We start from the raw sequence: 72,089 nt of genomic DNA on the forward strand, positions 1-72,089 counted from the left end.
TTTATTTATTAATTTTAATTAATATAATTAATTAAGTAATCAATAAAATTCTTTTAATAAATTAGTTTGTTCCTCCCTTCTTAGCAATTTGTTTTTCCACTTTCCATTTTCCCAGATAAATAGACTAATATCAAAACAAGAGTTTATTAAAGATTGAAACAATTATATAAAATTTTCTATTATTTATATAAAAATATATTCGTCAGCACCCATTTTCTGATCGAAATCACTCTCCACAATATTGAAAGGCAACGCTTAATGGTCCTATCTCCTTTCATCTACACCATGAAAAAAATTCAACTATTAAAACTAAAAAAGTTGTGTTTTCTTTTTTCTAATTTAGTTATATTATCTTTTTAAAATTCTATTTTATAATAGACGTAAAAAATTCTAATAGAGTTGGACTTTCAGAATTGAATATGTAATTAATAAATTATTAATATTATTTATCAATTTTAATTAATTAAATTAATTAAACAATCAGTAAAACGTTTTTAATAAATTTGTCTGTTTCTCTTTTTCTTCACACTTTCATGTATGTTATGGTTATAATTATGATTATGATATCATTATTGAATATAATAATAAATTAATTAGAGATTAATCTAACTCATATTTCATTCGCAATAATTGTTGAAGTACCGAGTTTAATAAAAAAAAATAGTTTTACAGCTTAGCTTCAATAATAAGCTAATTAGAACTCAAAATTCACCAACTCTCATTAAAATTTGAAAATACAACAAATTTATATAATTTTCTTTCGTTCGCTTATCAAAGAACTCTCAAAATAGAATGAATTTATTACAAGGTATAATATTATTCTTAAAGAAGTCTCTAACGATGAAATAAAAGTGTAGAGAATCAATCCCAAAACCATCAATAGTTCATGAGATTCAGGATGCCTTGTTCCAATGCAAAAACAATGCATGAGGATAATTAAAAGAAACAGAAAGAGAAAAAAAGAAAGAAAGAAAAGATTGGCACTTTACTTTGAGTTTGCTTCACGAGTAAGACCACATTGGTACTCTCATGCATCTTGGTCATCTCACAAGTCACCCCACATCCGGGACCTGATGGCTTTTGGTGCAAAGACCCATCTACCCGCTGTATGTTTCTTATTTTGATGATCCGAATTCTACCAATAACTCTATCCATATAGAGTTATATAAAGAAATTCAAGCAAAAAAGAACTCTAATGAAACACACTCTATCTGACTACTAGCTCAATAATATTGAGTGGAGGATTGTCAATTAATAAGAAGATATCAACCAATCAGCAGTTACATAATTACGAGGATGTAGTTTGGTGGGCAGGGTATTTAAAACTCTAGCGGTCTCTCGGATTCAGAACTCACTTTTCTAAAATTATGGTAGATTATTATGTTTAGAAACTCTTTTTCCTTTTTAATATTAACAAGAATAATTAGCAGCCGCCGTTCTTGTGAAAATGAATTACTCACGCAACATCGTAAAAAATCAGAATGTTTTGATTGTTATTTTTATTTGTGAAAATTAAGGAAATTTTGAGTTTTATTCTACTCGCCTCTAAATTAAATTTAGAGAGAGATAGATAGATATACTTTAATCATTAGAAGGAAAAAATTCAAATAAATGGTAACTTGGGCAGCCTAAATAAACTTTGAATTCTTGTCGTAAGATCAAAGCAATGTCCATAGAGTTGGAATATCAACTTTGCAAAAAGTGCAAATCTTCATTGATGTTCTCAAATTCCCTTCACTATGAGAAAGCACAGATATATAGAGAGGTAGTAAGTGCTCATACATGATAGGAATGCAGACTTTGAAGAACTGATAGTAGAAGTTCCTCTACCCCAAATGTCATTCTCTTTAAACCTGTTCTGCCTAGCTCTCATCTTCACTGCTTTAGCTACGCAGAGAACAGGTAATAATACCATTAATTAAGAATTAATTATTATATATACACTGCATAATGCTTTTTCTTTCTTTCTTTCTTTTTTTGTTTTTGTTCCTCTCTATATGGTATATATGTAGATGGACAGTTTGAGGAATGGTGCATAGCTGATGAGCAAACACCAGATCAGGAGTTGCAAATTGCTCTTGATTGGGCATGTGGAAAGGGAGGAGCAGATTGCAGGATGATACAAGAACACCAACCTTGTTACTTGCCAAATACAGTGAAAGATCATGCTTCTTTTGCCTTCAATAACTACTATCAGAAGTTCAAGCATAAAGGAGCAACATGTTACTTCAGTGCTGCTGCTATGATAACTGATCTTGATCCAAGTAATCTTTTTTATAACTTGAAATACTAAAATTATCATTGGGTCTCACTTAACGGCTTCAATTGACTTTTATTTTAAAGTTAAATAGTTTTTTAATATAAGATATTGTATTACTTTTGAATGCAGAATCTCATTTTATTTGTTCTTTCTAAAAATTGTCTTGTAACAGGTCACAGTTCCTGCAAATTTGAGTATCTTCCCTAAGGCCTAAGTGAAAAAAATTGAAGATTTTTGCATCAAGTTTGTTATATGAGTTTCTTTAACAAAAAGCCATTCAAAATCAGACACTATTCATGTTGTTTAGTAAAATTTTGTACCTTTCCTTGAGTACTTTATGGAATGGAGGCCTGAAATTTAATATGGGCTCCATATTCTCATCCATGTAATTTGCTGGCCCAATTATATATGAATCCATGCCCTTTTGTGCTATTTCCAAGTGTATTGTATAAGCCACGCAATGGAAGGTGCCTTCATGACTTTTTGGTACATCAAAAGAAAAGTGAATTGTTACCGCATGAAACATATTGCTTTAAGTATACTAATTTTTGAGCTTAATCTCTTGCATTAGCAAAATATTATACAACTACTGAGCTTGCTAACAAAACTCCTTTATTAGATTTTCATTCCACATCTTTTTACTCAATATCTAAAACTTTTTATAGCTGAACTTAAATTTTTAAAATGGTATTAAAGTTTATTCTCTTTTTACTCTAACTGGCATGCTTCTACATAGATGGACTATTAACAAAACTATTCTATTATCATTTATATAATAAAAAGAAGCATCTTAAGAAAATTTAAATATAAAAAATAAGAATTTTATTTTAATATAATGGACGGTTTATATTTTACTTCACAAGTATTATTAATAATTTTAAATTTTTTGTGGAGTTTAAACTCTTGCATTAGCAAGCAATAATATCTAAATTCTAAGGTTGGACTTAAATTTTTATTATAGTATCAGAGTTTATTCCCTTTTTACTCTAACTAACATCCTTCTACAAAGGTGGAGTTTCTAGAAAACTCCCTTATTAGTCTCTCAATCTACATCATTTAGTTAAGGAGATTCCAACTTCTTAGTCTTTCATTCTATATCATTTAGTTAGAGTTTGGAACTTCTTTAAAACATCTCTAACGATGTTTATTTTGGAGAGTATTATTTATATAATAAAAAATATCTTAAAGAAAATTTAAACAAAAATAATAATAAATTTATTTAAGTTTCATGAACTGTTTATATTTTACTTTATAAGCATTAATGGTTTTGTTTTATTTATAGAATTACAACTTTTAATTGATAAACTGCATTACATTTATAAGATATTAATTGAAATCAACATAGAGACTCTCTATAAAACCAACTCTTTATTTATTTTTTTTTAAATAAAAAGTTTGTTGAGATTTTATTTCATGAAATTGCTTTTTATAATAAAATAAATTGAAATATAAAAAGAATTAAAATATAAAATATGTATTAAAAATACTCTTCTAATATACTAGTACTAATCCATCTAATCTCAATACTTGAGTTTTAAGGTTGGACCTAAACTCTTGAAAGAGCCTACTATTCTAATGAAATGCATGTCGCCTAAAATAGTTAATATTTAGTAAGAGGATTAATGAGATGATGTTATCTTAGAAGGTTTACCAAAATATAAGAAGAAAAGATGAATAAATTAATATTTTCTTTTTCATTTAAATCGTAAAATTTTAATTTGTAACTATAAGGTTACTACAGTATGGCATATATTGAAATCGATTTCAGTTTTTTAAAATATCTTTACCAAAAGAAAAAAGTTTTATTCGCATTTCTTTTTTCTCTCATTTTTTTATTTTTTTATTAAAATTTTATTCTTTAGTCTATCACTATCATTTTTAGAGTGTCAGTGATTTTTTTATTAGTTAATTTAATTAATAAATACTAATATATTAATTGAGGAGTTTTATGATTTTCTATTATAGAAATGTTGAGTTTTCTTTTGTTAGGAGTCGTCATATAGTTGTTGAGTTCTCCCTCCATGAAAGTGCTGAAGAAATTTAATCTGACACTAACATTTATGAAATTTATATGACTTAGTGCTATTAAATGGAATGTATTTTCTACATAATAGCTGTATACTGCTCCGTCAATATGATTAATGATTATTAAAAATATCGCTTATATTAAGATATACTTATTAATCTTAATGGAATATTCATATTTCTTCTAAAAATTATACTATATTTTTCTATAATTTTGATGAGGTTAAAAAGAGTTCAATGTTTGCTAGTTTCATAAATTAGCATCTACATGTTTAGCATTGTGATAATGCTTATCTTAACTTAAATAAAATTTAAAGATTAGAGATAAATTAAATTTACAAGATAAAATTTGTAACCCAATTAGATTTTTTAAACATTAATCAGTGTTATCTATCTCAATTAATTAAAGTTAAATATCTTTTAAAATATAAAATTATTTTCCCTTAATAGCCTCTTCTATATTTAGTTTGAGGATAACATCGACTTAAGCCTTCTTTCTGATGCAGTAATTATGCAAAAAAAGAAAAAGAAAAAAAAAAGAGGAAACAAAAAGAGAGAAATGAAGACAAAAGAAATGAAATAAAGACGAAAGAAGTGAAAATTTTCTTTCATTGTCTGAATGTGTGTTATTGAAAAGAAGGAGACTAAATTATCTTTTTACTATTATACCCCTCTTAAATGTTTTTTGTTGTTGACCGTGAACATGTATAAAAATCGTTTGAATTTCATTTAAATGTGCGAGGTTGATTAGTATTTGAAATTTAAATTTGAAATTTAATATTTAAAATCTAAAATTTGAAATTCATCAATTTAAAAATTCTCTATTTGGATTGTATAAGAATTTGAAAATCGTATATTTCAGATTTATTATTTATATACTTTTTATTAAATAAATTTGAATTTAAAATGAAATTTAAAATAATTACTAAATTTAAATATTTTGAAAAGAATATATAATAAAAATTTATTATCATAAAGAAATAAGACTAAATTTAGATATATTTTTTTTAAAAGTAATACTAAAATAAAAAAATCTAATAATTACAAAAGAAAATATTAATATGGACATCCTATTAGTTAAAGGTACCAATAAATTAAAATAAAAGATACTCATAAAATATTATTCAAAATTCAACCATCAGTTATATCAATTTGTATTATAGCTGTATTTGAAGCGACTAAAATTCAAGATTCGTTCAGTCTAAATAAATCCAAATTGTATAAAGTACCAAAAACTCAACAGTAACTTGGTACATTTATATACCAATTAGCAAAAAGTAACTCTAAAATACCAAAAACTCAAGAAATTTAAATTTTTTAAGCAATCAAGTAGTTAATTAGTGGATGATTTAGTATAATTTTTGATGCACCTAAAAGCTAGTGAACAATAGTCTAATCTATATTAGTATACAAAGTTAAACATCTCCATTAAAACTAGTACTAGTAAAAGTATATGTTCTGTGTAATTTTAGAATCAAACTCATCAACCTAAGAATACTCATCAAACATAAATCTAGGCAGTGTCACTCTTAAGAAGAAATTGGATCAAATTCTTATTTTCATAATCATGAAGTGACTTGAGCAAATAAAATTCTTCTTGATTACCTTTCATTAGCTTCCGAACTGCTGAAAAAATCTTTAATCGACAAGCCTATGAGTTTGTGAGACCATGGCATGAATTTCTTCCCTTGTAGGTTGTGGTCTTTCAAGACTCTCTTTACTTGTCATCTTTAGACTAGTTAGGCAGCCTACGATCCGCTACGAGTTGCACTGAATTACTTTAATTTATATAGTAATATTATTATATGTTTTTAAAATATTATTGTTAACAAAGTTGTTTATCATATAAGCACATAATACCACACTAGAATAGTATAAACAAAGTAATAACAAAACCGAAAATAATTTTAATTAATACAAAACATCCACTATATATAATAACTTTAAAGTTGTTTCACATTTATAACGTATACAAGTGATAATTAACTTTAGAAAGTATATTGATACTTAATAAGCTTAAAACTTGAAAACATAAACATTGCAAAATATAACTAAAATTATATCATCCATCACTATTCTGTTGCTAGCAATATGTCCAAATCATCTGTTTCAAAAACAAATGCATACTATTAATTTTATTTGGAAAATTAATAAGAATAATTTAAATTTCTTATTTTACTATACCTTTTGAATGTTCATTTAGTTGCCTTAAGCATCATCATCAGATGATGAAGTTGGAGTAGTTGGCCTGAAAAGAATTTAAATTTATAACATAATGTCATTAGTATAAATATGATTTCAAATAGTAGTAGTTACACGTTCCTACCCGATGTAAATTTTTTTAGCCGGTGATTGTTCATGAACTAAAATAGTATTTAGCTCATCAACATCAACTGATGCGAGTAGCACGACTGCAATTGCATACTCTGAGAATTCTTCATAACAGCTTCCAACTGCATGAGAATGCATCTCGCCAATAGAAACTGATGTTGCTGGAGCTTCAGTTGCAGTATAAGAATTTGTATTTTCATTTGAATGGCTCCCACCTACATTAGAAAAAGCTAAACACCTTGTAATATTCTTCTTAGTACTAGTATCATTGAACTTCTTGAAGTACTTGTCATAATAGAAAGGGAAGTCGGACTTGCACAATTATCGTCTTTAAAATTATAAGTCACTTTAAAAGATAAATTGCATGGATCGTCCACCCGATTATTGAGAACAATTGGAACAATTTTTGCATCCTAAAAATTCTACTCATAAGTGGAGGCATAGAGAACTTATCCTTGCATCCCTGTGCTAGATTACTACTCGACCAAAAATGAGAATAGTTTTAGATCCAATATAATCTTTAACAATGACATTCGGGTACTTAATATTTTTTTGATAGTACAAATAATTAATATGTAAATGTATAAATAAAATTAAGAAGACCTATTTAATAAAACATACCAATAAGTAGGAGGATCTCTTAGCACTCCACAGTTGTTACACCAAACCTGATCATTGTATACCTTTGCATTGTAGACATGCTCTATACCACCGACCAGTCGATACACCAATATCCTTAATCGTTACTTTTCATGTAAATTTTTTGTCCTCTGTAAAAAACTAGAGTAGCCAATTAACAATTGCTATTTAAATATTGACTCGGTAAAGATAATAATTAATTTATTTAATAAGGTATATCTTGTTAGTATGAATGTCCAAACTCAACAATTATTGAATGAATTTTCTATTTCTATTCTTTTCTGCTTCCATGTCATGGACTGAACAACTTTTACTCTATTAGCAGATCTCCTAAATCTGTATTAATATAATGATATCATTAACTTATATTATATTAATAAAACTAAAGTGATATTTTTTTACCATAATGCACATATCAATTTGTAAGGTTCTAAGAATAAGTGTATTAATAAATTTATCTTTTTTTAAAAGAATGCACCTATGGAATTTGAATATTGACAAAAATTCTAGTGGTAGAAGAGTTATTAATCGATACACTATCTATATCATATTAAAAATCAGTAAAGTACAATTCATGTTTAAATATTATACTTGTAGTTTTGAATTTGAATGCGTCTTTTATTAGCAAAACAACCTGTGATATTTGCTTCCTCAATCTCTCTAAATGAAATTACGAGTCTCAAAACGTCTATAAAAATATAGCAATTATAAATAAGTAAAAGTACATAACAAATATAAAAATAATTAGTAAATATATATTTAGAAAAAAAAAACATGTTAGAAATATCTTGTCAACAGCTTTATCTCTTATAGCATGGAAATCAATAAAATCAAATCTATCAAATGGTATTGGTGGATCATCTTCTTTAAGAACCTTAACAAAAGCATTTCACGATATTTTAATTCGAAAGATATAGGGGCTTATTTTATAATTTGTTTGTGCTGGTATGATTATAAAGCCAGATATATGGTAAATCTTTCCTTCTACTAGTAATTGTCAGAAACGATCAACAAGCTGCTTAGGTATAATGCCTTGCATTATCTCACCTTGTAGCAACAAAAATGTCATATTAAAAATAACTAATAGCATATATATATGTAAAACGATCTAAATCAATAAAATTATTATTTATTTTTAGTATCTTTTTCATCTAGTATTCAAAACTCCAGGGTAAATAATTCTTTAAGATTTGAGATATTGAGAAATTCTCACATTCTTATAACATGAACCTTCATTCGAATATTTTTTCTCATTCAATCAACTCGAGACAACAGCGTGTATGATATTTTTCTAAATTCTATATTATATCAAATAAATAAATATCTAAATAATAAATAATAAATAAACAAACTACATCAAACATTGGCAGATAAATTATAAAAAATTCAATATATACAATATTTTTAGTTGTGTCTGTACAATCATAACTAACTTCACCTTACTGCTTATTTATTATTATACGCAAATGTTTATGTGAAATAACCCAAGATAATGCAACATACAACTAGCCGTGATGAAAAATATGATTGTGTACGTATAAGCATAACAAGTTCCTCATTAACATCATCACTTGACTCGGATGTATTTGAGCTCTCACTTTCTTGATGATGGTTAGTTGAGCTCTTGAGGGCAAAGGACTTCTTATTGCCTTTTCTTTCCTTTCTTGCTCTTCCTCCTTCTTGAAAGCCATCTCATAGATGAGAAGCTTAGTAATGAGTTCATTAATTGAGATTTTATCCAAGTCCTCATTAGCCTCTTTAATACTTGCAACCCTTGAGCCATAGTCCTTAAGTGGGAGTGCCTTAAGAATTTTATTGTTGTTTTCAATTCGCTCATAGTGCTTCCCTAATTTTCTCAAGTTGTTAATGATGGTCAGAAGCCAGTTTGTCATATCGCGACACTCTCATTAGGCTTCATTTTGAAAAGCTCATATTGGGTTATGAGCAATTGAATTTTTTAGGACCTTACTTGCTTAGTCCCTTCATGATAATTTTCCAAGGTCTTCCAAATTTTAAAGACATTAGGAAGCTGTTGAACTCTTTCACATTCTTCTCTTGATAGAGAGCTCAAGAGAATGATCATTGCTCTTTTGTTTTTTCCATTCGCTCTTCTATGAGCCTCAACCTATTCATCTCTATTAAAAGGGACCTTTATACCATTTTGTTGCTTTGTTGGAGGCTTCTACTCCTTCCTAACATAATCTCAAACATCCACCATATCACTATCCGAATATATTTCCAATGGGCATAATTAGACCCATCGAAGAATGGTCTAAGGTGGTGAACTCCTTCATTGGTCATCTTGATCTTTAACTCTTGCACTTAAGCTTGATGAAGAGTAAATGCTCTGATACCACTTTTTGTCCCTTGATGTACCAAGAAGTGGGGATTGAATTAGTATGTGGGAGGTTAATGTGAAATTGAAAATTTATGCAAAGAAGAGAAGGGAAGAGGAAAAGAATAGACACAAAGATTTATAGTAGTTCGAGTATTAACTAATCCTACATCCACTTTCAAACCTACAATTGGGTTTCTCACTATCAATGATCCTTTTGTAGGTGCAAGATCAAACCTAAGTGTTTCCAAGTTCACACTCAAATTCACGCTCAAACTTTTCTCTAGGAGTTTTTCCAAGCTAACTCCTAAATTTAGTGTTTAGGCTCATACCAAACCTTACAAGAATTTATCTTTCTAGGCTAACTCTCAAACCCTTACCCAAGTATTTAAGACTAACACTCAAACCTTTACAAGTATTTTATGGTTCACACTTAAACCTATACAAAGAAAATTTAATATAGAAAGATGAGAAATTACTTTGCAATAGTTTGGGCACTTAGAAAATTGAATAACCATTGTCTAAGTCTTTAAGAGGGGTATTTACATATACCAACCTCTAGAGGCGTTACAAATAGCACACACTTCATTAAATGTAAAGTAAAGATGATTTGGCAAAAGTGACTTTCTGCTAGAGAAGCGCCCTTGTGCTTTTTGAATATAATCGTTAGAGCTCCAACGACTCTTGACACGTAGGATTGCTTTATCGATTGACTGCATAACGATCGTCGACTTAGCATTTAATGCGAATGTCACCCCCACGCTGGAGAAGCGGCCTCGTGGTTCCTTAAAGCACACCTAGAAGCAAGACCACACTCGAGGTCACGCTACTTATTGCCATACTTTGTCTTTCTTTTCAATGGGAGGTGCCCTCGCACTTCATAAGGAGAGACTCTTTGACTGTCAGGTGTCAGTGTCTGACTAGGAGGCTTCCAGGTGACTTTGAGAAAAGTGCCTACGCTTTGACAGCGCCCGGGCGCTTTTGCAGTTTCAGCAAAGCTATTTAATTTTCTCTAAGACCTTGTGTCCAATGCTTAAGCTACTTTAATACTATATAAAAGACACTCAAAATATGAAATTAGTACACCTCAATCTGATTGTCAAATCAAAATCAAGGGTTCCCAAAGTCATGAAAGGACTTCGGCTAACAGTTATATTAGTAGGGAGAAAGGGATAAAGTATGTAGGGGGTGTCTGAAGTACTGCAATATGGTCTTGATGTTGACCTACTCTCATATGCTAATATTATATCATATATGAAGGAGCTGGGTATAATATGATTTCTAGTATATTCTTTAGAGTTAAAAACAAGAGACTTTATTATAATTAATTATGGATGTTTGTAATAATGTTAAGAATGATCAGAGGTTGGACTTTAATATTGAAGAAAAATATTAATGTAATTGAAAAGGTTAGTGAGACAACTAACAGTGTCCAACCTTTTGTTGTTGTTGTTCAAAACAAAGTAAATGCGGGTACATAACCTTTTCAAAGGATACAAATGTTGATGTTATAGATGTAAGTGTAGATAAAGGTCCAAATATTAATATACCAGTGCAAGAGGATTGTAAGGAAGAATAGGTTTACAAGAGTTTATGAGACATCAAACATTTGATGAAATCTGTATTAATATAAAAGGTTTAACAAATTATGAGGATGAGGAGTCACAAGTTGCTCGACAAAAGGTTAGAGAGTCCTAGTATAGCTGTAGACCAAGTAAGGATAATGACAAAGATGGTACTAAAAGTGAAAGAATATCTGTTAATATCAAAAGTGATCTAGAAGAAGAAGCAATAGAAGATGACAATAAGATACCTAATTCATCAGAGAAAAGTCATGATAAAGACAATAAGTACTATAATAGTTTTCATATTAGAAGTTATGAACATGAGATTAATGATAAAGAAGGTAAGGATGTTGTAAGGAGGACTAAGACTAAGGTTAGTTTTGATGCAACATCAAAGGTGTCTGTAATTAGTTTGGACATGACTTTTAAGAATATAACTGAAGTGAGGGATGCTATAGCAAATTACATAGTGCGAAAAGAGTTGTTTTGTATATTACGTAAAAAAATAAAGCAACAAGGATTAAAGCAGTATGTAAGAAAGAGTGTCCATGGGTATTATTGGTCAATACCCATAATGCTGATAATACCTTATTGTGAAGACTTATAGCCCACACCATAATTATAATAGAAATAATAAGACCAAGTTCTAAAATAGTAAATTCTTACAAAAATACTTTAAGAAAAAGATTATGAGCTAACCTAATACAAAGTTGAAGAACTTTAAGGCTTTGGCCAGAAGTGAACTAAGAGTTAGCGTGAACTTCCATATTTATAGAGAAGTAAAGAAAATGATCATAAAGGAGCTGATGGGTTATTTCAGAGATGAATTTGCTTTGTTGCATGAATATGCAACAATGACCATGCAAATAAATCTAAGCTCTACATGCTTTACTAAGTCTTATGCATCGGAAAACCTTGAAGGTACGACACTGTTTGAGTAGATTTTATATTTGCTTCGATGCTTGCAAAAAGGGTTGGAAAGAAAGGTGCAGACCTATCATCGGTTTAGATGGATACTTTTTAAATGGGGTATGGAAAGGCCAGTTGTCGTGTGCAATTGGTAGGAATGGAAACAATCAAATTTCTCCAATACCATGTGTTGTTATTCAACTGAAAACTAAGGTCACTTGGGGCTGATTTTTAAAGTGTTTAAAGGATTATTTACAGTTAGGGGATGGTGATGGCTAAATCAGCATATCATATAGCAGAAGGTATTTTACAATTTTATTATGCTTATTCTATACAATCTTATAATAATTGAAAATGAGTATTATGCTTTGTCTTATATATATGCAGGCTTTTGAAAGTGCAATCAAAACTATTTTACCAATAGTTGAGCAAAAAATATGTGTTAGATATATCTATGCCAACTAGGCTAAAAAGTAGAGAAAGAGGAGAGAAAATAGCATTTTGGAAATGTGCAAGTGCAACTTTTGGACCAGAACTAAAGAAAAGACATCATGCTTTGGAGGAGTTAAGGGAAGGGATTGTTCAAGATACTCTAAGTTATGAAATTGAAAGTTGGTGCAAAGCATTCTTCAAAACTGATGTTAAGTGTGATGTTATTGATAATTACATCTTAGAAACTTTTAATAGGTGGATATTGGAGGCTAGAAGTAAGGCTATCATAACAATACTTGAGGAGATAAGAGTACATGTGATGAATAGAAACTGAAGGAAAAGAATAGAAAAAAAATAGATTTGTGATGTGTCACCAAGATGTATTAAAAAACTGGATAAGAATAAAGAAAAATCATTTCAATGGTTGATGGAGTTCAATGGTGACACTACTTATAAGATCAGATTCTTGACAAATAAGGATAACAAGCATGTGATTGATATTGTGAAGAAAACATGCACATGTCAAGAATGAGAACTAACAGGGATCCTATGTCAACATGTAAGAATGAGTTCTGATAAAAGCAACATTTTCCAAAGAGACTACATTGAGGCTACATTTAGGGCAAAAGGACTTTAATAGAATGAGACTCCTATTGTGTCCTTTAATGATCTTCAAGTTGAAAGAACTAGAAGAAAGTGCAGTTCTACAACAAGATCGGTATAGAAACCATGATTGGAAGTTTTTAATTTCACTTGGAAGTCTAACTCTGGAGTAAATAGAACTGCCTTATATTTTGGCTATTAAATATGCTGAGTAGATATAACTGCTCATAAGTTTGGATATTTTTGTGAACCCTTTATAATGTATTAGATCTTTGGTTGATATTTTGTGGTTTTCAAACAATATAAGTCAATATATACATTCCAGTTGTTTGTTATTGTTATATAGTGTTTTTGACTTCAAAATCTAGATATTAATCAGGATCCAGAATTTGGTTCATTCACACATCATGATTTCATAATAGAAAATGCATTCAGAGTCATTAAATAGGAATGGACATTACATTGCCAAATTCAAAATGGACGGTAAGAGTTAAAACTTAAACATAGTTAAGCAAACAAATGCTCCTAACAAAAGCTCCTAAACAAAAGCATCTAAACTCTAGAAATTTTTCTGCATCTGGACAATAAAAAGCAAGAACATAGTTGCAGCAAGACCAACACCGCCGCCTCTGTTTGCACTTCACTAGCTTGAATCAAATTTGGTTTTATTCATTCCTCATATCCTCTAACTCCCTTCCTAGCCATTCGCATACATCATTTGATAGTCAGTATACTCCCTATTAAACCATTTAAAAAATCACATTTTCCCTTCAAGAGAGGACATGTGTAAAACCTTTTTCCTCGGTCACAATTGCTATTAGATATGTCAAGAAAAACTCGATTACCACAGCCACAAACTCCTTCACCATCCATATCTTGAAGCTACAAAGTAAATAGAAATTTAAAAGAAGAAGAAAGAAACCGTAAACTATAAATGCTTTCCTCAGATTTTATATTGGGATAAAATATTTAAAAAAATAAAAATAAAAGAAACCTCCATATGATATGGAGAGTACTTTATTACACTAACATATGACGTGATCAGCATATGACATGGCCAAATACTTAACATATATTAATTCTGTTACCAACGGAAGAACTTAGATTTATTAATAATAATAGTAGTACAAGAATTAAAATGTCAAATGATACAAGTATAAGGATCAAAAGCCAAAGAAGGCCAAAATGTGCGTTATTCCGATCCTTTTTCATACTTTCACTGAGAAACAAAATTGATGATGACCCTTTGCTTACAAATTCACTCAACAAAATAGTCAACAAAAATATGATTGAGAAGGGGGTGGAAAGTTTGTGATATATGCTAGTGGAATTAAGTAGTTGAGCACAACATAATCCCCTTCCAAAACGGCCATTTGTCTAGCTGGATACCTTAACAACTCTGTTTGACAGAAAAATAATAATATTAAAAATAAATTATTAAGGATAAGATCTTTTATTTTGGACGAAGAAAAATAAAATTAATATGACGTCAAGCTGATGAAAATATTTTAATGTTTTATTTAATGAGATATATGATTTATTAGCTAATGGGTTCATATTTTAGTATTATGACGATTTTGATATTAGATATTTGCATTTTATTTTATTAAATAAAAATTTAAAGATTTTATAAATAGAATATATGTGAGATAGAAATAAATAAATAAACCATATTTCTCTGTTTTTTTAATAAAATAAAAAATATAATAATGGGAGTGAAAATTGATTTAGTCCCACTGCAACAAAATGACATGGGAAAGAAGCCACATTACCTACCTCAAAAATGGACCACCACAAAAGCAAACTGAAACACATAATCATTTAATCATGTTTACACTCACATGTGTTTTCGTCTTTGTTCTCCTAAATGGGAATTCCCTTTTTCTTTTCCTCTTCTTTTATATATAAATCCGTATTTATTTGCAATAAATTAAAATAATTAAGGAGGTGTTTGCTATTATTATTTTTAAATAATCTTAGCTAGAAAATAGAATATATTTATTAGAATTATTTCTTTGTCAAAATTTTCACTCCCACTAACATTAATAGATTACTCTAATTATTAATCCCACTAATATTATTAATGATTTTACTTTAATATGGTATAACATTAATTTTAAAATAAATTTAATATATACTAAAAATTTAAAAATTAATTTATAATTTTATATTTCAATTTAATATTTTATTATACTGACTTTAAATGTAGGGAGATAATAATTAGTTTTGTTAAATTATAGAAAAGATTTAATAATATAATAAAATCGATATAGAAAATAATTTGGATAAAATTTAAAAGATAAATATTCATTATTTTAATTAAAATTATTTAAATAAATAATAACTAAGAAACATCTAATATTTCTTAATATTCTATAAATAAAAAGTAAAATACAAAAAATAACATCAAATTAATCCTGAATTATCTTTTTCTGTTTTTAATTATAAAAGATTCAATAAAACAGGATGATAAATAATAATCATTTCCCAACACTTGCTGTAAGGAAGCTTCGGCTTGAGCCAAGTGGGTTCTTGTTCATTCTAGTTCATTACCGGATCATATAAGAATTTAAAAAAAAGAAAGAAATGGGTCATCATAAATCCCACTATCTCCTTCATTCAATACTTGTATAGCAGTTAAGAGAAAATATGATCAATATGGCCCTCATCTTATCTGACCCTTTGTCCTTGGGGCAAGCAATCGTCGTCTCTTCCTAGAAAACAGAATAGCTCTAAGCACCAGAATCGCACGTTTCTTCTCTAATATAGGCTCTTAATGCAGTGCTAAATGCAAGATCAGTCATTGCATGCATTAAATGCCCTTTTTTTAGAGTTTTGATGTAAAGCTCATCTGATGTCTTTTTGACCATTTGGCAGCCCGACACACTTCCACCAAAGATAGTAAAAAAAAGAAAAAGAAATAAAAAAGGGAACAGCCTTTTGTTTGGCGTGTCTATATAATTGGGTTAGAGCTTTATTTTGGTTAGGTGTGGCTTGCCTCTGAGAATTGTTGTCTCTTTGGCTTGTACTTCCTCTTTTAATTCTTTTTCTGGGTTCTTTTGTGTTAGTGTAAAAGATGAGTTATTTGGGCGTTGGTGTTAGTCCTGGAAACGTTCCAGTTTATCATGGTAGCAATTTGAAGGTGATTGATAAAAGGGTGAGGCTTGCAGAGCTTGTTTTGAGGTGTTTGATTTGTGGGTTGGGTGTTCTTGCTGCTGTTCTTGTTGGGACTGATACCCAAGTCAAAGAAATATTCTCAATTCAAAAGAAAGCCAGATTCACTGACATGAAAGCTCTTGTGTAAGACTCTCACTAAATTTAAATTGATTTCTCCAACTTCTTGATAATCATACTATACACGCACTGAACTTCTTACTAACTTAGTTGTTTTTTGGTTTATAATATATTTGAGCAGTTTTTTAGTGATAGCAAACGGTATAGCTGCTGCCTATTCGTTGCTGCAAGGGGTGCGCTGTGTTGTTGGTATGGTCAGGGGAAGTGCCCTCTTCAGCAAGCCTTTAGCTTGGGCAATCTTCTCTGGAGATCAGGTATTTGATTGCTTCATCTTTCTCCCCACACTGTTTTTGGTTATTATTGCATTTGCATGCAAGTTCTAGGACCCTTACTCCTTCATAATTGTGCAACTGAACGACACTTATGGCTTTATGTTTAGAGTTAACTGTATCGTATAATGTATGTATTAATCTTGCCCTGGCTAGCTACTTTGGGGTTGTTCTCTAAGTTGGGTGGACAGGTGGTAGGTGTTACCTTGACTGGTATCATTAATGTCCTAAACGTGTATAGTTCCCTGGGCTCCTCTATTCAATGTCAATTGATGCCACCAACTTCTAACTATTTATGTCATGAATATCTACATCAGCTTTGTCAAACCTTTTAATAGAATTGAACAGTAATACGTACAATGTTGTGAAATCAACTGACAAATTGATGCTGCAATGCGAGCTAATTCTGTTAGTTCACAGCTGGTAGATTTATTTCTCTAATTATGGTATCCAACTATTCATTGAGTGTTTGGCATTGAGTAGCAGAAAAGAAGGATGGACTCTATTTAACAAAGTTAAGCGAGATAAGTTCATGAATGAGTTGAAATAATCAGTTCTGGGTGGTGGTGTATGCAAGTCTACCCATCTTGTTATAAACTTTTTCATAAATTTTGTATTTGGAGTTGCATAATTGCACAATTTTTGGATGCACAATGCATCATTACTGCATCATCACATGTTCTGATGAGAGAAATGTACCAAAATCTATCACGGGAAATCATTCCCCTAATGTGGTGGCTCACAAATCACTTGCATTTTACCCGCTGTTGCATGTTTGTTAGGCGTGACATTATTAATGTTCATCAGTATGGCTCAGCCAGCTTGCCAAGATTGTCAAGTCAAATAATATATATGGCCAAAATTAGGGGCTGAAATGAGTAGCAATTATAATGGCACCTAATGCAAGCAGACTTCATTAATATCTGTGGCCCCAAAAAATTTCAAACCCCTCTCCATTTCTTTAGAGTTATAGCCATCTCCATTCCATGCCGGATGGATAATGTGTGTTCTTGAGTTTAACATACCTGTCAGCTGCGTTTGTCTGTGGCAAGAACCCCAATTTATAGGTTGGAGTTTTTGTTGCAGCTGAGAGCCTGAGACTCAGATGTGTACCACCTGGCATATATTTAATATGATATGGAGACAATAGTGCCTATATAAAATAAACAGAAGATGTCTGCATGATTGCATCCATCCCTTTTGTCTACACATTCAGTAGTCATGCATCTGCCCATGATCATTCAATGCACAGGATCTATAAATAATGTGGATTAGTACAGGTGGGACTGATTGGCCTAACTGACACTAAATACTACAAGGTACCTTTCTGCCCACATGGTTTTAGTTTAAAGTACTGATGAGGGACCTGTAGGTTTGGTTCTAGGAGCTTTCTCAAGTATTCCTCGGTTGGTATATAGGCATGCATCTCAAAAATCATCACAGGAGTGTCTACCAGGCCATTGATGTTTATACATGCTAGAAAGTGGCATTTAAGTTTTCTGGCTAGAAGCCAGAAGACAACATCAAATTGGATCACTAGAACTACTTATGGAATTTCTGGCTTCTGCATGAGTGTTGTCTTCTGCTCCATTTTGCATTAGTCATTGGAAGAAACCAATTGTACACTGCCCTTTTTAATTCTCTGAATGACTAATCTAAGCTTGAGCTAAGGAGCCCAATTATTTTGTTGCTCGCTTCCCCCTTTAGAAGGATGTTCTGTGCAGAAAAGAAACTCTGAATTAGACACCTATACAGTCTTTATGATGATGAAAAACTAACACCGAATCATATTGAAATCGAAAACATCAAGCAAAGCACATTTTCTGGTTAACTAGATATTTATAGCCATCAAATCCCAACACATTTAAGCTGTTTGTGCAGATGATGGCATACCTGACTGTGGCTGCTGTTGCAGCTGCTGCGCAGTCTGCAGTGTTTGCAAAGTTGGGACAACCTGAACTACAGTGGATGAAGATATGCAATATGTATGGAAAATTCTGTAACCAAGTTGGGGAGGGAATAGCAAGTGCACTCTTGGTTAGTGTTAGCATGGTGGTCCTGTCCTGTATCTCTGCTTTCAGCCTCTTCCGCTTGTATGGGGCGAACAAGGGCAAAGACTGCACAAGGTGGTAGCTTCTTTTTTGGAGCTACCATATCTAACAATTGAACCCTGTTCCCCTGTGCATGATTCCCTAAGGTGTATGTTGGTGGCTTGTGACATATAAAGATGATGAAGAAAAATAGTGGACCCTGTGACTGCCATGTTCAGAATAAATGATTTTATTTTGTGGATTAAATCTATAGATTTGTTGTGGGTGTCTCTTTAATATGATTTCATCTGACTTGCTCTAATTTGTTCTTGAGTTTTCACCAACAAAGCTTGAGCTGGTCTGCACATTTGTAATGACCAGATTTATCAATACAACCCATAATATTATATTTCACATCGGTAAAGGATAGATTATTTTAATATGAAAATAAATAAATGAAAACTGTTGACTCTGATTTATTGTGTAGGTTGACACATCTTGATGCAACTATGGTGATTTTAAGTCCATTCAGTTGTGACAGTATTAATAATTGTGGTCTTAAATGACAAGATCAAGAAAATATATCATTTCTAGACCAGCAGCTGTCTTTGCTCCATTCCCCTCCACCATTTCAGCACTATCTATCATCTAACTGTTTTCCCATATAAATTTTAAATTTTGATCATTCAATTGCAATTACATTTTTAAATTTATTTCAATCCTATTGTGTAACCTATTAGAGTGAATTAATCTCACTTTCTCCTTTTTTTTTTTTGTTAAATGCTATTTATTTCTGAGATTTAATCTAATATAAAGTCAATTTTTTTGTATTTTTTAATTATATCAAAATCTTTTTGTGTTAATCGAATAATTAAATTGATAATTTAATATTACAATTCTTCAATATTATTTTTATTATTAAATTAGAGTAAAATTTTATTTTTAACACAAATTAATTTGAGTGTTTAATAAATAATTAAATAATATTCTTTTGGTTGCTCCAATTTTTTATTTTTAATAACATATAATTCAAGTAGATTTAAATGTTTTAAAAGATATTAAGTTTATTATTTTAATTAGACATTAAACTAACTCATACTAAAAGTAAGATTTTATTCTAATTTAATAATAAAATTAATTTTAAACGAATTTAATATTTAATATAAATTCAATAATCAAATTGCTATATTAATTTATCAGTTTAGACTTTCAACTAATATAGAAAGAAAAAATAGTTAGTTTTATTAAAATTTAAGAGATTTTAATATAATAAAAAATTTCAAAAATCGAGTTGTATGTTATACCAAATTTCAAGAGATAAATAATATTTAATTTTTTTAAAAAAATTTCTAGTTCGAAGGAAACAGATAAACCTTGAAATGCACAGATGACTTTCACCCATTTCGACCTTGCCGGAAAACCAAAATGGTGTTGACAGTTTGCCCTTTCTCTCATCTTATATGGTCGGCCCAACAATTAAAAAAAAAAGGTCTTTTTAGTTCCATACTAGTTCATTTTATACTATTATTTGAACTTGAAGTTGCCAGAAAATTGAAATATAATTACTATGCGTAAAAGTTTAATCTCACTTAACAAATTAATAAAATCTTGAGATTTGTTATAAAATAAAAAGATTAGGAAAAATAATTGATTTTTATTTGTTTAAAAATATTACTTTTATATCATTAAGCTTATAAATCATAATCCATGTCAACGAACAGATTTAGACCCACTCATTATAGATCAAAATATAATATTTTCGTTGTTTATCAAAAAAATACCGAATAATATTAGCTTACATAAAATAAAAGTTCTTATATTCCTTCACTTGAGCGAATGTGTTGTGATTACGAGTTAAAAAAGGTTTAAGAAAATAGTTCCGTGAAAAAAACCCAAAGTTCATTTTGAAAAGAACACCATAGGATCATTCAGTTCAATAAAATTATTGAAAATGAATTATGGCAATAGCTACATTATTATACATCATAGCACCTTTAATGGTTACAATTTGCGTCAATCCTACAAACAGGAACATAATATGCTAGTGTGCAAAAGATATAATAACACTCACTTTATGATCTAAGAAAGAAGTGTTATTATCTCTTATCAATCATTGATTTGTTTTTTTCAATTGGGAAATGATGGTGAAATATCATTCAAGAGCAGAAAACATTACATCTTGTCTAAGCAGTCTCTCAAGCTCATCAGGGGCATTACAAATCGAGGAAGGATTATGGTCTAACTGATCAAATTTTAGAATCCAATCAGCCATAGCATTAGATGGACAGAGAACAAACTTAGAGATACAATAAGAGAAACTAAACATTAGGACTTGAATGTCCTCCGTAGTAGGCTTAATCTCCCAAGGGACTTCCTTCATGTGGCCTAAAATACAATTGATCACCACTAAGGAGTTAGATTCGCAGGTCATTCTTGGTAACTTTAGAACGCTTGCATTTCTGACTGCGTCCCTAAGAGCATTGGCCTCAGCAATAAAGGGGGATTGATAAAAAAACTTTCCTTCTGCCTGCAGAGAGCAATCAGCCAAAAGAATCTCTACACAAAAGCTAGACAACAATGTCCGGAGTTCTTATTACAAGCTGCATCATAATTATATTTATAATAGCCTTCAGGTTGGCGCTGCCATATTTTGGCATTTGGGCAATAGGTGACACCATAGATGGTGCTAAATATCGATTTACATTTTTTTCCATAGACGCTACATCATATTGTTGATCCAATTCTAATGCTCGTTGGATTGAGATTTTGGATTAATCTCCAATGCTTTGAAGAGTTTTCCATTTCGTTGCTTCTACAAAGCCCAATAGATATGTGCTAACATTGTTGCTCTGTTGGAATCATTTCTAGCAACCGAATTCCACCATTGACTAAAGGAGCAGAAGAATCTATATTAAATCTAAAACCAAAGTCAGATAGAAACCAAGATGCTCTTACATGATTACAATTAACAAGCATGTGAATCATGTCCAGTTCAAGACTGCAGATTTGGCAAAAATTAGAATGGCTGCATTTTCGTCTAAAAAGGTTATCATTCACTGGAAGAGAATTGTTGGAACACCTCCACAAGAAATTCTTGAGTTTTGGGGGAACATTAAGGTGCCAAATAAAATTCCAGTAGGAACTTGAGAGTTGCCCCATGGATGAAGCGGATGGAGAATTGATAAGCTGATTTTTCCTGAGAAAATTATATCTTTTCTTGGTTGTATAGAGACCCGAAGGACTAGGGTGCTATATCAATTCGTCTCTCTAAGCCTGATTACTCACTCCTATATTCAAAATTCTCTTCACATCAATTGGATTAAAGATCTCCCTCAGTTTGCACATGTTCCATGATCCTCTCGCATAATCAATTAAATCTGAAACTCAATACACATCACAATTCAATGGTTTTTCCGATGATACTTTGTAATCAGGGGCTTGAGGTATCCATTTGTCCTCCCATATGCTCACCGAGTTTCCATTACAAATATTCTATCTGCAGTCATTCAAGAAAACTTCCCTTCCATGCAGAATACTAGCCTAAATCTAAGACGAGCTGCTTCACTTCTTCGCAGTGAGAAAATCTCCATAGTGAAAATAGACACCTTTAAGGACTTTTGCTTCAAGAGAGTCCAGATTTTTCACCAGTTTCCAACTTATTTTTGCTAGTACAGCGCTGTTAGAAAGCTCAAAATCTTTAAAACCAATGCCACCCCACGACTTAGGCTTACAAAGATCCTTTCATTTATTCCAATTAATCGAGCTACCTTTCGGGCTCTTGCACCACCAGAATTTGCACACATTTGCTCCATCCCCTTTAATAAATTCTTTGGTAATTGAAACATTGACATAAAGTAAGTCGGTATCGCTTGAGCAATAGCCTTTAGTATACCTCCCTCTCCGAAAGGGAAAAAGGGCATCCCTTCCAATTTTGAAGTTTCGCCGAGAGTCTATCCACCAGAAAATTGAATGCTCGAGTCTTCGCTCTTTCCCAACTGGTTGGAATCCCCAAATATTTTTTAAGAGATTCAGATTCTTTAATATTTAAGATTCCGCTAATAGCCTCTCTTGTAGTGGTATCAATATTTGGAGAAAATAGTATCTCAGACTTGGACTTGTTAATTCTCTGACCAGAGGCTTTCCCATTCGCTGAGAGAATTACTTTAATCATATGAGCTTCCTGCCTACTCGCTTTACCAAACACCAGTGTATCGTCAGCAAATAAAATGTGAGATAAAGTAGTGTCAAAACGTAGAAAAGAAATTCTTGTATATAGATATTGATTGTTGTCCAAATATTTATACAGGTATACGAAGTGAGTCAATGACGCTAAATATGGCAATGCAAGATATAAGGCTAAACTAAAGTATGACACTAAACTTAAGGAATCGCTCTGGTTTCTAGATTAATTTTGTTGACTCACGCCAACAAATAGGACAATGAGGCTTGATCTTAAAACCTCGCAACCTATCCACTTGAATCCCTTTAATTATCATTCTATTGAGAGTATCTGATGCCAAAATGAATAGGTAGGGATAAAGGCTCTGATACGAACTCGAGCCGGATACATTCAAACACCAAGATAAATAATGGTGAGAAAATCAAACAGATAAACGCTCTCCCTATTTAAGAGGAAGTACCCTTACCAATAAGTTCGAATTTGTCGCCCCAAAATCTAACTTGAAAGTTTGCAATTGATTATGGAACTAACAAACTTAGCAATAGAACTACTAAGCCCTTTAGTTATAAATAGATGAAGAATGTTCAAACAACTCAAGAAACTAATAAAAAATTAATTGATTGATCAAACATGTAGATGTGAAACTAAATCAAACAAGTTAATTTAATCTTAAGAAATTCAATAAGGAACACCTTAAGGAATGAGAGTTAACAACTCAAATAAAACTTCATTCAGAAATATATATTGATCTTATGTGCTTTAGCCGAAATACATAGCTCTATTTATAGAGTTTTGAAATGATTCTAACCTTAAAAAGGACTAAGAGATAAGCAATAAAGAATCAAACCCTAAAAGACTTCTAATGTGTTGTTGCCTCCTTCTCTAAGCATAAGTGGTGGCTGCCCTAGGGTTAGGTGAGACCTCCAATGCTTCTAAAAACCCTAATGTGCGACCCAATGCTTCTAGAAACCCTAATGTGCGGCCCAATACTTCTAGAAACCCTAATGTGCAGTCCAATGCTTCTAGAAACCCTAGGAAAACCTGTTGACTTTGATCCTTGATCTTTGACCTTGACCTTGTTCCATGACCAGAAGTTTAAGCTTCATTAATAGCAATTAATGCCACTATCTTCAAGGTGTTGTTATCTTCATTAAAAGCACCATCATTAGCCATCTTCAAAACATGCTTCAAGTAAGAATTTAAGGCTTGCTTGAACTTTTTACTCCTGGCTCGTGTCATTGGTCCTCCATAGGCTAGTGGATCCATGCTAGTTGACTTAGATGCATCCTCGGTTGCATCAGGCTCCCCCTACCTTATACCCTCTTCGATTTAAAATACCTAGAGTAGAAGCCATTTACGGAGACTGTATACCTCACTAATTTAACAAGCTTCATGACTCTACCCACCCAAAGCTTAGAAAAATCCATATGAATCATAACCTCCTCAAGGAATTGCCAATCAAGCCTATCATAGGCCTTTAACATATCGAGTTTCATTGCTATTGCCCTACTTTTACCCTTTTCTCAATTTAATTGCACAGAAACATTCATCAGCAACTACTATATTATCATGTATATTTCTGTTTGAAACAAATGCACCTTGTTCAGGAGAAATGATTAACTGCAAAATTGATTCCATACGGGATGTAAGGACTTTTTATATTACCTTGGAAATGAAATTAGTGCAACTGATTGGTCTGAAATGGGTCAGCTCCTCCAGATCTTTTACTTTCAAAACTAGAGAAATTCTTGTGTTATTTATACTCCTTAGAAGGTCACGTGAAATGAAGAAACTGGATACAACCTCAATTACCTCATTTTTATAATAGCCTAGTATTTTTAGAAGAATAGGCATGTACATACATCCGGCCAGGGGCTTTATTAGGGCCCAAACTAAATATTACTGTTTTTTATCTCTTCTTCATGGATGGGGCAATAGAGTCTTTGATTCATCTCCTCGTTAACCAATTATGGGATGCATATTGTAGTAGCTTGTGTTAAGCCTTGGCCTTTTTTGCTATAAAGATTACTGAAATATCGAACCGCTTCATGATACACCTGTGGGTTTCTTTCGATCCAATTCCCCTTATAATCTGTTAATTTCTTCATAAAGTTTCTTGCTCTTCTTTGGGATGTAGCCACATGAAAAAATGGGTGTTGCAATCCTCATATTTCAAACATTCAATACGCGACTTCTGACCCAAATATATTCTTTCTTATTTGCTCAACTCCTCCAATTCTTTCAACAACATTCTCTCTTTGGCTCGAGTCTCCTTAGTAAGGGGGCGATCATGAACGGAATCGATTTAGGATTGAATGGCAGAAATCTTCTTCGCTGAGTTACTAACTACATCTTTGTTCCTTTTAAAGAGTTGTTTTCGATATTTTTTGGGCTTATTAAATAACTTAGGACCTCTTATACTGTTATCGTTTACCAACTATACTCCTTTAATAATTTTTAAACACAAATTATTTGCCCTTGCAAACCTAGAAGGGAGTTCAATTGGTGATTTAAAGGAATGATGAGAAATAAAAAAAATTAGAAAAAAGGAGAGAATAAGTAGAAAGGGAAAAATATAAGAATTTATAGTGGTTCGAGTATTAACAAACCCTACGTCCACTTTTTAATTCTCAATTGGGTATTCATTATTCTTTCAATCTTTATAAATGGAGTTTTCACAAGTTCACTCCTAAATTTTAGTATTTTTGAGCTCATATCAAACCTTACAACTTGTGTTTTATGGCTCACACACAACCTTCACAAGAGTTTTACTTAGACTAACTCTCAAACCCAAACTCAAGTGTTTTGGCTAACACTCAAACCTCACTAGAGCATTCAACCTCTTATAACAATCAAGATTAAAGAAAGTAATTTCAAAAAGAGAAAATTGAATGCACAATAGTGTAAGCTTTTGGAGGTTGTTGATAAAAAATTAAAGGTCATTTGATGTGGTTTTTATAGCCTAGAAACCTCAAAGAGTCGTTACTCATATATTTCTGAAAACTTACTAAAGCCAATAATGCATTAAATGCATTGTCAGAGTGTAAATTACAATTACAAAATATAAAAAACCTTCAATAACTATTTGACGTGGCTACAAGGGCATTGGTGGCCTTCAAATGACCGTTGCAGTTCCTAACGATTACTAAAACCTATGAAGTTCGTGGTCGCGCTTTCTTGTGGTGCGGCCGCAGTCTTAGACCAAGCCTTTTCTTCACTACCTTGAAACTTCTCATTTTCAGGGTTGCGCCTGACTTGGTGCCGCCGCGATTCTTGACTTTAAGTCTCCAAGACATTCTACCCTCAAACTGTCCATTTTTACTGTTGCGCCTAAATATGGTGTGGTCGTAATTTTAAGACCAATTTGAAATCTTTGCTATGATTAAACTACAACAACAAAGCTTCAAAAAGACATTAGACCAAAGCCTCATATTTTTTGTTAAGATCAAAATTAGGGACATAAGCCTTGTGATAAAGTACTTAGGCTAATAATCTCTCCCTTTTTTATTTTGACAAATAAATTGAGTTTTAAGGATTTAAAAGAAATTAACTCCCCTAAAGCCTTGCTTCCCCTCAAGTATTGCATGTGTTATTTTTTATTTTCATTCTTATATTTTTCTCTTCTCCTTTCTCAATATCAAAAAGATTAAGAAAATGGATAACTTAAGAGATTTTAAAAGATGAGAACACAAAGACAATAAACAACAATTGTAATAATTAATATATATGTAAGAGTACGAGTCACATAGGAGGAACTAATACATAAGAAAAGAAAAAGAAAAAAAAAAGAAGCAACGATCATTAAGCAAATAAAGAAAAAAATGCAATGCAAATGTTATAAAAGAAGAGTGGCTCTAAAGGTGTTTGGAACCACTTGACTCTTCTTCATCCTCTTCATCTATCTCACTAGACTCATCATCTGATAACCTTCAATGGCAAGGAGAAATTTCATGGTACTTTTGCATCTCAATGCGATTTTCATGAACATGCTTGAGGAGCCTATAAAATTGTTTAAGCTTTTTGACTTGCTTAGCCATGAAGATCATTAGTTTGTCCCTTAAAGTGATCCTTCCTTTAGGGACACCTGTTTCTTGCTCAGTCTTTCTTTCTCACTTCTACTCTCTTTCATATCTTCTTCTTCCCCTTCCTTAATATTTAACCTTGCCCTTTTCTTCTCCTTTGCTTGCTTCATGAAGGATAAAGCACTAGTACCTGAAATAATATCTAAGAATTCATCACTTTTTTTATCACTTTGAAATGCAAGAAGTATTGAATGCTGATGTAGTTGGTGCTCATTGGGTAAGGGGTGCTTTAATAAGACAAGGTTGGTTGGGTAAGGATTTTGAAATAATTGGCAACCATAGATACATATGATGAGACAAGGATGCAACCACGAGAAGATTTAGAGAGATGAACAAAGTGGTCAATGAGAAAATATGTCAATTGGATGGGTTGGTTGTGGATCATGCAATAAAGAATGCATAAATCCTTTTGAACACACTTTCCATGTATGAAAAGTATGATGATTCTATGAAGAATCCAACGGAGAATATGTTTAGCATTGAAATTTTTATCTAATTTAATTTTAATAGAAATATTTTTCCAAGAAGTGACCAGACTTACTTGGAGATCTCCTAGAGCAATGATTTCTTATTCTTGAAAGTTGAAGATTGCACCAAGTTTACTTCTTGTGAGGGAGTACTTTTGACCGAAGAGGTTGAATGTGATTCTAAAGTATCCAAGATCTCCTTCTTGTCTTTTTCTTACTTACAAGGAACTCAAGAATTCTAAATTAAGTCCTTTAGCCATCCATATTTGGGTAAACAGGCTTCTCCATTTGGGTGTCATTGAAATGTTTGAAAAAATCCTTATAGATTTCAAACTTCCTAATATGAAGCTTCAAACTTCTTCTTTGCAAGGACTTTATACTTGTTCATTACTTTTTGATTTGTACCATTCATTCTTATTGGAATGTTAAGATAGGAGGCAAGAGTATCTTCATCTTGGGGCTTACCCTTACCCTTTGTATCCTTGTGAAGTGGTTTTCTTTAGAGCCATGAGGGGAGTGAGAGAAGGATGATATGATGCAATGAGTGCTTTAAAGAGAAAGCTTTAAAAGAGAGAAAACTTGAACTTAAGAGAGTAAAAGTATTTTAGAATGCATCTAAGAGGAGTTAAGGGGATATTTATACCTAAGAACTTATAAAAAAATGGCAAAATTTCATTAAAGGGGGTAACTCTCTGTAAATTGTTCAAAAATAACGGTAATTCTTTTTCAGAATTCGGGCTTTTAGCAACCTTAATCTTAGAGTGCGACCACAAATTTCAAATTCCTATTAAAGCGGCTAGTTTGACTTGCGAAAATGAGCAGAATTTCGACAGAAACAAAACTTCAATTCTTGCCTTTCTTTGCAACAGTGCATGTTGATCGCGACCGTAATTTTCAAAATATAGATAAAAGTTTAGAAAAGATACATTCTTTAGTCCTATGTGATAAGTAATTCTCTTTAATATATGAATGGATGTACAACAATGAATATATCAACTTGATTCATATTTTAATTCTATTCAAATGCATAGATTCACAGTTATATAATTAAACAAAGCACACTCATTCAAGATAATTATCATCAAGTATACCAAGTTCCCTTATAATAAAATTTAATCTTTCTTCATTAAGAGTTTTGGTAAAGATATCAAAGATATTAACAAGTTGATTATTAGTGTCAATAAATTCTAACACCATATCTCAATTTTGGACATGATCCCTTAAAAAGTGATGCCTAACGTCTATGTGCTTACTTTTAGAATGTTGAATAGGGTTCTTAGACAAATTTATTACACTTGTATTATCACACTTAATTGGAATGTGACTAAGCACTTGACCATAATCCTTAAATTGTTGCTTTATCCAAAATATTTGGGTGCAATAACAACAATGTCGCAATATATTTTGCTTCGGTGGTAGATAAGACAATCGAGACTTGCTTCCTACTAAACTAAGAAACTAAGCATTCTCCTAAGAAATTGCAAGTTTCAAAAGTGTTTTTCATATCTAAGAGACTCCCCGCATATTCAACATCTGAGAAGCCAACTATGTCAAAATAAGTATTCTTAGGATAACAAATACCTAGATGAATAGTATTACGCAAATATTTTAGAATCTTTTTGACGGCATGCAAATAAGATCTCTAAGAATAGATTGAAAACATGTAAACAAGAAATAGTAAACATAATGATGGATTTAGAAGTCGTGAGATAGAGCAGAGATCTAATCATACCTCTATATTTTTTCTCATCAATTGGCTTACCTTTTTCATTTTTGTCCAATTTTATTGACATACTTATTGGTGTCTTAGCAATCTTGCATCCCTTCATCCTAAACTTTTTGAAAAGTTCTCTCGTATATTTGAATTGATTGATGAAGGTGTCATCCTTGTATTTTTTAATTTGCAATCCTAAGTAGAACTTGAGTTCAACCATCATGCTTATTTCCAATTCCATAGTCATGCACTTTGAAAAGTTCTCACACAAGAATTTATTAGTAGCACCAAATACTATATCATCAATATAAATTTGAACAATTAAAGTATCATGCTTATGCATCTTGATAAAGAGTGTTGTGTCAACTTTTCCTTTGATAAAACTATTTTGCAATAAAAATATGCTAAGCCTTTCATACCGAGCTCTTGGAGCTTATTTCAGACCGTATAAGGCTTTAGTTAATTTGAAAATATGGTTTAGATTTCATGATGCTCAAAATCTAGAGGTTGTTCACCCATCATGCTTATCTCAAATTCTCTAGTCATACACTTCTTATAATCTTGCTAGGGTGCAAAAATTTCATCATAGTAATGCCTTCCTCTTAGTTGTAGCCTTTGACAACCAATTGGGCCTTGTTTCTTATGATGGAACCTTACTCATCCAACTTGTTTATATACACCCATTTATCATCTATAATAGGATGATCTTTGGGTTCCTATTATCTTTGGGTTAGGAACAAGTTCCCAAACTTGATTTCTCTCAGAATGGTTGAGTTCCTCTTGCATAGCACTCACTCAACACTCATTATTAAGAGTCTCACTAATAGTCATTGGCTCGATTTGAGAGACGAAAAATAAAATTATTATCTAAATTTTTAAATTGAGATCTAGTACTTACACCTTTTATGAGTTCACCTATGATAAGCTCCTTAGGATGCCCATTGGGTTACCTCCATTCTTTAGGCAACTCTTGTAACTCTTGAGGAGGTGGAGATGATTCAACTTGTTGAAGTTGAATTTGAGAAGATTCTCCCACTTGATTGTCATTATCATTAATGTCAAGCTTCTCAAAATCACCTACAAGATTATCAAGAGAACCTTTCACAAGATCAAGTGTACCAGACTCATCAAAAACAATATTCATTAACTCCTCAACTACCATAGATCTTTTGTTAAACATCCTATAAGCTTTGCTAGCGGAGGAATAGCCTAAAAATATACCTTCATCCATTTTGGATGAGAATTTTTCAAGATTGTCCTTGGTGTTTAAGATATAGCATTTACATCTAAATACTCTTAAATGTGAAAATTTGAGCTTTCTTCTATTTCATAGCTAATAAAAAGTTTTGTTTAAAATGAGTCTTTTAAAAATTCCATTTATCAAATAACACGATGTATTAATGACTTTGGTCCAAAAGTAAGTGGGTAAATTATATACATTGAGCATTGTTCTAATCATTTCTACAAGTGTTCTATTTTTTCTTTCTACAACACTATTTTGTTATGGTGTTCTAGGGGATAAAAATCATAAGAAATACCATTTTCATCACAATAGGATTCAAAAGAAATATTCTCAGATTTCCTTCCATGATCAGTTTTAATTTTGAAAATACAAAATTATTTTTCATTTTTAACTCTTTCAAAAGCATCATCCTTATGAACTAAGAAACTAACCCATGTAAATCTAGAGTAGTTATTAACAAAGACATATGCATAATATTTTCCTCTTAGTCTAGCAACTCTAGTAGGGCTAAATAAGTCCATGTAAATTAATTAAAGAGATCTAGATGTACTTACCACACTAACGGGTGTGGTTCCCAAATTTAAGCAGATAAAGTCTTCAAAACTCAAGCAGGTGTGGTTCCCACATCAAATCAAAATTCCTTTTGAGCTTACGGAGCTTGGCTTCTACTGCTTATCAGATGTCTTTTTGTCGTATCCTTAATATTATAATTTTTCTCAATTTATTTAATCGCATGCATGGTTATAAATTTTGACAAAGTGGGGGCAGCTGTTAACACCTATTTTTCGGATCTAGATATCGAGGGAATTACAGAAAATCTGATGACTAAAGTTACTGCCTTTTTCGAGTCTCAGAGATTGAGAAAGGGCGAATTTGAGAAAAATGTGGGAATAGTTGAACTTAAAAATTACATTTCTAGAATCAATTTAGACCCCATTAATAGAAAAAATAAAGTTTGAGGGGTAAAATAACAGTTTTCATAAGTTTAGGGACTTAATTGTAAAAAAATTTAAAACTTTTGCTCCACAGCGAAATAGCTCTATACAATGTTGAATAGCTGGTTCCCAAATCTAACACTGTTTTATGTATATTTTCGGTATAAAACACCAAAAATTGATAAAAATAAATTTCTAGAAGGTATTTCCGATAATTATTGAATTTTTATAAATATTTTGGATGATAATTTTTTGAAAATAAAATATTAAATTTCTTTTTTATTTGATATTAATATGATAAAAGAGAAAGGATAATTATAGTCTATTTTGTAAAAATTGAATAATTATCAAAACCTCTTAGGGTTTCCTAACCCACTTCTATAAATAGAATAGTATGATCCTGATTAAATTTTTTAGCTAAAGCCACTAAGAAAGACCTGCCAAACTAAGAAACTCATTGAAGAACGACAAAAACTTTTCTGAAAATCCAAAAGAGCAGAATTGGATTCCCATCTCCTTTTTAATTCAATAGCTTCCTCATCTCCTGAGACTCGTAGAACGACAACCAACGATGATGACTTAAGAGTTCTCCTACATCCAAATTATTAACATCTCTTCTCTTATTGCTTCTATACATTTTTTTATTTATAAAAACATATTACAAATATTTTTTTTAAATGTTTTTTTCACATAATTTACGTGATTAGATTAGAATTCCTTTTTGTTTAGCATACTGATTTTTTGGATTTTGAATATGATAATAAGAACACCTAAAGTTTTGAACATGATTTGATTGGTTTTTGATTCTGATTGGTTAATAATAGATATAATTACATTATATATTCAATTTTTTTATTAATTATATATGTTCTAACTAATTTTTTTCCCTCTATGCATGTAAATATCAGTTTTGGGTATGAAAAATCGAAAAAAAAAAACTACAAAAAGCCACTTGAAGTCCTGAGAGTCAATCAACTCAATGAAAAGCCGATTTGGCTTTATGTTGAGCCGATCAGCTGTACATAAATATTAGGCTAATTTTTGAGTTTTTGATGTATTTTTGGCAATTTCATATACTGCAATTTAGTTCTTGATGTTTTCTTTTTATTTTTTTAGTTATAGGCGGGTTGTAATAGCTAGATTTACTTTTTGCTCTTTACTTTTTTTGTGATGGATGCTAAATATCTATTATATGATTGTCTAAGTAAAATTGACACATAGACAGTAGGCCTTAAAATTAGACCATGCATGAAAACTGTAGTCCATTAGCTTAAATAAGATGGTAATTGGACCTTAAAATTAACATAGACTTAATGGGCTTTACTATGCTTTAGTTAGGTTAGAATGGGTTGTACTAGATTTAGGATCACTGAATTAGACATTTCATAAAAAGTAGTCTATTAGGCTTAAAGACTAGAAATTAAAGCATAATTTGTAATTGGGCTAGACTAGGTGGACCTTGTATGTCATTAATTAATAAATTAGGTTAATAGCTTTAAATATAGGCTGGATCTTAATAAAATGAGCTAAATTTAGAAAGACCTCGCATGTTGTATGCTTGATGTGCTGAAATATTTATGTTGCACTTATAGAGAATAACTCGTTAAACAATAAAATTAAAATAAATTACACAAATAAGGAAGTTGGCTTTCAGATCCATCTGTGGGATGGAATCGAGAAATGTCACTCATTAATTAAAAAAGTCGAAACACTTTTCCGGTTACCTAGGCGACAACTTCCATCTCTGCACTAATTCTGTGACTAGTTAGCGTGTTTCCAATCAGGTAAAAAAGCCTTACAGTGCCGTAGTCGCTAAAAACACTTAGATTCATGTCCGAAACCATTGCCAGTACAAATATAATAACTTTTATTTTAAAGCATATTAAAATTAGTATCTTAATATAATTTTTTAATAAATTTTACAGTTTTTATTAAATTAAAAATAACTTTTAAAAGTCTTTTCTTCAATATTATAAAAAATATTATTAGTCATTATATGAAGATAAATATCTCTTATAATTGCACTTTTATTTGATTGATTGAAGCTACCATGTGTATACAGTTCAATCAATTTTATTAAAATTTTTAAGAAATTATTTTCTCATAAATTATATAATAATCAATTATTATTTAACTTATTTACACCACTTCAAGTTTATTTTAGTATAACAAAATCAAACTTATTTACGCTGCTACAATTGAAAGCATATAATTTTCTATAACAAATTATGTGATATAGAATTATATAAATTATAAGTGGGAATATAGCCTATAAATTTTCTATCTATCATCTACTATCCACATTTGAAAATGAATACTTAACAATAACAAAAACTGATAAAACCCTTATTTCTAACTTATATAAAAAAAGAATTTATGGTTTTATAGTAGCATGGTTGATTTTGCATGAATCAACATTGGATATGGAACAAGTTACTAAATTAACATATAAAAAGTAATTTTTCTAAGTCATAAAAAAGTTGTCATCTTAAGAAGACTATAATATTTTACTTCTAGTATATTTTCCTAATTCTTCTCAATCTTTAGAAAAATACAAAAATTTATGAATAAGTCAACAATTTCAAAAAGTAGTGATTTGACAAAAAATTAACCTTTTCCATAATTGCAAAAACAATTACTATTTTATAAAAAATAACAATCATTTTATATTTTTTTAAGAAATTAAATTACTTTTAAGTAAATCTTATTATTTATAAAAAATAAAATTGTGAAAATATGACTAATTCTACATAAGTAAAAGATTTATAAAAAATAAAAAAAAAATTGTAATTGCAAAATGATTTGCTATTTATGAAAAGTAAAAATATTTTTAATTTTTTTCTTATAAATTAAAATAACCTTTCGTAAATCTTATTATTATAAAAAGTATGATATTATAAAAATACGATTGATTTTAAGTAATTAACTTATAAAAAAAATTGATAAATTTACAAAAGTAATAAAAATTTTGTATTTCTAAAATTAAATACTATTTTATAAAAATGATACTTTTTTTATTTTATATAATTTTATTATATAAAAAAATTATGATATTATAAAAATGTGATTGATTTTGAATAAATCAATGACTTACAGCAGAAATTGACAAATTTATAAAATTTAGAAGATTTTTATAATTATAAAATAAGTTGTTATTTTATAAAAATGATAATTCTCTTCATATTCTTTTATAATTTAAATTATATTTTACAAATTTATTACTTATAAAACATCATCTTATAATAAAAAATATAATTACATTTGTAAAAGTTAGAATTTTTTTAAAAAATAATTAATTATAAAAATAATAAATCATTTTGTAATTGCAAAATTAATTTCTATAAGATGGTAACTTTTTATAATTTCTCATAATTTGAAGTAAATTTTTTAAAATTTTGAAGATATATTCATTTTTAATATAATTTTAGTTATTTTTATTCCATTATAATCGGTTATTAAAATTAAGATAATTTTATATTTATATAAAACTAATTATTTAATAAATTTTTATTGATGGTTCGAAACAAAGTAATAATACTTTGTTTTAAAACATTATAAAAATTTCCAAACTCAAGATTTTTTAGCCGTCCACTACCGATGTTCGGCAACAAATGCACTTAATCAGTCCACTGATTGCCTCAAAAGAAAAAAAAGTCCATTAATTAGGCCGAAATTGATGATTTGGAGACAAATAGGGACTTCTTCTGTGGCCTTAACTATCCGAGGCACGTGTCCGCCACGGTCTAACGGTTCCGGTAATTTTAGTTTAGCATTACAAATTAAAGAAAAATAAAAATCAATATCTTATTTATTTATATATAAAAGTTCTGTTCGATACCAGTTTTGCTTTCCTTGACATAATAATAAGAATAAGATCACCAACGCCCCTTTTTACCTTTTCTTCTTTTCTTCATTTCCCTCTTCCTCTGAGAAAAAGAAAAGCCCATAAGAAAATCGGAAAAAAGATTGAAGAAGAGATGTCAGAGAAATTCTCGCCAACTTTAAGGATTGGAGATCTCAGCGATTTCATAGCACCCTCTCAAGCTTGTGTTGTTTCTTTGAAGGGTTTGAAATCAAACAGCAAGAAACCTGAGGTACTTGCTATCTTTTGTGATTAAGAGATTTATTTTAGCTCCAAAATGTTTGATTTTTTGTTAAAAATATTTTCTGGGTTGTTTGAAATTTAGGTGAGGGTTTCTAATAAGCAGCAAAGTGAACCTGTTAAAATCTCGCTTAAGGACTGTTTGGCATGCAGGTAAGTTTAGTTCTCCTGTGTAGTTCTTTTGCTTATGTTGTTGTTGTTGTTGGTTGCTTAGTAATTTTATTCAATGTTTTGTATTTCAGTTTCTACTGTATGTAGATTCTCATGTGTAGTTCTCTGACGGTATAACGGTTCCGGTTTTTTCCTTTTTCTTTTTTGACTTCTTTAAAAATGGATACAGGGCTTGTTTGGAATAATTCATTTGCAAGAATTGAATTCAATTAAATTCATGCAAAATCATGTCAATTTTAGTATGCTTTCATTTCTTTCAAAATGCTTTCTCTTTTTCCTTTGGAAGTTGAGATAATTGAATTCTAGCAACTATGCGATTCCCAAACATGAAAATTCAGCAAATAGAATTCAATTAAATTGAATTCTTGCATTTCTAGACTTCCCAAACACATTCATAGTGATTAGAAGCAGCCTGCCTTTCGAAATTTATTGTAAATATCTTGCACTGGTACGATGCATGCAAAACATGTGCAATTGACTCTTTAATAGAAGTCTGCAATAAATGCTTGGACCCTTGGTATTCATGATCTTTTTTGGGTGACAATGCAGTGGTTGCATTACATCTGCGGAAACAGTTATGCTTGAGAAGCAAAGCTTGGATGAATTTCTTTCTAATATTGATAAAGGAAAAGCAGTTGTTATTTCACTCTCTCCGCAATCCAGAGCCTCTCTTGCAGCTCATTTTGACATCTCACCCCCTCAGGTAGCTTCTTGGATACATCATATGCGAAAATGTTTTTGAAGTGTGAAAAGTGGTTACTTCTAACACGCAAATTCTTGCAATTCTTGCAGGTTTTCAAGAAACTTACTACGTTTTTTAAGTCCTTGGGTGTAAAGGCAGTATTTGATACAAGTAGCAGTAGAGATATAACACTTATTGAAACTTGTAATGAGTTCATTACTCGGTACAAACAAAGCCAATCAAATGATGATGAAAGATCTAAATCAGCTCTACCTATGCTTTCGTCGGCATGTCCAGGTTTATTTCTTGGCAATAGTATAATTTCATCTCTTTCTATTCTCCCTTCTCTCTCTAGACCCTGCTGACATTCAACGGACAAGATAAGAATGGTGCATGTCACATAATATTAGTAAAAAGGGTAGGTCTATTCAGGGTTGTGGACAAAATTGTCAAATTTATATTTTTCTGCATTTTCAGGTTGGATATGCTATGCTGAAAAACAACTAGGATCTTATATTCTGCCTTATATATCTCCAGTGAAGAGCCCTCAACAAATTGTTGGAGCTACCATTAAACATCAAATATGTCAAAAGATGGGCCTTAGGTATTTATCGATTCTAGTTATTTCTCAGTGCCGAAGGCTTATTTGTTGATGTTAACATATTCTCTTTAAGAATCACATATAAATGAATCTGTGGCTAAACCAAATTAGCACAGTGAATGCTAGCTGGGAGATGCACTGTATCTTAAAATAGTTTTGACTGTATAAGCTGAAATACAGACTAGTAACTGTAACCATACCAGTGGTTACATATCCTTGGCTTTTCTGAGTTGCCTGTACTTAATGATGACCGGTTGGGATACCTCGTGAATTGAACAAAATGAGGTGCAGGGAATATATTATGTAAGTATGTATATTAGAGGATTGATTGTCTTTATTACCTCTTCATCCTATTTGTTTCCTCCTTCCAATGCCCCCTTAAGAGACCATTCAAGAAGAAACCCTGGTGTTGGACTTGAAAATCGTATAATGCATTATTGCATGTATTTTTAGGCAGGTTCATCTGTAAATATTGCTCTCTTTCCCCATTTCCAACTTGACCTTCTCTTCTTCCTTCTCTTACTCCTACTTGTGGTCATTTCCCCTGTCTCTCTCTTTCTTTTCTTTATTTTATTCCCTTCTTTAATATTTTTATTTTTCTTAGTTATGATTGTTGGTGATATACAGATAGCTTTTCATCTTCATAGCTCATTGTACTTAATGTGGTTATCTTTATGTCTGTGGGAGTTGGAACATGAAGGAAGTTAAGATGTTCTTTTCCTGGTCTATGTTTATTTTTTAATTGCTGAAGTGATGAAAACTTGTTTAATAGGCCGGACGAGGTTTACCATGTGACTGTGATGCCTTGTTATGATAAGAAGCTCGAGGCTGTGAGGGATGACTTTGTAATTGAATTGGAATCTCAGGAAGAAAATGGTGACAGTCTTGTTAGGATTGCTGAGGTAGATTCTGTTTTGACATCTGGAGAAGTTTTAGACTTGATCAAGGTGAGATTATGGTTTTCCTTTTTGCTAACATCTATAAGCTTTCTTGTTAAGCGTGTCTTCTTATGTTACTAAGAAGTGCTCCTGCATGTTTACACACTATTTCATCAATTATTGCAGTTGAAAGCAGTGGATTTTCCAGCCTTAGAAGAATCTCCTCTAGATAGAATGTAAGAGTTCAGATACCTTGTAAGGCTCTATTTGTCATAAGGGCATTAACCACAGGGGAAAATCTCTGTTAACTTTCCTGCAGGTTTTCAAATGTAAATGAAGAGGGACATCTTTATGGAGTATCTGGAAGCTCTGGTGGTTATGCAGAAACAGTGTTCAGGAATGCTACTAAAACATTGTTTGGAATAGAAATCAACGGTCCTTTGACATTCAAAACTATAAGAAATACAGATTTTCGTGAAGTGACACTGGAAGTAAGCACATTTAAAATTTTGTCCTTCAAAATTCTATTTACAGATTAAGCGGGCGTTGATATTCTTGTGAATACATCATTAACAGGAGACTGGCATTAGGCATTACGCCCCTCTCTTTTCCCTTTTAAGTGGTTGTGATATAATTTTCTTTTTTCATACATTTTAAATATGCCAAGTGTTTGTGTCACCTAGTTAAGTAACATTATATAGATTTAATAATTCAAGGCCTGGTTATTGCTTTTAATTTGTATTTATATTTTTGCGCCATCACGTACTGCAGGTAGATGGACATGTTCTGTTGAAGTTTGCACTGTGTTATGGCTTCCAGAACCTACAAAATATTGTTCGAAAAATTAAAATGCAGAAATGTGATTATCATTTTGTGGAGGTTATGGCATGTCCATCAGGTTTCTTTCTTATCCTTTGTTCCTTCCCGCCTTACTATTCTCTTACTTCTCACACAATGGTAGTTGTAGTCTCAATCTACGTAGATGTAGATGTGCTATATATGCATGTCCAATCAGTTTGCCTTTTACAAAGCTAGAATTGGTGTGTTAACTGATCACCTTTTTGGTCTAACAGGTTGCTTGAATGGTGGAGGTCAAATCAAACCAAAGCCAGGGCAATCTCCTAAGGATTTGCTTCAATCATTAGAAACCATTTACATGGAAAATGTGAGTATTTATCTGAAGCATTAGAAACTATAGTGTTTGCAGTTTACTATTTATAAGTCTACAAGTTCATATTGAGAATGTTTAGTATTATATACAATGGAACAAGATATCGTTGTTTACCATCAGTTAACTATGATTGGATCACCTAATTAATGGGTAAAAACTTTTGGATACTCCATTTTCAATGAAATTGTTGAAGTTTCTTTCTGGGAGCATTTGAAGTGTAAGACCTTGCGTATATTGATTATATTTCTTCAATGGTATTACTTTCCTAAGAGAAAGCTGAGTATGTTTAACTAAATTATGTAGTTCGCAACATTCAAATGATAAATTATAGTCCAACTGTTGAGTTGCTTAAAATGAGATTTACTGCGCGAAAAGGAATTGAGGGTTGCATCTGCCCATACTCTCGTTCTGAACTCAAATTGATGCATATATTTTGCTGTGCCTTTAATTTTAACCTGGCTGCATCTATGGATTAACAGTTTATTCTTGATCATTTTATAGGTTTTGGTGGCAGATCCCTTTGAGAATCCTCTTATTAAAAGCTTGTATGATGAGTGGCTTGAAGAACCTGGATCCGAGAAAGCTAAAAGATATTTGCATACTGAGTATCATCCTGTGGTAAAAAGCATAACATCTCAGCTACATAATTGGTAATGCTGGTCCATGCTGGTCCATCTCAGCTATTCTCTTTCTTTATATTATTTTGCCAATTTTTTGGGCTTGTATTCTCCAAAGTATTGGTGCAACCTCAGGCTTGTCCATGAGATAGCATTTTGCCATGGAGTCCAGTTTTGGTAGAGTAAAATATTTGTTATTGTACCAGCCACACTCTTTGTATATGGTCATATACCAGAAGAAGCCTTTTAGATAGAAGAAAATAGGTTATGGTGCTGTCACCTGTCCCTGCTTTTGTTTCCTTACTGGGATGAAGGTTCCAAATAATGTTTCATCCATTCATGTACATACTGTTTTCCTATTTTTTGTGTACTTGAAACAGGTCTTCAGGTTTAGCAGCTGCCCTGGTATTGACATGAAATAATATTATGTATCAGTTGCATAATGGAGAAACTCTAGAATTTTTAGATGGGAGTGTGCCATGGTGATTTATAGTTTTCTGTTCTATAATGTTTTGATTAAATAGGTAGGATTTCTTGGCTTTATTTATTCTGTTCTTTCTTTTGGTAATTCATCCAAATTCTTATGGGGTGAAAAATCTCAAGACTGCATGCCCTGACTAATGCACTCGAACATGGTGGCATGGTTGGGAGATTTGACGAGTTTGAGCTTTATTTCGTTTATTATTGAATCAATAACTTCAGTTTAGTTTAGTGGCTAAATAGTATTATAGAGAATCAATTATTGTTAACTTGAACTTCAGTTGAGTTTGAGAAGTTATAGAGGAGGCAATTGCCCTCTTTCTTCTTCTTTCTTTTTTTCTTAAGAAAAAAAAAAAAAAGAAATCATTTTAATACTGATTTCTCGTTAATTTCTAAAATTGTATTTTATGAACTTGAAATATTTGTCTTTAATTGGGTTTAGCTGTTACTAATTTGTTCCTATAATTTATGAATCTGGTTTTCTGCCAATTGAGTTTACAATTAATCTATAAATAAATTAAAATATTTATTATGAAAATAAAAGCATTTTTAATAAAATTGTATAGTTTTTTTATTTTATTTTATTTCAGTAAACAAGTATAAGTAGGCGTTTTTATAAATATTATAAGTACAAATATATCTACTTTATACTTAGATGTTAAATTATTGATATTTTAATCAATGAGTTAGTTCAGAATTGGTGGCTCATGAATCTAACCAACTGAATTATTTTTATTTTGAGCTCACAAGTTGTGTTGAATGAATACAAGTGAGAGCTTTTATCTAATGGAATTGCACAATATATAGTTATGCTCTGTACTGTACGGAAATAATTTCTAAGTCTAATTTAAACAGTAATAAATAAAAATATTAAAATAAAACTTTTTAAAATCTCTTGCTAAAAGGAATTTATCTCTGCATAGTGGGAATTAATATGTACATTTTTATTAGACATTAATACTGATTTTTGTTAAAAACAAAACTTTATCCTGATTTAATAGAAATTAAATTTATACGAGTCATACTTAATAATAAATTTATAAATTAAATTTTTTTTATAAATTTATCCTTTTTAACTCTTTTGACTTTTAAAAGAGATAATAGTTAATTTTAGTTAGTTTTATTAAATATAAGAGTTTTAGAGTAATAAATAAAATATGAGCGGCAATTTATGTATTAAATCAAAATTCAAGAAGTATATACACTTTCTTTTTGAGGTACTACCAGAAAAAATTCTTTTAGTAGTAGAAATATTTTTTTAATATAAAATTATAAAATAAAAAAATAAAAAAAAAAGTATAAATTTTAAACACCAAAGAATCACTAGTATAATATATAAAAGTAGAATGGACAAATAGTAATTATTTGTTAATGTATGTACTTAATTTTGACATTTTTTTAATAAATTATATTAAAATATTGTAAACTTTACTTTTATACTGCATGCAGAATAGATAATTAAGTCAAAATATGAACTTTGTGATGAAACCTGTATTGAACTATAATTTTTTTAAAAGTAATAAAATTAGTTAGGTCCTAGAAAATATGACTAGAGAAAGGTTTTAATGTATTTCTACCGAAACTTGTCTTTTACTATTTGAACAAAAACTTGACTTCTATAATATGATTAATGTACTCTTAGGCAACTCAAATAAGTAGTTATTATTTGTTATAATTTTGTTGGTTTTTAGTGTTAAAAGAGGGAAAAGGAAACAACAAACAAAAATAATAATAATAAAAATAATTTGGATGTTAGCAATTATTGTTAAACATTATGGGGCCAGAAATATCTCTTAGTTGAATTATTTGCTTTATACTATAGTAATTATTGTCTAATGCTCTTAGTAATAAATTGTTTATTCCAAAATATAGATTGATTATATTGTTCAGTTTTAAATTAATGCACAACAGCTCGACTAGAAAGAATCGGTAAAGAAATCTCATGTAAATATGGTAATCTTTCGGATATCTGAATTGTATCCCAACTTCTTATTTGTGAAAAAAAATAAGAAGAGAGAAGAAGTTTTTAATATCATTCCTCTTACAATAATTGATACTTGAAGGGGATTTTAGATGGAATGAAAGAATAAAAAATGGATTCAATTTGGGTAGGTTAAATTTCTGAATCACTTTTTCAATAGTATGTTTCAAGTTTCTTTAGATAATGAAGATCTAGTTTTAGGTTATGCTTCAGGAAGGATTCACCGTAATTTTTTTATATTTATACTGCTCAGAAACAATTAATGTTAAGTACTTAGAATCTGACCATAGCACTTAATTTATAGACTTCGTAACAAATAAAAATTTAAATGATTAGTCAGTTTTCTTTTTTTCAACTTAAAAAGTCCTTTCACTTTCATCACTTTCAAGGGATACAATTCGCAATTTTAAAGTTTAAAGAAACTTATTTTCTTCAAAAAAAGTATATATATTTAAAATTTAAGGGATGACAAATATAAAAATAAGAGTTTCTGTTTGTAAAATTTATGAAAAATGTCGACTGATACGTAGAAAGGGACGAATTAGTTACTACTTACAGGAATGAACCCAATCCGGAATATGAACCATAAAAGAAAATGCCTATTAAACCGATCACAAAAATACCAGTTACAGTACCTATTATCCAAAGAAGAATTCTTCCAGTAGTATCGGCCATTTATCCCACTTCCCTCCACATTTAATAAGTGGTCGTGCTAGAGACATAAACAGTTATAGATAATTATTAGACGATATCTTTCCAATGGAATAAGAGAATTTCTATTCTTATTTATTATTCTACTATTTTATTTTCTTCTATTAATTGAAGAAATAATTAGAAAATAAGAGCAAGTACAATTATCACTCAAACACCAAACCAGTATTCTTGTTTTGCTTTTTTGAGGGAACCAAACCAGTATTCTTTCTATAATGTCATACTTATTTTCCATAAATTTCAATTCAATTCTAAATTTTTCAGTTGTTTCAACAATAATATTTTTAATTGAAAGGGAACCTGAGATCATCCACAGGTCTAGCAACTGCAATCTTTTGAACTGCCTCATCCGCAAACAGAAACATCCATATAATATTCCTTGCCTCACAAGCACCAGGATCCATATGAGTTGACACTTCGACACCACCAAGATAAAAGAAAATAAGTGGAAGATCTTTGTTTCAGTTCCTTGACATGGGGACAATTACTGCACATCCCCCTCCGATGCAATGCTATTCCTTCTATACTGTTCCTTCAGTTGGATAACACTAGGCAAGTACAATAGATGTTCTTGCCAAGGTCCCTACCTAGAGTTCTCATCACAGGCTTAAAGCAGAAGATAGATTCAGATGCCTGTAGTCTGTAGTTGATGAGATTGCTTATATCAGATTTGACAATGTAACTAGAAACTGAATGTTAATAGTTGAGCATGACAAAGAACAATAAGCGCATTATTTCTGCAAGCTACTAAATACTTAAAAAAGAAGAAAGACTTTTGGGCAAAGTTACAGAGGAAATGAAATTTGGCAGCAGCAAAATTTTAGTATTACGATTCAGATACTGATGCGGACTTGAACAACAGCACAATGTAAGGCATATGACAACTTTTCTGACTTGCAATTGTAGCTTTTCATCCCTTATTCAAGTGCTTGAATTGCACCATGTACAGCTAGGAGCTACTAACTTAAGTCTGATGTCTCTGCTTTCTACCGCAACTGTAGTCCATAATAACAAAAACTAAGGGCGAATGCTTCGTCGAAACAAGTAAGACATCAAAAATGTCTTAGGGAAATTTGCTTTCCATATGTGCATTTGCTTTCATCTGATCTGTGGGTTGCTCTCACCTTTGTGCTTCCTGCATTGTTGTTGATCTTGTAGCAATCAGAGCTCTTAGACATCTTCCTGATTCGAGAGTTGAACCTAAGTTCATTAGACATTTGCCTATTTTCCTCGGATAAGCTTTCCTCAAGTGGAGAATCATAGCCAATAGCCTCAAATTCCTACAAGACGTACAAATTCAACAATGAGAAAAAAGTGCAAAGGATACATGTCATATAAAGAGGCATTTCTGGGAAAGTATAATGTTGGAACTCAAGGAAGTTGCTGTGCTTAACCTTGGATTTTGTCTTGGCATAATAAGGAGTTAAACACGGATTGAAATCCTTTGGAAACATGTCATCTGGACTGCCAGGGCTTGCAGCATCACAGGAGCTGAACTCCTGAATAAAGTGATAAACCTATTATAACAAAACAAAGCTAAAGGGAAGGAAACTTGAACTCCACTTGCTTGCTAAAGTTTTTGAAAAAGAAGAATCATCTCATTTCTTGGACGCAGCATTTCGACAACAAAATAACTTAGAAAATTTTTAACTGGGCAGTCTAAATACCAATTTACCATCCAAAAAAGCCAAATCTGATATTGAATTGGTTAATATATCCAATGCTTTTAGTTTTGACAGTTTTAGTTGAGTTATATCAGTTAGTTTCAAGCCAACTCCTCAAAATTGTATAAACAATAATGTTTTATTATATTCTAGTTGAAAGTGTTATCTTTTTCTTGCTCTATCTTTTCCCAGCACTTCCATCTCTTCCACCCTTTTCTCTCTCACCTTTATAAACCATTTTCTTCATCCTTGGAAATTGGAAAAGAATAGCAATAATGAAGCAAAAGAATCTTTTAATTAGTAAAGTTGTCCTATCTTTCTTACAAATCACTTTCTTCATCCTTGAAAACTGACAAAGAAAAAACAGTAATGAAGCACATGAGTTTTTCAATTAGTGCAAAAGATACATAGAGCAATGAGGCATAAACCAAAAGAAGGATAGAAAAATAAACCGTAAGGGTAGAGATTGTTTTCTGTTGTAGAGAAGCAGTTTTTGTTCATTTTGTATCAGTTTATGAATTGCAACTAACTGGTGCAATTCGACTCAGACTGTCAAAATTAAAAGCATTGGATATTCACAAATTCACGAAAAAGGTTTGGCTATTTTCTTTTGTTATTAAACCTATATAAAGATTCAAGATAATGATTTTGAATGTTAGGCAGCTGTGACTCTTTGCTCAGAATTAGGTTTTGTAATCTGATCTCTTGCAACGAGACCGGACCTAAACCAAGTATAACTATCAACTGTTGCTCCAAATAGGAGTTATCTGCAAGCATACTTACTAATGAATTAGTGGCTTCCTCATGATCATATGTTGGTGTCCTTGGCGAGCTTCCATGATTTTGGATGCATGCCCTTGTATATTTATCAGCTTTCACCTGCTCATGGCAAAAAATATGTACTGCAATCATACTTCCCAAATAATAACATAAAAATGAAAATTAGTTATATAAGGAGATACAGGTATAAAGAACCACATCACTATGCTCAGCCTGCAACATCTAGTGAATGACTCAACACCATATCTTACAACTACCTCTGTTTTTAATCATCTTTGAAAGAAAATTCTATAACAACCTTCAGATTTGATGCAAGAAGAACTTCGCTCCAATGTATATGAAAGGCTAGTTACATAATTGAGCACCTTATATATAGCAAGCTCTATAGATGCTCGATACTATTACGAAGACTTGAACAAAGTGAATCTATATGCTCTAGTTTTGTGTTTTCTGAAGCAAGTATTGACTCCACCCCCTAATGGCTCGATGTTATAGAACAAGCTCATTAAGAATTTACAAGGATTAAGGTACATGAGTGAATAGAATGAGAACAAATTTAACGGTAAGGTACAGAAAAAAGAAATTAGAAACATGGAAATGAATTTACAAACATTTCTACAATAAGATAAATGGAAAAAGAAAATTATGATACCTCAGCAAGATCCTCAGCGAGGCATTGTAATTGGCCTGTAAGAGAAGTGACCTGCTTCTGGAGAGTTGGAATGAGTTGTTTGGCTTGCTTCAATTCGGATCCTTGCTTCTCTAATAGTTCTTGAAGCTGAGAATTCATTACATCAGGAAAAAGAATTGCACTTTTTAGTGCCTTAATCTCTTCCCTTTGCTTCAAGCATAAATCCTTCAACTTCTCAACCTGCACTTACCATGTAAAGCAGTTATAATTAATACAATCCCCATATCTACCTAGCAAAAAAGCATACAAATTAAATAATGGCCAATATTTGACAACAAAAGCTTCGATTTTATCCAAAGAATTCAAGCAAATGAACCAAAAATGCGGTCTTTGAACATTCAAATCCAGAATTCAAAACCCATTCTTCTGATTAACCAATTCTGAAATCAGGGACAAAAAAGGAAAATTAAACAGTAGAACTCTACTCACTTCTCTGTTCTTGGACTCAAGCATCAACTTTAACTCAGCAATCTCCATCTCCTGCTCTTTATTAGCACTTAAAAGCTCTCTTTCACTCCTCAAAACCATAGCCAAAGTCCTTGTATTGCCACTATTAACATTCCCTTTCACCTCTGTCAACGCCTTCACCGTCTTTTTCTCCTTCCCAAACAATTTCTTCTGCAACCCAATAAAGCTCGTACCTTTTCTCGCTGTCTTCTTCAAGTCCTCAGCAATCAAATCACAAGGAATCACGAGCCCTGCTGCTTTATTACTCGAAGACCCTTTACCCATTGGTCTCTTCTCCATGAATTTCTTGACCATTGAGCCCAGGTTATGATCATTGCTCTTGGTTTTGATCTTCGTTTGAGATAGATCAGATGGCTTGGCTTTAACTAATGCTCTCGAAGTGTTTTTTGTTTGTGGGTTGTAATTAAATTCTGTTGAAGAAGATGGGTCTGAGAAATGTGAAGAGGTTGTTGAAGATCTTGAGTCGTACGAATTGTAACGAGAAGCCATCTATGTATTTGGTTTTGATTGGAAAGGAAGAAACTGAGACAAATAGGGTAAGAAGAAGAAGAAGATAAAGTGACCTTTTCCTTTTTCTGGGGTATCTTCAAACGTTTAAGACACGTTGCAGCGGCTTCGCTTGGCGCTGTCTGGATTCAAATTTTCATGGGCGCGGGCTGTCATCGATTGTCATAGATTGAACTGTGCGCGTGTCGTGTCGCTGCCTCTGTGTGTGGTGTCTAAATTATTTTGCACTGACAAAGTTACGAAGTTGGTATTTAAATTTTAATATTTAAATTATTCTTTGTTTAATTAAATATTTGAACTTATTAATAATGTTCATTATAGTGTCTGATTTTATAAGTTCAATTATTTATATAATTTATTTTAAATAATAAATTAATTTTAATATTTTCTTTTAAAATAATTCTTATTTTTTCTTTCAATTTTCAGCATCTTTTAAAATTTCTTTGTTGCTTAAGAAATAATATGAAAAAAATAGTTAAAATCTTTACTTTTCTTGCATCAATATATATATATTACATCAAATAAGTATGACTGAAAATAATAAGAGAAAAAAGATAAAAAATTTAATTCTTTTAAGAAAAGTAATTTTTAAAAATAAATATGCTGAGTAAATTTTTTTAAATAAATAAAAAATAAAAAATAATACAATGTTTTTATTTTTTTACTATAAGAAGATTTAATAAAAATAATATATATTATACATAATTAAAAAGGAAAAAAACACTTACTGGTGATTTCATAAAAATATTGATTAGTATTAGATCAAATTATAATTCACAAAGAAATTATATTTATTATTCACAATCTAAATACTAAAATTGTTTAATTGGTATCAAAAATTCAGAAAAAGTACTTTCTCTTGTGTTTCATGTATGGATATGTTGTTTTGTAGTAGCAAGTCACTTAAAAAAAGTTAGCTTTCTATTAATTGCTATGTTGGTAACTTCCCTGGTAATTATCAATATAAATAATTAACAATAGTTATTATTATATTAATACAATAAATAATAATAATTAATATAGTTTTATTAAATTGAATGTGTTTTGGTCAATTCGTCACGAGCGACCTGATCCAAATTTCAATATCTTCCACTCGTACTGATAGAGTTCATCATTAGTCAACCCCCTTATTTGTCTAGCATTAAAATTCCATTTCAATCATCCCAATTTAAATCAAATAAAAAAAATTAATTTAAATAAAACTTATTTATTAATTATTATTAATATTATCATTTATTAAAGGAAAATTCTGGATATTACAACGTTGGCTCAATTTTAGTCGTTCTGGTTTGAGATGGCCAAGATTTTGACTAATACGGATTAAAAGGTATTTTATTTCATATTTCTTAATAAAATAAGACATTTCGGATATTCTGATAGCAAAAGAATGAAATTAATAATCTTGATTAGGATATGATTGTTTAATTTAAATTTTACTTTTTATATAGTTTAACCATATATAATAAAAATGATAATAAAATGATATTTTTTAACTAGAAATGTTTATCTTGTATTAATAACTAAAATTAAACTGTATAGTAATTTAATAATATTGTTGTAAATATAAATAGTTTTAAAATATTTAGATTTAATTAAGTTAAATTGTATTAAAAATAAAAATTAGAGCAAGAAAAAGAATATTAAGTTTATTATTTTAGTTAGATACTAAAACTAACTTGTCCTAAAAATAAAATCTTATTCTAATTTGATAATAAGATTAATTATGAACGAATTTGATACATGATAATAAGTTTAAGGATCAAATCGTAATATTAAATTACTAGCTTAGTCCTTCAACTAACACTGAAGGATGCGGTAGTTAGTTTTATCAAAACTTAAAAGAGTTTTTAATGTAATAAAAAATACAGGGACCGACTCATATATTATACGAAACCACAAAAGGTAAATAGTATTTAATCTTTACCATATTTTGGTATTTAATATTTTTATTTTGACACGTGTCTTTATTTTTATAAATAAAATATAAATTTATGTATAATTTTATCATTTTCTATATTAATTTATTACTTAATAAAATAAATTTTATAATTAAATAATAAACTCTAATCCTAAGAATTAATATTTTAATTATATTTTTAACATTATATTTAATATTTTAATATCTTCATTAACTAATAAGTTAATTTCCTAATTATATAATAATTTTTATCTAAAAGATAGTAATATTAATTGTTAAGAATCATATCTAAAAATACTTGATCTATTTTTATTTTTAAAATATTATAAATAATTATAAAATAATGAAAATTTTATTAAATTTGGTCAAAAAATTTAATTTACTTTATTATTTATAATTAGAATAATTACAATAGTCATGGAACGTATGGATAAATGACTAGTATATATTAAATTCTGAGACATTAAGTTTTCTTGACATGCATTGATATATTTTGATACATAAGATTTTTTATTTGACATATGCACTTATATTTGACACACAAAATCTAAATTTATGTATAATTTTATTGATTTTCTTAATTTATTAATTAATAAATCACTTTATAATTAGACGATAATTCTAATCCTAAAAAATAGTATGTTAATTATATTTTAATATTATATTAATTAATAAATTAATTTTCTAATTAGATTGTGATTCTAATTGTAAAAGAATAATATTTTTAATATTTATTCACTAATAAATTATTTTTTAATTATACAATAATTTCAAATTTAATAAAATTGTTGCATTAGTTATACTTATAATATTAATTTATATAATACTAAATCAATTAATAAATAGTTTTAGGATAAATTTATACTTACACTAATAAAATCTTTAAATATTAAAATTAAGAAAAATATTTAAAAATATTTTATTTACTTTTTTTTGAATACCATAAATAAATATTAAATATTAAAAATTTTATTAAAATTTTAAGTAATAGATATAGATCTAGAAGGTTTTTTTATCAAATCTCAATTAAGTCCTTAAACTAAATAATATAAAACAACTAAACCCTTAAACTATGCGAAAAAGCTAATCTATGCAACTCTGTTACTACTGTTAACTATTTTTGGCGAAAGAAATAGATAACCCCCTAAACTTTTGACCAAATCTCAATTAACTCTCTAAACTTTAAGTTGGAACAATAAAGCCCTTAGACTAAATAATACAAAACAATTAAGTTCATATATGCAACTCTGTTACTATTACTGTTAACTATCCTTATTGATAATGATCCCATAAATACCAACCAATAGCACAGTGAGGAAAATTATTTGACTAGAAAATCCTAAAGGAGTAATTGTAACAAGAGTAGTATCATGAAAAATAGAAAATGTACCCATTTTTTTCCTTATTAAATAATAAAATTTGATTAAAAGTTTCATTTAAAAATTTGCACATAAGTTTTCATTGCTTATGCACTACTAGAAGAAAAAAAATAAAATAAGAAGTAAAATCTATCTAAATAGAGGTAAGATCATTTTCTTTCACTCTCTTATAGAAAAACTCGAGAATTTGTGGCATTTAAGTCTCTATCAATCGACATCATGAAGCCCAAAGCTTTTTAGATTTAATTCAAGAGATCTTATCTCAGAGGAAGTCTAGAGAATTAGTAGAATCATCTGCAAGATTGACATAAGGGACTATGAGTACTCCAATTCACATTTCTAATGCAACCAAAAGAAAGAAGAAAAAGAAAAAAGCTTGCTAAGTCGAAAACCTAAAAAGGCGGCTTAGGTGAAAATTAAGGCAAAAATAAAAAAGAGAAAGAAAATAAAAGGCTTGTTAAATTGAAAATCTAAAAAGACAAATTAGGCGAAATAAAAAAAAAAAGAGAAAAGTCTGCAAAGTCTTAGGCAAACATTAAGGCAAAAGCAAAAGAATGAGAAAAAATAAAAGCCTATTATGTCAAAAACCTAAAAAGGTGGCTTATGCCAAAATCAAGACATAAGAAAAGAAGAAGTTTAGTTGCTATCTATATTAGATTATTGGAAGGCACAACTATCATGGCACAAGTTGTAGTATAACCCTACACAAAATTATTTAATCCTTACATGCTTGAGTTATCTTTAGATATATTCTTCTTGTCGTCATCATGACTTTTAGATTTTTGATATGGATCAATTACAACATTGACGTCTCTTTCTCTTTCTCTAAACCATCATACTTCATGCCCTATGCTTGAAGAGTATACAACTGACTTGTTAAAGCATCAATCTTCTGTTGAAGAGTATAAGAGTGCCTTTGTCCAAAACAAAGGATGATTTTTTAGAAGTGCATTATATGCCATACATTTCATGCATATCACACACCTTCATTGCTTTTTACTTGATGTGGTTTCATATACTTGTATACATATCACTAACTTATAATAAGAAAATCAATAGAAGTTTAAAAAGATATAAAATGCTCAATCTACACTCAAGTTTACTTTCTGAAGCGGAATATTGCAAACTCACTTCCCAAAATGGAGATTTATCAAGCATACATCCTAAAACAGAATATTATCATCTTACATCCCGAAGTAGAATATCACCAATTTATTTCTCGAAGCAACATATCCAGAAGTGGAGACTTACTACACTTTCCAAAGTGGAAGCTCACAAGTTTATTTCCTAAAGTGGAAAATCAACATACATCCCGAAGTAGGAGCTCACTAGCTTATTTCCTGGGAGAATTAATTTAATATCTGAAGTGGATAACCAATTTACTTCTTGAAGCAGAAGATCTCGAAGTGGACACTTAGTTTACTTCTTGAAGTGGAAGCTCATAAATTTATTTCCCGAAGTAGAAAATCAACATACATCATGAAATGGAAGATCACTAGTTTACTTTCCAAAGCGAAAGTCCAACAACTTATTTTTTAAAGTGGAGAATCTATTTACTTCTCGAAGCAGAAGATCCCGAAATGGAAAACCAATTAACTTCTCAAAGTAGAAGATCTCGAAGTGGAAAATCAATTTACTTCTCAAAGCAGAAGATGCTAAAGTGGAAACCAATTTACTTCTCAAAGTAGACGATACAAAAGTAGAAAACTAATTTACTTCTCGAAGTAGAAGATTCCGAAGTGGAAAACTAATTTACTTCTCAAAACAAAAGATCCCGAAGTACAAATTACAACTCTTAGTTTATGAAGCGAAAAATAGTTGAAAAACTCTTGACAATTAATGGTGGAAGAACCAATTAGTCAAAATTTTGAGGGGAAGTCCCTAAATTTCCTTTAAACAGGCGAAGTCCCTTATTCAACAAGCAAGCCAGATAGAAAACCTTACATTTATTTTGAAAGGAAGTCTTTAAAGCACACTAGATCAGTTTTAGAGAAAAATAGAAGGCAAAGGAAAGTCTCTACATGCACTTATTTTGAAGGAAGGTCTTCAGGATATTACAAGAGACACTAAACGAAGCTTCCACGATGACAATATCCTTTTACGATATTCTTGATATTTATGCTTTGTGTCGATTTATTTAATCATGAACGTGCTTTTAAATCTCAACAAACTGAGCAATCAATAAGCATCAGATTTTGAATTTAGATATTAAAAGATTTTTGAAAAATCTGATGATGCAATTCGTTGTTATTTCTGAATCTCACGGAAGTTTGAAAAGTTTAAACCTTGATAAGGATCTTGTGTTGACCAAGTAAAATGAATCAAATTTTCTAAAATTTCCTCAAAAATTAATTAAAATGATCAAAATTGAGTTAAAACTTATTGAAATTGTGAAAATCAGGTCAAATCATATTCTTTTGCACATACCAGCTTATAAAGCCGATCGACTATGCACACAGTTGATCAGTTGTGTGCAATGTCGGTTGGCTAAGCATACAATTGTCGCCTGTACACTAGAATTTTAGGGATAATTATTGATCTTTTCTGAAAGTAAAACACTGATAATTATCAAATTTGATTTTTAAAGTGATTTTTGATATTATCAAAGTTTTGAAAGCTTCTATTAATATGTTTGATTCATATGCATATTATTATTTTTATTTATTATTTAGCTAGATCTAAATCTATTTGCCTTCACATGATATTAAAATGATTAATATTCATAATCTGTTTAGTACATCTGATTGATTTTCACATGATAATAAGCTTTTTGTTTTATTTAAATAGATATGCATGTTTTTTTTATGTTAGTTAATAATTGGGTTTTAGTTATGTTAGATATGTATGTTGATAACTATATATGTTCTTTAATTAATCATTTTTCCTATATCTGATTTCTCTCATATGATGTAGTTAATTTGTTTCCTATTTTAGTCAATCATCTGCCTGGATTTGTTATGATGAATCATCAGTTTCCTTTTTTATATATGTTTTTAGTTGGTTATCTGTTAGCCTAAAATCTGTCTACTTTACATATAATTGACTAATCAAAATTTTATTTTAATTAATTATTTGGTTAGATCTGCATCTTTCACATGATAATTAATTATTTTCCATGAATAATTAATTGAATTGTATTCTTTTAGTTTTATTATTGTCTGTTTGATTTGGTTATTGCTTGTCCTCACTTTATCTGACTTACTTCCTACTTTATTCTATTTATTTCTTTATATCATTTCACTAATTTTATTTATATGTTGATCTTTATTTTCATTTTGGGTGTTTTTGGAGCTTAAATTGCTAAAATTATATAATTTGCCGAATTTTTACCCGCACAGTTGACCGAAAGGATACACAACCGATCAATTATACACAGCCGACAGGCTATGCTCAATAGTTAATCGATTGTTCACCCCTGGATCGCCCAATTTTGATTCTTCTTATATTTTTTAGTCCCTTTTTTTTTTTTTTATGTTTTTTGCAAATTATTGTAGGAAGGTTGTAATTCTTAATTTATTCTTTTACTTTTCTTTCTTTTATCTCTTATGCTCTATAATAATAAGTGGATAGTATATGATTGGTGATGCGACTGCCAACTAAAAATGGATAAAGGATCGATTTCCCTCCTGAACTTATGTCCAATGGTTAAATAGATTCAATTTAAAGTTTTTAGTAAATAGCCTATTGAATTTATGTCATAGGGCCAAATAAATTTAATTTAAATTTTCTCACCAAATAGCCTCATGAACTTGTGTTCAATGGTCAAATATATCGAATTTAATTTTTTTTTAAAAATAAAATAACATTAGATTTTGAGATTTTAATTGCATTATAAAAATTTAAAATAATATTTTCCATTAATTTATTATTACAATATATAGCTATAGAAGAGCGTGTTTAATAAAATTTAAAATCTGAATTTAGTTGATCCAAAAATATAAGTTATGGGCTCATTTATTAAAAAGTTAGAATTTGACTTATTTAATTCTTAGAAAGTTGAAATTTGATTTATTTAATACTTGTCATTTTTAGGTCAATACTAAATTTGAAATTGTTTAAATACGCTCTTGTATAACATGTTACTAAATATTAGTAAATTAATAAAATAAATATTATTTTTAATTTTTATAATTTAATTAAAACCTAATTTAAAAAAATAAATTAAATTGGGTGTATTTAGCCCTTGAACATAAGTTCAGAGGGTTATTTGGTGAAGAAATTTAAGTTGGATTTATTTGACCCTTACACATAAATTCAGGGGGCTACTTATTAAAAAAATTTAAATTAAATCTATTTGACCCTTGGACATAAGTTCAGAAGGCAAATTGACCCTTTATCCAATTAAAATTAACTCACCTAGATAATAGTTTTGAAATTTAACTGTTGCAAGGAATCAAATAGTTTAATTAGTTAAGAATAAAAAATACATAATTAAAGAAGTTGGTTTCCGAATCTATCTCTGGTGTGGCAATACTTCCTAAGGAATCAGTTATGCTACAAATTTAGAAAAAGTGTCCCCGTGATTACTCAAGTGGTAACTCTCTTCTCCGCGCCAGTTTCTAAGACTGTTTAGTATATTTAAGTTGTAAAGTCTTACAGTGTCACAGTTGCTAACGACACTTGGGAGCGCACTTGAACCCGTCGCCTATAGGTAGCCTTGCTTGTCTTAATTTAATCCAATTAAATAAAGATATTGTATTTCTTTTTAATGTGAACGCGTGACAAGGGACATTTATCCTTCATATAATCGGCTAATAAGGGTTTCAGAATGTCTTAAATAGACTCAATATAATCTAATTAATTAATTTAATAATAGTTTTTATTTGATTATGAAATAAGAGATTTGGAGTGTCCTAGCTCGACTCCATCTAATCTAATTAATTTAAATAAGAATTATTTATTCTTTAAGTGATTGTAAACTGAGAGCTTTGGAGTGCCCTAGCTAGACTTCATTTAATCTAATTAAGTTAAATAAGGAATAATAATTCTTTATGTATCATGAAATAAGGGTACATTAAATGTCTTAGCTCGACTCTGTTTAATTTAATTAATTCAAATAAGGAATAATTATTTTTCATGTGATCATAAAATAGGGACACATTAAGTGTCCTAGCTCGAATCCATTTAGTCTAATTAATTTAAATAAAAAAATAATTTTTCTTCATGTGATCCTAAAATAAGGGTACAGTAAGTGTCATAGCTTGACTCCATTTAATTTAATTAATTTTAAATTAGGAATAATTATTCTTCATGTAATCGTGAATTAAGGGCTTTGAAATGTCCTAGCTCGATCCTATTTAATCTAATTAATTAAGATAAGGAATAATTGTTCTTTATGTGATCGTGAAATAAAGGCTTTGAAGTGTCCTAGTCCTAGTCCATTTAATATAGTTAATTTAAATAAGGAATAATCGTTCTTCATGTGATCATGAAATAAGGGCATATTAAGTACTCTAGTTTGAGTCCATCTAATCTAATTAATTTAAATAAGGAATAATTATTCTTCTTGTGATCGTAAAATAAAGGCTATTGAGTATCCTAACTCTTGACTCCATCTAATCCAATTAAATAAGTAAGAAATATTCATTTTTTATGTGATTGTGTAATAAGGGATCTAGAGATTCCTTGCTCGATCCTATTTATGATAATTAAGGAATATTCATTTTTCATGTGATTGTGAGATAGAGGTTTTAGGTGTTCCTTCTCGGCTCTTTTATGATAATTAAGGAATAATAATTTTTCAAATAATCGTTTATGTTTTGCTAAGGAATAATAATTCTTTGGAAGTCCATAATATCTCTTTTTCTACCAAATTCTTTATGCTTGCTATTTTGTTGTTGAAAGAAAGGAAGTAAATAGCCTATTAAAATAACATTTCATGTGTACAATTATAAAATCAGCCAACATATATATTAAAATCAAGCATTCGGAAGGTAAACCAATGGTTAATGAAGGAGGGAAATTTTGATATAGGACTTGGAGCTAAAATTCTTTAATAAATAGAAAAAGAGTACATTAGGTTGAGACTTTAATACTATCAAACTTGATAAATGCAATTAAATGGAATAGCTAACCCTTTTGTTAATTTGTGCGTTAGGTCGAGGCTTTAAGACTATAGGATTCGACCTTAATGTGATCTATTCACATAAGGAGAGTTTTTTTTAGGTGAAATCTCTCTCATAATCTTAATGGTTAATGCACATATAAAGTTAAATCAATTTGCAAACATAAATTATTAATCCTTGCATAGGAAGACAAAGTATTAAATGATTAAAAATGAAGGGAGATTGTTGTAAATGAAAAAGGAAGATTTTTTATTTGTTTTTCCTCTAAACGCATTAAGGGTTTTTCTTGTCAATTTAGAATTATTAGTCTACTTTAATTATTTAAAACTAATGATAAATCTACTTTACTAAAATACCTCCATTTGATCCAGATCAATTTGATCCAAATAGCAAGGTCCAATAAAAATTAAGTGGAAATTATACTATTAAACCTCTTAATTTGGATCAATTTGAGTTGCTAAGTACTTTCCAGAATCAAATACCGAATTAGTTATTATGTCCTAAACACATGTTAACCATTTTCCATTGCTTGAAAAGAAATCATGTCAGCTAATGGTTGAACATGCATAACAAAATCCCTAACCTCTAAATAACAACTCCTTCGATTTGAACTAAATCGTGCTTGAAATAATTAATACCAACACCATAAAACAACCGGCTCAATCCTTTAATGTAATCAAAATTATATATTAAACCTAATTCTTCTTGCAATGTATAAATTTTGGGTGGTAAAAGGGGATTGAGAGTCGATTGTGTAGATAGTCAAAAGCGGATGGGGAAATGGAAGGAAGCTGGCTGAGTTAGTGATAGTATTTCAAAAAACATATTTTAACGATGAGGCTGCCGAGCAGTCTTGCCGATCATAATGGAAAAAACTCATTTGAAACTGTTGCAAGCTTAGGAATCGAGTTTCAATGCCATTACTTAAAAAAATTATCCAAATTGAAGATCCTAGTATTTTGTTCCTCATAAAGATAAAATTAAATACCCGTCAAATTTAACATTTAATTTATAGTTTATTTCATTTTATTGCTTGCTTTCCTGTTGGTTATAGTGGTACTAATAGATCCCAAAAGGTTGCTTTATGTGATTTGTGGAATAATTTAGTTTAATACAATTTAATTTATTTTTCTACTAATCATATATTCCTATGCATGTTAAATCTCAATCTGCGAGTTATAAGTGATACTTTTCATGTCTTTATAGTTGGTCAAAGTATGATAAAAAATAGCATACATGGACCTTCTCAAATAGATAAAACTCAACAATTACAAAGCATGAATGTGTGTGGGTGACTAATGAGATCATGTGGTCCTTTGAGTAGGAAAAACATAGTTGTTGCAGCCTTGAAGAAGTTTAGAGATGTGGTAGAGGAATGTTCTTTCAGTTAACTTAGGTTTCACCGGTCATGGGTTCACATGGATCAATGGACAGTATAATAGCATGAATATTCAGAAGTGTTTGTATTTGCAATAGCAAATGATAGTTGGTTCACAATAAGTACCGAATTTTTGAATTTAAATAGCAAGAGAATTATGGAAAATCCGATGATGAAAATTGTTATTTTTTTTGAGTCTCACAGATATGTGGAAGGTTAAAGTCCCGGTTTAGGGGTTACACTTGCTCGAGCTAAAAAGTTTATTTTAAGAGTCTTTTTTGAAAATTCAAAAAGAAACAGTAAAAATTGGGTCAAGAATGATTGAGATAGTCAAGGTTCGAATTAAAATTTATTACACAGTCAATATAAGGGACTAATCATAAATTTTTTAGCTTTTACCAACCTGTATAGCTAATCAGCTGTACCCAGAACCAATCGGCTATGCACTTAGTCGATTGGTTCAAAACTAAATTTTCATGGGAATTATTGATATTGTCTCAAATTTTAAAAGCTCTGTATTTATCATTTGAGAAACTATTTTGATAAAGCTATTAATTATCTTTAATTAAAGTGATGGGAATTGTAGGTTTCATCAATTAACTCCCCAATAGCAAAAATACTATGATAAGTTGAATTAGAAGAAAACTAGAAATTACCAATTTAATCCACAAATTCGGACCGTTCAAAGATTGAAGTAAGAAGATGGATGCTACTTAACCCCTTTACCAACAAGGATAAAGATACTAAGATAGACTTTGAATTTCCTCTTATGCCACAAATAAGAAAGTTTGATAAATAACAAGAAAACAAGGATTTAGATTTTGACACCACAAGCTAGAATAAAGCTTGATAAGTCGCAAAGTTCAAGCAAGAAATTAAAGACAAAATTCCTCACAATAAAACTCAAACAAAATTTCATATATCAAATTCAATCATGCCCTAAAAGAAAGAGAAAATGACTTGTTTATATAGAGTACAAGTCCATGCACACACTACTAAAATAGACTCACACACATAGGATTACTTTTACTCTTAAATGGCCTTAGTAACCACTATCCACACTAATAGCCATTACTTGGTATTAATTACCCCATTAACTTGTATATGGTGGCTCTTAATAACCACTACCCACATTGATAGCCATTACTTGGTATTAATTACCACATTAACTTGTATGGTGGCTACATGTAACCCTAATTGTTATTAACATGAAAACAAGTTAAATATTATTCCTTGGGCCTCCATGGATGCCTTATTGGGTTGAAGTTCTTGGGCTTTCCAAATATCCCTAATTAAACCCAATATGGCTTGTTAAAGCTTCTTGGATTTGGACCTTGTGATTGGGCCTTCTTGTACTATTAATGGATCTTGGATCTCTTTAAGCTTTGAACTTGGATTCACATCATTCCCCCTTTCTTCAAAAGGATTTGTCCGCAAATCAGCTCCATCATCTTCATCACCTACATCAAACAAAGACAAGTCACTAACATTGAAAGTAGCACTAACATTGCCATACTCACTTGGAAGTTCTAGCTTGTAGGCATTGTTGTTGATGCGTTGAAGCACTCTAAAAGGACCATCTCCTCTTGGCATAAGCTTTGATTTCCTTTGGTTAGGAAATCTTTCCTTCCTCAAGTGCACCCACACCCAATCTCCGAGCTCAAAAATGACTGCTTCCTCCCTTTGTTGTGTTGCTTTTCATATTGGAGTGTTTTCTTCTCAATGTTTGCATGCACCTTCTCATGCAAAGTCTTGATGAATTCAGCTTTTTGTTTCCCCTCTAAATTAGCTTTGTCCAATGGCAATGGTAGCAAATCTAATGGAGTCAATGGATTGAATCCATACACAACTTCAAAGGGTGAGCAATTTGTTGAACCATGCACACTCCTATTGTAAGCAAATTCCACATGTGGCAAACATTCTTCCCAATTCTTCAGATTTCTTTGGATGAGAGCCCTCAAAAGTGTTGCAAGTGTCCTATTGACCACCTCTGTTTATCCATCCGTTTGCGGATGACAAGTTGTCGAATACAAAAGCTTTGTCCCCATCTTTCCCCAAAGAGTCTTCCAAAAGTGACTTAGGAATTTGACATCCCTATCACTCACAATGGTCCTTGGCACTCCATGCAGCCTTACAATCTCCTTGAAGAATAGATTCGCAATATGGGTTGCATCATCTGTCTTGTGACATGGAATGAAATGTGCCATTTTGCTAAACCTGTCCACAACAACAAAAATAGAATCTCTCCCTCCCTTGGACCTAGGTAATCCTAAAACAAAGTCCATAGAAATGTCTACCCAAGGTTCATTTGGTATGGGAAGAGGTGTATACAAACCATGAGGCATTGCTTTGGATTTGGCTTGTTTGCAAGTAATGCATTTCTCATAAATTCTCTCAACATCCCTTTTCATGTGTGGCCAAAAGAAATGGTCACCCAACATATCCAAAGTTTTCTTAATCCCAAAATATCCCATTAAACCTCCACTATGTGCCTCTCTCACAAGTAACTCTCTCAAAGAACTTTGTGGCACACACAATTTGTTTTCCCGAAAAAGAAAACCATCAAACTTATAGAACTTATCAAAACCCCCTTTCTCACATACCCCATAAACATTAGCAAAATCAGGATCATTAGAATACAGATCTTTTATGTATTCAAATCCTAATAATTTTGCATCAAGTTTAGAGATCAAGGCATAACTTCTTGACAATGCATCGACCACCACATTTTCTTTCCCTTGCTTGTACTTAATGATGTATGGAAAGGATTCAATGAATTCCACCCATTTTGCATGTCTCTTGTTGAGCTTTCCTTGTCCTTTCGAGATACTTCAAGGACTCATGGTCGATGTGAATTATGAATTCTTTGTAGCCAAGGTAATGCTGCCATGTCTTTAGAACCCTCACTAATGCATAGAACTCCTTGTCATATGTAGGGTAGTTTAGACTTGCTCCACTTAGCTTTTCGCTAAAGAATGCTATGGGCTTGCCTTCTTGCATCAAAACTCCTCCAATACCTATGCCACTTGCATCACACTCAATCTCAAAAGGTTTAGTAAAATTTGGCAAAGATAACAAGGGTGCAAAACTTAATTTGTCTTTTAGCAAGTTAAAAGCCTCATCTTGTTCAATTCCCCACTTAAAACCAACATTCTTTTTTATGCATTCAGTTAAAGGTGCAGCTATGGTAGAAAAATTCTTAATGAACCTTCTATAAAAGCTAGCTACACCATGAAAGCTTTTTACATCACTTACACTTGTGGGTGTTGGCCATTCTCTAATTACTTTTACCTTTTCTTGATCAACATGAATACCCTTGTCATTGACAATATATCCAAGAAAAGTAATTTCATTAGTGCAAAAACAACATTTCTTTAGATTAGCATACAACTTCTCTTCTCTAAGCATATAAAAAACACAAGTCAAATGTTGTACATGCTCATCTAAATTTTTGCTATAAACCAAGATATCATCAAAATAGACAACAACAAATTTGCCTATGAATGCTCTTAAAACATGATTCATCAATCTCATGAAAGTGCTTGGTGCATTAGTTAAACCAAAAGGCATTACTAACCACTCATATAAATCATGTTTAGTTTTAAAACCTGTTTTCCATTCATCACCTTCTCTCATTCTAATTTGATGATAACCAGATTTCAAATCAATTCTTGAAAACAAATATGAACCATGTAATTCATCCAACATGTCATCTAGCCTAGGAATGGGATGTCTATACTTCACCGTGATTTGTTGATGGCACGACAATCAACACACATCCTCCAAGTTCCATCTTTCTTAGGCACTAACAAGACGGGTACGGCACATGGACTCATGCTTTCACGAACATAACCCTTCTCCATAAGCTCACTCACTTGCTTTTCGATTTCCTTGGTCTCCTCCAAATTACATCTATATGCTGGTCTATTTGGAATGCTTGCTCCGAGTATGAAATCAATTTGGTACTCAATGCCTCTTTTAGGTGGCAAACCATTTGGAATTTCTTCCGGAAATAAATCTTTATAAACCTGCAAAAGATCAACAACAACACTAGGTAAACAATTGGTTATTTTGTTAGAAATATGCAAAATCTCCTTGTACATAAGTACAAGCATGTGTTGCCTCAAAAGCATAGCTTCCTTCACATCACTCATTTTTGCATAAACACTCATTTTTCTTTCATTTGAACCTTCCTTGTTTTCTCTCACCTTGTGTTTCCCATTTTGGTCAAGAGAATTGGAATTTTTAGGTTCACTCATCTCACCTTTTTCTTTACTCTCAAAGGTTTCCCTTCCCAAAGAGTTTCCCAATGAAGAACCCATTTCTTCATATTGTTGCTTGATCGCATTTGGTCTTCAAAATCTGTTTTGGAGTTAATGGTCCAAGGTTAAACCTTTTTCCATCCATAGTCAAAGTATACATATTTTTGAATCCATCATGACTAGCCCTTCTATCATATTGCCAAGGTCTCCCCAACAACATATGTCCGGCCAACATTGGCAACACATCACACAACACCTCATCCTTATATCTACCAATTTGAAACGAAACTAAAACTTGCTTATTTACCTTTACAACTCCACTTTCATTAAGCCATTGCAACTTGTATGGTCTTGGGTGCTTGGTAGTAGGCAACTTCAATTTCTCCACTAGCAAAGTGCTTGCTACATTGGTACAACTTCCACTATCCGCAATCATGTTGCACAACTTGTTAGAAATCAAACAATGAGTATGAAACAAATTTTCCCTTTGCTCCCTATGGACATCATGTTTATTTTGCAAACTCAATGTTCTTTGAACAACAAGATTATCTCCCTTAGCATATTCAACATCACTACAATCTTCTAAAGAAGGCATATCATCATCACTATCCCCCTCACTCTCCGATTCAATATCACCATTCCTTAGAATCATAGCTTTCTTATTTGGACATTCCCTAGCAATGTGCCCATGACCCAAACACTTAAAACATTTGATTCCCCTAGTTTGGGCTGGTTGATTCTCACCCTTTTCCTTATTACCCAAGTCAATTTTAGGTTTAGTTTCTTCCACTTTTGACTTAGTAAAAGGTTTATCATCCTTTTTCCCCCAAGAAGTTTTCCAAGAAGAAGAAGAACCTATATTTGGTTTAGAATCATACCTCTTTCTTTTCAATTGCCTTTCCACTTTCATGGCCAAATTCACCATATCTTCAATCTCCACATAATGTTGCAAATCAACAACATCAGCAATGTCTTTGTTTAGCCCTCTCAAGAACCTTGCCATGGTAGCTTCACGATCTTCTATCACATTTGCTCGAATCATAGCCTTCTCCATTTCTTTATGATACTCCTCCACACTCATGGATCCTTGAATTAGAGTTTGTAATCTTTGATGAAGCTCTCTGTAGTAGTGGCTTGGAACAAACCTCTTTCTCATGATTTACTTCATTTCTCTCCAAAACTCCACGGGTCTTTCTCCATATCTACGTCTTTCCTTGCAAAATTGATCCCACCAAACAATTGCATAATCACTAAACTCAACAGCGGCAAGTTTTACCTTTTTCTCCTCCGAATAATTATGACATTCGAAGATGAGTTCCACTTTCCTCTCCCATTCAAGGTACACATCTGGATCATTTCTTCCTTGGAATGAAGGAATCTTCATTTTGATGCTTCCAAGGTTGCGATCAACATCATCATTTGGATGTCGTCTCCTAGCTTGTCTCCTAGGATTGATTCGTTGTCCCAACAAGGTGACTTGATCATCATCCAAATCATCCTCTCCTTCATAGTCCTCTTGGTCAATTGGTGGATGTCTCCTTTATCTAGGCTCTCCATGTAATTGGTTAAGGATGCCATCATGCTTCTATAATTTTTCATTGACTCCCGCCATCATACTAAACATTCTTTCGAATTGTTGTTGCATAGCTTGAATCACATGATCATTTGTAGAAGAACTTGTGTCTTTTGACATGATTGTAAAACCTAAAATTTTAATAAAAGAAAATAGAAAGAAACGATCTCACAACACTCCCTCACGTGTTTTCACTCAAAATTGATGTATACCACTTGTGTTCACACTCAATTTTGGCTTCTTTTTTTTTTCTAATGATCTCACACTCTTGCCTTTTACCTCTCAAATTTGCCTTTTAATTTCTTAGATGAACTAAGTTTCTCAATCAAACAAAATTTCAAGAATGTAGTAATCAATGATAAAAAAAATAAGGTAGGCTAACAAGAAAATAATAAGGTAGGCTTAAAGAAATGAACAATTTGTAGCAAATAGGCTAACAGAAATGAAAAACAAAGATAGATCATTAAAGAACACGAAGATATAGAATTATAAAAATAGATCTCAATGGAATATGAAGAGTCAATTTTTTTTATGTAATCTGAGATCTAACACAAGAATATCAAAGATAACAATTTTTTTTCTTTTAGGACGATTTTTTTTGATATATGCAAACAAAATCTTGAGATAAGAAGAATAAAGATAAAAATAATAATAATAACAAGAACAATAGATGGCAAAAGGTGCAAAATATAAGATGAACACAAGATATTGAGAATTAAAAGATAGTATTGGATACGCAAACCTCAATCTTGAACCTGGCTCTGATACCACTTATGATGGGAATTATAGGTTTCATCAATTAACTCCCCAATAGCAAAAATACTATGATAAGTTGAATTAGAAGAAAACTAGAAATTACCAATTTAATCCATAAATTCGGACCGTTCAAAGATTGAAGTAAGAAGATGGATGCTACTTAACCCCTTTACCAACAAGGATAAAGATACTAAGACAGACTTTGAATTTCCTCTTATGCCACAAACAAGAAAGTTTGATAAATAACAAGAAAACAAGGATTTAGATTTTGACACCACAAGCTAGAATAAAGCTTGATAAGTCGCAAAGTTCAAGCAAGAAATTAAAGACAAAATTCCTCACAATAAAACTCAAACAAAATTTCATATATCAAATTCAATCATGCCCTAAAAGAAAGAGAAAAGGACTTGTTTATATAGAGTACAAGTCCATGCACACACTACTAAAATAGACTCACACACATAGGATTACTTTTACCCTTAAATGGCCTTAGTAACCACTATCCACACTAATAGCCATTACTTGGTATTGATTACCCCATTAACTTGTATATGGTGGCTCTTAATAACCACTACCCACATTGATAGCCATTACTTGGTATTAATTACCACATTAACTTGTATGGTGGCTACATGTAACCCTAATTGTTATTAACATGAAAACAAGTTAAATATTATTCCTTGGGCCTCCATGGATGCCTTATTGGGTTGAAGTTCTTGGGCTTTCCAAATATCCCTAATTAAACCCAATATGGCTTGTTGAAGCTTCTTGGATTTGGACCTTGTGATTGGGCCTTCTTGTACTATTAATGGATCTTGGATCTCTTTAAGCTTTGAACTTGGATTCACATTATAAAGTTTCCCCCACTTTTTCTATAAGGGTTTGGCAAAAATTGCTAAGTTTTGGCAAGACAAAAATTAAAGCGTACTGTGATTCTGAGAAAATCTAAACACTTCGGATCACACTAATTCCTACCTTGTCTTTGCTCACATGAGATTCGAGAGACTGCTCGAAACAGTGTGAACTTGAGGGTTTCTTTATCCAACATCTCATCATGTATATTTTGATTAGCCTTTTTTTTATTGACATGATTTGATAGTTTTCACATGCTAGATCTAGATTTTGTATATGTCTCATATGATTAGTTTTAGATCTATTAATATATTTAACATGATTATAATTATACGAGTGTTATTATATAGATCCGCGTAATTAGGTTTTAGATCTGTTAGTTTATGATTAATTGATTAGATTTGCATGTTTAGAATCTGTATTTAATATTTGGGTTTTTCCATGATTAAATTTAATGCCTTATGAGATACGTTCAAGTATGAATTTAGGATAGTTTTCTTATTTATGACTAGGACTTTAAGAGAACATGTTCTAAGAGTACTCTAGTCATAGAATCCGACCCGATCTAGAACTCTACAGATGAACAAGAGTATAAATTCTAATGTGATTAGGACGCCCTATAAACGTGGAATTATCTCCTAAATGGATTAGAGGACCTTTAATGTCTATTTAAGGAATGGGGGCACTACACTTACAAGTACATGCAATCTTACACACTTAACACTTTAGTTACCCTTACACAAATTACTGACTTTATCATCGGAGTAAATGGTGAGACAACCCCATCCGGCACTATCTAACCTTTCTTTGTAGGTACTCCGGAGATTAAGGTCAGCCTTTAAAGATCCTTATTGATAGCTCGCCCTAGTCAACCGAGTTATCAATTGGCACTGTCTATAGGAAATTTTTGCAAAAGCTTTATTTCCTACCTAACCAAGCTAAATGGCAATCGGTCAAGGCTAGAGTGGAGATGTTCGTCCACTAAGAACTGTAGATGGAACCAGCGATTCTCCGGTTAGACTTTAATTTTCTCCGCAGATCAGTCAATCATCTTTAGGTCCGCCTAGATCTGTCATCCCGTCCACCCAGCCTTTAAGGAGAAATATTTTCAATAACTTCACGCTAGAGCAAATCTTCAATGGAAATTACACTTGGAGAGGTCCACCTCTAGTCAAAAATCTTTCATCTGCATTGCAAAGGGAGATAGGACAAAGACTGCTAGCATCTTTGTCTCAGGCTTCGATCTTCGATTCGCTTGTCACGCCTCATAGCCGACCTCTGGCCCCAAGTCTTCCTCAAAGTCCTTAGCAGGCATCACTAGAGGACATTGTCACTATGTATAATCGGAAGAGATGAAAAGGTATTATGAAAGTATTCTGGCTCAGACATTTGCAAGGCAGCTTATGCCAGTAAGCACCAGCTAAACTTCTGCAATAACCGAGCATACCATAGGCATTGGCCCGCCACCGACCATACAAATCCCGAGAATGACAAGTACTCAGACGAAGGATAACAAATCTCGAAAGAGAAACAACCAAGTTAGAGATACATAAGAGGAAAGTTTTGGTTCTCAAACCCATGATTCTACAAGGATTAAGGATACTATCAATAAGCGAATTAACAATGCTCTGAACAAGTATTGTGCAGGAAGGATAATGGGAGAAGAGGTCATCCCTAAGGGCAACCTTTATGCCCGAGCATCCTAGGAGAATATTTTTCTAAGAAATTAAGACTGCTGCCTTTGGATTCTTATGATGGTTTAGGAGATCCCCTAGGCCATATTAATAACTTCAATATTAAAATAGGATTGCATAATGTATCGGATCCTATCAGGTGAAGGATTTTCCTACAACCTTGAAGGAAAGTGCTCAAAAGTGGTTTCAGAGCCTGCCATATGGCTCTATATATGATTTTACTACACTTGCTGAACTATTCAAAGCCCGATTCATCACTAGCATTCCTCTAAAGAAGAGGTCAAGTGATTTAAAAAAGTGTATTTAGAGGCGTGATGAGAGTTTAAAGAATTTTATGGAAAGATTCAATATGAAAAGTTTTCTAGGTCGAAAAGCTTAATCAGGATATAACTATTGATGTGATGACCGATAATAGCTATATGAATAAGTTCAAGGATTCGTTAACCGTCGACCGCCAGAGTCGTATGTCAAGCTCATGGACCGAGCTCATAATTTTTTCAGACTAGATGAAGATTACGGTGTGGGAATGTGATATGATTCTGATAATCGATCAAGAGTTAAATCTAACCAGTCTAAGCAGGGGTCTAGAGATGATAAAAGAAAAAGTGACTCAAGGAGCAGCAATGAAAAGACTTTATTTCTCTGAACACGTCAATGACTAATATCTTAATGTGGGTTCAGAAGAATAAGGGCGATATTCAATATTCAAACCCTATGAGGGAGCAGACTGCAGATCAAAATAAGAATAAGTTCTGCAAGTTCTATAATGGTCATGGTCATGACACCGAGGACTGCATTCATCTCAAAAGAGAGATTGAAAGGTTAATTGAGAAAGAACACCTTAAGAGGTCCATTGCTGGGGAAGAAGGTCGGTCTAGCATAGATAGAGGTCTTGGAGGATCCAAAGGATCAAGGAATAGGGATCAGGAGAGATCCCTAAAAAAAGAGATGAGGAAAGAGGAGATGTGAATGTGATCTTTGGCAGAGCTATATTCGTTGCTAAAAGCTCCAAAAGAAAGAAGGGTCAGGTTATGATGGCCTAGCATGAGAAGCTCCCTGATATAGTCTTCTCAGGAAAAGATGGAGAAGGGATTAAGATGCCTTACTAAGACGCCTTAGTAATCTCAGGATTCATTGAGAATTACTAGTTAAGGAGGCTATTTATTGATCACGGAAGTGTTGTCAACATCATGACTCTAGAGTGCTACAAGGCCATTGGTGGAGGGGTAATGAATCTGAAACCTTGCATGACACCACTTCTAGGCCTAGGTAGCCAATTAATGCAACCTTTGGGAATTGCAGAGTTAACTGTTGAGCTCGGATAAGAAATTGGAAAAGCGAGTAGGATAAAAGGGCTGACTAAAAAGTGGCGAACTTCGTTCATGATAATTGATATTCCATTCACGTACAATGTAGTCTTTGGACAACTTATGCTGATGGAAATTAAAGTGGCTGTGAGCATCCATTATTTGAAGCTAAAAATACCCACTTCCATAAGGGTTATAACTATGTTTGGTAATCAGAAGATGGCGAGAGAATGTTACCTTACTAGGTTAGAGGGATCATGTCAAGCACTCCTTATAGAAGCTTCATTACATCCAACCGATAAAGGTCCGACAAAGATAGAGCCAATGGGAGAATTAAGAAAATTTAGCTTGAGTGGGGAGCCAGAGAAGTCGGTCAAAATTAGCACTGAATTGTCAGAACAAGTAACTCGAGGTATAGAGCAAGTGCTTACAAAGAAAAAGCACATGTTCGCCAGCTCGCCCTCTAAGGTAGTTGGCGTAGATCCAAGCATCATCTCCCATCAGCTAAATGTCAACCTGAGCTCGAAGACTGTCAAGCAGAAGAAAAGAAGTTTTGCTTCTGAAAGGCAGATCGCCATAGCGAGGAAGTTAATAAACTGCTAAAGGCGGGATTCATCAGGCCGGTAATGTATCCAGATTGGGTAGCAAATGTGGTATTAGTAAAGAAGCCAAACGGAAAGTGGCGAATGTGTGTAGAATTCACAGATCTAAACAGGGCTTGTCCAAAAGATAGATATCCTCTTCCCAATATTAATCAGTTGGTGGACTCCACCAGCAACTATGAGGTTTACTGTAATATTACTTTATTTTTAATTAGTTTAATTGGGATGATTTAAAATAGAATTTCAATGCTAGATAAAAATAAGAGAATTATTTTTCTATATCTAATTAGTTTGATTTTCAAGAAAGTAATTAAGTAAATTCCTTAGGAAATAAATTATATTTTTTGTCACTAAATTTTTTCCTCAATATGAAAATATGAATTAAATATTATATTTGAGAGTTATGAAAGAATTATAATTAATATTTTATAAAAGAATTTATTAGGAATGATGAATTTTAATTAGCTAATGGTGTTGATTTTAATTGAAAAATAATTAGTAAATTGATTTATTAAATTAAATAAGTGTTAGGATTAAATTAGAAATTTATTTTGGAATAAGGATTAAAAATATAATTTTATTAATATGAGGATTTAATAAAATTTGTATGTTTGGTATTTTTGTAATTAAATATGTTGGTAAGGGCTTTTTGGCAATTTCACATCTAAAAGCAAGGGTAAATATATAATTATATATTTTCAATAATTTTGGTTTGGCCCAAATTAAATAGTTAGGGGCTTAATTGAAAAGCTAAAGAAATATTTAAGGGCTAATCGAAAATTTTGCAGGACGAAATTGTTAGTAATTAAAGAAGTTGAGGGAATAAATGGTAAAGAAGAAAAGTTCAGGGACTAAAATTCGATATAGAGAAGAAAGAAAAGAAAAGGAGAAGAAGGAGATCGGGGAAGAAGAGGAGAGAGGGGGGAAGCGATGCATCGCTAGCCGAGGTGGTACCAGGTCGGTCATGTGGCTGGCCGAAGCCTGACCCCAATGAGCCGGTGGAAATCGCGAGGAGGAAAGCTGCAGTGGCTTCTAGATGCCATTCCGGGTGTTTTTGGCGGCTTTGGCGACCGATTCAGGTGGCGATCGACTCCCCTCAGCCTGTGCTTCATTTTGGCGGTGGTGGTGTCGCTTTTGGTGGCCGAATGTTGGTAGTTACGGTGGAGAGAGAAAATGGGTGGCAGCCTGAGTTTTCAAGCTTTTCTGGCGAGTTCTGGCGAGCTATAGCCTATCGGAGGGCATATTTGGACTCTTCTCAGCTTAAGCTTTCTAATGGCACTGGTTTCGTGGCGATCAAACTCCGTTTGAAAATCGATAGCCGAGATCGTTCGTAAATCTCTTTGGATGATCAGGGGTCAGATCGGAAGATCGAAAGTTGGGATCGTCATCAGCGTGTCTTTTCGAGTCTGTTGGTGCATTCGGATCGTCGATCGGACTCCAACAGTTGGAGGCGAGTCAACTGAGCGATCAAGCGTCTCGGTATTTCTCTGCCTTGTTGATTTTAAAATTCATTGGTATATTTATATGTTTATTGAATTGTGTTGAGCATTTGAAAAATATTATGAGTTAAAGCAATTAATTGTCGGACTGTCTGCCATTAGTCGTGATATGTGATGTGTGGCAGAGTCGGGAAAATAATAAAGTCTTAGTGACCCGACTCCCGTTAAAATAAATTGTTGAAATATTTGAAGTATTTTCTGGCAGGTCTTGGACCCGTTTTAAAGGGGATAAATGTCCGTGTTTAGGGGAGGTTCTGCCGAATTTTTGGTGGAATTTACCCGAGTCAGAATTTTTAGACAGTCAGTCCTAGGAGTCTAGACCTAGGGTTAATTGTCAAATGTCTTAATTTTTATTGATTGAATTATTTTTTGTGATTAGATAATCTCTCAGTTCGGCTTACTCCACCCGAGGCATCATGGTAGAGTTAGGAGGTCGTCATAATTGTGAGTTAAAGTCATATATCTGTTCACCTGTCGTGCTAAGATTTTTACGTGATAGTTCTGATTAAATAATTTAATATTTTAATTATTTATTTAATCACTATTCATATATGTTTCATTTATTGCATTATGGTTTTGTGTTTTCGTGTTGACTTGGGATGAGATGGCTATAAAACATATTATTTGATGAGTTGCATCAGGATCGTGTACCGTGTGCGCATCGGTAGGAATCTAAGACAAATAGTAAAAAAAGGTAAATTTAAAAAGGTAAAGTTAGGACTCACCCTGGTAGAGCATTGCTCTCTGGGCTGAGTAGAGTGAGTTTGTCAGAGTAAAGGTCCCTGGTCGAGCATTGCTCTCTGGGCGACTGCTTATTTTAGAAACCTAAGTGATCAGACTCGAGTTAAGGAACCTGGTCGAGCTTCGCTCTCTGGGCGCCAGTCTTATTAGAGTAAGAGAGCTGAAAGGCTTAGACTGATAGTGATAATTAAGTGACCGGACTGGAGTTAAAGACTCTGGTCGAGCTTCGCTCTTTGGGCGCCAGTTCTGTTGGAATGAGAGAGTCGAGATGTTAGTGTTGGGATTAGGGTTCTACTGAAGTACTTCGTCCCGTAGTATGTGAAAGTTATTTTTTATTTAAGCATGGCATGACATGTATATTTTTGCATGACTTAATGTTTATTTCAAATTAAATAAATATGTTATTGAAGTGTTTATAAATATTTTGGGATATATGATTTTAACTCACTCTCGAGACTGACAATCTCAATTTTATTGTTTTTCAGGTGATTGTTAGTCTTCCCGCAGTTTCTTATCTAGCAACCCGACTCCTTCATCATCAGGTTGATGTAATTGATTTTGGTATGCTTGATTTGTAAAATTTTAGATTCTCTGCAGTAGAAATTTTAGACTTATCAGTAGTAATTTTATGTAAATTCGGGTCTTACCTAATTATGCAGGCATATCGAATTAAATATGTAGAATTTGATGGTTAAGGTTAATTGTGAACCATGCTTTGGATTGAGTCTGAATTTCAATTTTATTGAGTTAGTGAATGGTCAGGCTTACTACGGGAGTCGGTAGCCTTACGCCTACCCATTCCCTAGTGCCGATCATGGGCCTACAGGTCGGGTCATGACATTTATAATTTCGTTGACGCTACTCAAGAGTATCATCAGATTAAAAAGTTCAAATCGAATAAGGAGAAGACTTCTTTTGTAACAGATATTGGTACCTTTTGTTATACGATTATGCCTTTCGATCTAAATGCTGGATCGGCATACTAAAGGCAGAGAAATAATATGTTCAAAGACCATATCAATAAAACCGTGAAGGTGTATGTAGAAAACATGATCCTCAAGTCAGCAAGGGCTGAGGATTATGCCAGAGATTTAAAAGAAGCATTCAACATCTTGGAAAGTTACTAGCTTAAACTAAATACAAGAAGTGTGCTTTTGGTGTCAAAGCTAGAAAATTCTTAGGATTTATGATCTCAGATGGGGGTATAGAAGCTAATCTTGAGAAAATAAAGGTGATCATGGAAATG

General features: G+C 31.5%; 4 protein-coding genes and 1 pseudogene across 5 annotated transcripts; 3 read left to right on the forward strand and 2 right to left on the reverse strand.

Annotated features, from left to right (window-relative positions):
* The first annotated feature begins 1,741 nt into the window (after positions 1 to 1,741).
* Positions 1,742 to 2,692, forward strand: LOC8282857 (glucan endo-1,3-beta-glucosidase 4). Its single transcript, XM_002522863.4, has 3 exons — positions 1,742 to 1,902; positions 2,013 to 2,264; positions 2,433 to 2,692. The coding sequence occupies exons 1-3, from the start codon at positions 1,836 to 1,838 to the stop codon at positions 2,465 to 2,467; spliced, it is 354 nt and encodes a 117-aa protein (XP_002522909.1). The 5' UTR covers positions 1,742 to 1,835; the 3' UTR covers positions 2,468 to 2,692.
* Positions 2,693 to 15,714: 13,022 nt separating this feature from the next.
* Positions 15,715 to 19,014, forward strand: LOC8282856 (CASP-like protein 2B1). Its single transcript, XM_002522862.4, has 3 exons — positions 15,715 to 16,399; positions 16,515 to 16,647; positions 18,544 to 19,014. Exons 1-3 carry the CDS (start codon positions 16,176 to 16,178, stop codon positions 18,793 to 18,795), a joined length of 609 nt encoding a protein of 202 aa, XP_002522908.1. The 5' UTR covers positions 15,715 to 16,175; the 3' UTR covers positions 18,796 to 19,014.
* Positions 19,015 to 35,135: 16,121 nt separating this feature from the next.
* LOC8282854 (protein NAR1) lies at positions 35,136 to 40,002 on the forward strand. The gene is made up of 11 exons (XM_015721605.3): positions 35,136 to 35,407; positions 35,501 to 35,568; positions 36,136 to 36,289; positions 36,379 to 36,565; positions 36,746 to 36,872; positions 37,642 to 37,816; positions 37,934 to 37,983; positions 38,067 to 38,238; positions 38,519 to 38,645; positions 38,821 to 38,912; positions 39,420 to 40,002. The coding sequence occupies exons 1-11, from the start codon at positions 35,291 to 35,293 to the stop codon at positions 39,570 to 39,572; spliced, it is 1,422 nt and encodes a 473-aa protein (XP_015577091.1). The 5' UTR covers positions 35,136 to 35,290; the 3' UTR covers positions 39,573 to 40,002.
* Positions 40,003 to 43,353: 3,351 nt separating this feature from the next.
* On the reverse strand, positions 43,354 to 46,972 carry LOC8282853. Of its 2 annotated transcripts, none has more exons than XM_048370200.1 (5): positions 46,272 to 46,972; positions 45,804 to 46,022; positions 45,155 to 45,250; positions 44,102 to 44,224; positions 43,354 to 43,987 (listed from the first exon to the last, which is right to left on the reverse strand). In XM_048370200.1, exons 1-5 carry the CDS (start codon positions 46,797 to 46,799, stop codon positions 43,760 to 43,762), a joined length of 1,194 nt encoding a protein of 397 aa, XP_048226157.1. In that variant the 5' UTR covers positions 46,800 to 46,972; the 3' UTR covers positions 43,354 to 43,759. The 2 variants fall into 2 exon arrangements, with proteins under 2 accessions (XP_048226157.1, XP_002522905.1); XM_002522859.4 differs by having other exon boundaries at positions 44,102 to 44,206; positions 46,272 to 46,963.
* A 12,115-nt stretch (positions 46,973 to 59,087) lies between these two features.
* On the reverse strand, positions 59,088 to 63,512 carry LOC125371346 (annotated as a pseudogene).
* Between the last annotated feature and the right edge of the window lie 8,577 nt (positions 63,513 to 72,089).

Source organism: Ricinus communis, chromosome 10 (assembly GCF_019578655.1).
Source record: "Ricinus communis isolate WT05 ecotype wild-type chromosome 10, ASM1957865v1, whole genome shotgun sequence".
In the NCBI taxonomy this organism is placed as follows: Eukaryota; Viridiplantae; Streptophyta; class Magnoliopsida; order Malpighiales; family Euphorbiaceae; genus Ricinus; species Ricinus communis.

Excerpts from the sequence above, each read along its gene's own strand:
- LOC8282857 (XM_002522863.4), top strand. The coding sequence starts at position 1,836 with ATGTCATTCTCTTTAAACCTGTTCTGCCTAGCTCTCATCTTCACTGCT. Across the intron at positions 1,903-2,012 it reads TTTAGCTACGCAGAGAACAG|ATGGACAGTTTGAGGAATGG; the intron begins GTAATAATACCA and ends GTATATATGTAG. Across the intron at positions 2,265-2,432 it reads GATAACTGATCTTGATCCAA|GTCACAGTTCCTGCAAATTT; the intron begins GTAATCTTTTTT and ends GTCTTGTAACAG.
- LOC8282856 (XM_002522862.4), top strand. The coding sequence starts at position 16,176 with ATGAGTTATTTGGGCGTTGGTGTTAGTCCTGGAAACGTTCCAGTTTAT. Across the intron at positions 16,400-16,514 it reads ACTGACATGAAAGCTCTTGT|TTTTTTAGTGATAGCAAACG; the intron begins GTAAGACTCTCA and ends ATATTTGAGCAG. Across the intron at positions 16,648-18,543 it reads CAATCTTCTCTGGAGATCAG|ATGATGGCATACCTGACTGT; the intron begins GTATTTGATTGC and ends CTGTTTGTGCAG.
- LOC8282854 (XM_015721605.3), top strand. The coding sequence starts at position 35,291 with ATGTCAGAGAAATTCTCGCCAACTTTAAGGATTGGAGATCTCAGCGAT. Across the intron at positions 36,290-36,378 it reads TTGACATCTCACCCCCTCAG|GTTTTCAAGAAACTTACTAC; the intron begins GTAGCTTCTTGG and ends CAATTCTTGCAG. Across the intron at positions 37,984-38,066 it reads GAATCTCCTCTAGATAGAAT|GTTTTCAAATGTAAATGAAG; the intron begins GTAAGAGTTCAG and ends ACTTTCCTGCAG.
- LOC8282853 (XM_048370200.1), bottom strand. The coding sequence starts at position 46,799 with ATGGCTTCTCGTTACAATTCGTACGACTCAAGATCTTCAACAACCTCT. Across the intron at positions 46,023-46,271 it reads TTGAGTCCAAGAACAGAGAA|GTTGAGAAGTTGAAGGATTT; the intron begins GTGAGTAGAGTT and ends TGGTAAGTGCAG. Across the intron at positions 45,251-45,803 it reads TCGCTGAGGATCTTGCTGAG|GTGAAAGCTGATAAATATAC; the intron begins GTATCATAATTT and ends TGCCATGAGCAG.